Here is a 72089-nt window from a genome sequence, read left to right as displayed (position 1 = left end):
CATGTTACGTGACAACACATTTAATTAAAATTTTAGAAAGATCACTTCATTAATTATTGAATTATTAAAATGTTATTTTGACCGTTTACGGTCAGGAACTCATGGGTGTCATTACGTTTCCCATAGTGCAGTGTATCAGTAATATTTCTTTGTATATGGCCGACCACATGCAAAGATTAGACACTTTTTTATGAATGATAAAATATGAATATTTATTTTAGTCTATTATGTGAATTTAAAGTAGTAACGAACAGTAAACACAATTATTAGTTGTTTTTTCTATTTAGATTTGATTGTTCAAAGTTTTGATTGAAAGGGAAAAGATCTCCTCTTCATTTTTTTTAAAACGAACTTTTTATATTGGTCAGTGGGTGTTACTTCCTTTCAGTCCTTCCTTATCTTTATTACAAAGCAACCAATGAGAGCAACATAAAACTTCTTTTTGTTACCCATAATGCTTTGTTAATGTGAATGCTATCTGTGGGGTTCCAGAGTCAACAACATCCCAACGCGTGGGTACAGACCTAGAAACATGTTTTAAAATCTTTAGTTGTTTTTTTCAATCATATGCTAAGAAAAATTGAAAACGACGGACAACGCATTTTATGAAAAAATTCAGAAAGATCATTTCATTAATTATTGAATTCAACAAAATATTTACCGTTAGAGCAGTGTCCAGTGTTACCGTCAGCTTTATAAAGTCGGAATCGATTTAAAAAAGAAATTATATTAGGCCAATTTGTTTATCTACCGACCTCAATGACAGCTATACACCCAATCCTAACAACATTTGTAAGTTTCTGTAAATGCTCCATAGAACGAAGTCATTCTGATTATAATATTATTAAAAGAAAAATAGCTAACAAAGATATCTTATAATAGAATTATTTCCTACTTATCTGTGCTTTGATAATTTTCTTAGTTTCATAGACTTCCCTGTCAGAACAATTCTATAAGCTATCAACGTAACAGATACTTAAGTCCTTCTAAAAGAGCGGGCCTGTAGAGCATCCACATAATCCTGATGCAGTTTCAGCTGCAATGGGCAGGCCACATCTGCAGAATGGAAGACTCCCGCATCCGTTCACGACCCCTTTATGGCCACTTAAGGGAAGGTAAGCGATCACAAACTGGACAAAGAAAATGCTTCATGGACACCCTCAAAGCTTCAGCCTTGACCATGTCGCCTGTGAGACGGAAGCATATGGTAGAGCATCATGGCGTGGCGCTGTAAAAACTGGTGCACAAGTTGCAGAGGACAAGATAACAGCGTTGGCAGAAGAAAAGCGTCAGAGAAAAAAAGCAAGGCCAATGACACTAGTTCCAGCTGGAATAACCTGCCAAACATTCCGGGCTCACATAGGTCTCACCAGCGACTTGAGGAGGCACAAAGCCCCAGTGCAAAGCTCTCATGGATGATTAAATGGTCATCATTGAACAATGATGGACGAACTATACAGGAGGGGTAGAGTTTGTGGTGGTCAAAGTTTACTTGTATCTTTGCCATCAGTGCTTTAATATTCATGGGCGTAGCTAGGAATTTTCCATCGTTTGTGAGCCCCGGTGGGGGCTTGGCCTATTTGGGGGCCCCTGCATTTTGCGTAATATTTAATTTTTAATGTAAAAAACACTCATTTGGGGGCCCACCTCAAGTGGGGACCCGGGGGAATTTTCAAATTCTACCCCCTCCTCTCCCCACCCTAGCTACGCTATTGTTGATTTTTTTTTAAGATTTACAATTTTATTTGATTAAATTCTTTTTCTGAAAAAAATATATTTTGGAATTTACTAACTTAAAAGCTCAGTAAAGGATGCTACCTTTCCGTTGCGAAGTAATGTTGTTGTTTTTTTTTGTCCACAAGGAAAAAAAAACTCGGATAAATATAGTAATTTCTAGTGTTTACAACTCTTTTCTATTGACAAATCAATTTCTGCACGTCTGCTCTCGGATCGTTTGCTGCTAGCAGTGACGTCAGCATTTCAATTTGAGAACAATTATATTAGCCTTAGTCTCTTTACATCCAGTTTAAACAGAACGCGCTTGAAAGTTACAGAGTTGACAAACAAAAGCAACAAAGTCAATGCAAATTCGTAGTTTTTCAAAAGCATTTTAGGTACCATAAATAATGATTATATTCTTTCTTTTTTAAATCGTGCTTGATTTTAAATAAGAATTTATACTGCACAATAATTTGGTTACTATCATACACTATATATGTATTTAGTCTATGGTTACTGCATGTATCGAGTCTAGGTGCCAACTGAAATTGTGCAACAAATAACTTTTTACATCAACGTTTCAATTTAAATGCAATTTCTTTTTAAAAATGTATCAAACCAGAAAAAAAAAAAAAAGAAGGCTACTTCATAAACTTCATAGCCAGTTTGAGGATAAATGAAGAGGAGGTCACGTGTTAGACATAAATTTACAGGCTCTAGACAAGACACATAACTATAAAAAAAACAGACATTTACAGCTTTTAGACTTTGAACTACTCGATGCAAAAAGACCAAACAGTCCGCCATAAACATGAACATTAAAAGAAAGATGGAAGCAATTACGTACAAGTCAAAGGAAACAATGTTGTGAGGAGTCAATGTCGTGAGTCGCCAATGCTGTGAGGAAACAATGTTGTGAGGAGTCAATGTTGTGAGGAGTCAATGTTATGAGGAGTCAATGCTATGATTAGTCACTGCTGTGAGGAAACAATGTTATGAGGAGTCAATGCTATGAGGAGTCACTGCTGTGAGGAAACAATGTTGTGAGGAGTCAATGTTGTGAGGAAACAATGTTGTGAGGAGTCAATGCTGTGAGGAAACAATGTTGTGAGGAGTCAATGCTGTGAGGAAACAATGTTGTGAGGAGTCAATGTTGTGAGGAAACAATGTTGTGAGGAGTCAATGCTGTGAGGAAACAATGTTGTGAGGAGTCAATGTTATGAGGAGTCAATGCTATAAGGAGTCACTGCTGTGAGGAAACAATGTTATGAGGAGTCAATGCTATGAGGAGTCAATGCTGTGAGGAAACAATGTTGTGAGGAGTCAATGTTATGAGGAGTCAATGCTATGATTAGTCACTGCTGTGAGGAAACAATGTTATGAGGAGTCAATGCTATGAGGAGTCACTGCTGTGAGGAAACAATGTTGTGAGGAGTCAATGTTGTGAGGAAACAATGTTGTGAGGAGTCAATGCTGTGAGGAAACAATGTTGTGAGGAGTCAATGCTGTGAGGAAACAATGTTGTGAGGAGTCAATGTTGTGAGGAAACAATGTTGTGAGGAGTCAATGCTGTGAGGAAACAATGTTGTGAGGAGTCAATGTTATGAGGAGTCAATGCTATAAGGAGTCACTGCTGTGAGGAAACAATGTTATGAGGAGTCAATGTTGTGAGGAGTCAATGTTGTGAGGAAACAATGTTGTGAGGAGTCAATGCTGTGAGGAAACAATGTTGTGAGGAGTCAATGTTATGAGGAGTCACTGCTGTGAGGAAACAATGTTGTTAGGAGTCAATGCTGTGAGGAAACAATGTTGTGAGGAGTCAATGCTGTGAGGAAACGATGTTGTGAGGAGTCAAAGTTGTGAGGAGTCAATGTTGTGAGGAGTCACTGCTGTGAGGAAACAATGTTGTGAGGAGTCAATGCTGTGAGGAAACAATGTTGTGAGGAGTCAATGTTGTGAGGAGTCAATGTTATGAGGAGTCACTGATGTGAGGAGTCACTGCTGTGAGGAGTCAATGTTATGAGGAGTCACTGCTGTGAGGAGTCACTGCTGTGAGGAAACAATGTTGTGAGGAGTCAATGTTGTGAGGAAACAATGTTGTGAGGAGTCAATGCTGTGAGGAAACAATGTTGTGAGGAGTCAATGTTGTGAGGAAACAATGTTGTGAGGAGTCAATGCTGTGAGGAAACAATGTTGTGAGGAGTCAATGTTATGAGGAGTCACTGCTGTGAGGAAACAATGTTGTGAGGAGTCAATGTTGTGAGGAAACAATGTTGTGAGGAGTCAATGCTGTGAGGAAACGATGTTGTGAGGAGTCAAAGTTGTGAGGAGTCACTGATGTGAGGAGTCACTGCTGTGAGGAGTCAATGTTATGAGGAGTCACTGCTGTGAGGAGTCACTGCTGTGAGGAAACAATGTTGTGAGGAGTCAATGTTGTGAGGAAACAATGTTGTGAGGAGTCAATGCTGTGAGGAAACAATGTTGTGAGGAGTCAATGTTGTGAGGAGTCAATGCTGTGAGGAGTCAATGCTGTGAGGAAACAATGTTGTGAGGAGTCAATGTTGTGAGGAGTCATTGTTGTGAGGAGTCAATGCCGTGAGTCGACAATGCTGTGAGGAAACAATGTTGTGAGGAGTCATTGTTATGAAGAGTCAATGCTGTGAGGAGTCAATGTTCTAAGGAGCCTGTGCTGCAAGAAGCATCGCGTGGATCAATGTAGAAACAAAAAACATTAAGAAAATGATATTTTTCTCGTATAATTTTTCAACCCATTATGAGATGACATAGCTTATGGGAGGCCATTAAAAGAATACATTGAAGGATACATTGAAGGATACATTGAAGGATACATTGAAGGATACATTGAAGAATACATTGAAGGATACATTGAAGAATACATTGAAGGATACATTGAAGGATACATTGAAGGATACATTGAAGAATACATTGAAGGATACATTGAAGGATACATTGAAGGATACATTGAAGGATACATTGAAGGATACATTAAAGGATACATTGAAGAATACATTGAAGGATACATTGAAGGATACATTGAAGAATACATTGAAGGATACATTGAAGGATACATTGAAGAATACATTGAAGGATACATTGAAGAATACATTGAAGGATACATTGAAGAATACATTGAAGGATACATTGAAGGATACATTGAAGGATACATTGAAGAATACATTGAAGGATACATTGAAGGATACATTGAAGGATACATTGAAGGATACATTGAAGAATACATTGAAGGATACATTGAAGGATACATTGAAGAATACATTGAAGGATACATTGAAGGATACATTGAAGAATACATTGAAGGATACATTGAAGGATACATTGAAGGATACATTGAAGGATACATTGAAGGATACATTGAAGAATACATTGAAGGATACATTGAAGAATACATTGAAGGATACATTGAAGAATACATTGAAGGATACATTGAAGGATACATTGAAGAATACATTGAAGAATACATTAAAGGATACATTGAAGGATACATTGAAGGATACATTGAAGGATACATTGAAGGATACATTGAAGGATACATTGAAGAATACATTGAAGGATACATTGAAGGATACATTGAAGAATACATTGAAGGATACATTGAAGGATACATTGAAGGATACATTGAAGGATACATTGAAGAATACATTGAAGGATACATTGAAGGATACATTGAAGGATACATTGAAGAATACATTGAAGGATACATTGAAGGATACATTGAAGAATACATTGAAGGATACATTGAAGAATACTTTGAAGGATACATTGAAGAATACATTGAAGGATACATTGAAGGATACATTGAAGAATACATTGAAGAATACATTGAAGAATACATTGAAGGATACATTGAAGGATACATTGAAAGCTAAACTTGAAAACAAGTCACGAATTGTTTTATATTCAAACCTTTTAAGTATCCGATACTGCCGATACTTCGTGCTGTTATGAATGTAATAAAGTTATCAAACCTTGGACTAGTATTTCCCTTAAAACAAACAAACAAACAGTCTTCCTTACTGATTCCCCTATCACTACTTCTCCCAATTGCAGTAGATGAAAAAAATGCAAAAAAAAATTAATCTCTTAGGTTTAGAGCGACTAAGCCATTGTCACGAACGCAGCGGTTAAATTTAAAAAAAAAAGAAAAAAAATTGTTTGCAATTTCGAAGCAATAAGTTTTTTTTTAAACCGACATATCCAAAAATGCAAGAATACAAGATAACACTTCCTTGCGTTTTTAAGCATTATTAAACTCTTTTGTGGGTTACTTTGAATAGCGCTCATTAGCGCGAATTTGCCTGTGTAGAGATTGTTTAAAAACAATCATTTTTTATCATATAAAGCCGACATAAACTTTATAATTTTGTGTGTTGTAGATGGAAGTTAAAAAAAAAAGAGAATAGAATTCTTGGGTGCGAGAGCATTACAACGCCAGAGTGAAGACCAAAAAAAAAAAGGCCAAAAGCAACACAGAGAGTATGAAATATTTTAATATTAAATTAAGAAGCATAAGAAAAGTCAGTGATTGTATGTAGAATTTTCTTTTTGTAGTAGGAGTGACGGTGTGTGTGTGTGTCGGGTTGGGGGGGGGAATGAGAAAAGTGACACAAGTATTCAGGCCAGAAGTATGTGCTTGTGTGTAGGAGGTCGATAGCCTGTAAGCCGCTTTTCGAAATCACAGTGACATACCATAAGTCATGGGTCAAAATTATGTTAGGGAAGCGTTAGAATGGGGAGGGGGGGGAGTTTCGGTCAAAATATTATATGAGCATTGGATACGCAGAATGCATTGTTAAAAAAAGGCTCCAACCCAAAAACATCATCAAGCGTTTCAAATTTTTCAATAAAATATTTTTTTCAAGGGGGCGGGGATGGGAGAGAGGGGGTAGAGAAAAGTGATATAAATTTCACAGGCCAGAAGTGAGTCAGTTTCGGTGGGCGTTCTATAGCGTACCGTTCTAATTTAATTAACATATATAGAATACACGGTTGAAAAGGGAGATGGTTGAAATGCGTACACTTTTAGTGAAAGTGCCAAAAAAAAAAAGGAGTACGGCCAAAATATAACGGATATAATAAAAAAAAGGGCTCAAGCCAAACAAAATCAACGGGCGTAGCCGGTGGGTAATGCTAGCGGCTAGTGTTGGATAAATTATACTGTTCATGAAAAACAATGAGTATAATTTTGGGGAGCGTCCATTGTTTGCAAGCAAAAAGTTCTGTAGGTATCATAATTGATAAGTACATCAATACAATAATGTGTATGCAATACAAATTAATGCATATGCAATAATGTATTAACTAAAACAATAACTACCCAATGCAAATCATTTGATGCAGAATAAGGGCAATGTTTGACATTGTTATCTGAAGATAACAGTTTTATATCCGCCATAAAGAAAAGTACAAGGCGTAACTCGAGAAAAATAGCACGAGTTAGCCCCCCTCCTTTTTTATGGACACCCAATCCTCTGATTTCTCAGAGCACTTTTATAGAACAGACTTTCTCAAAACTCAGAAAACTTCAATAGAGCAGCGCTTCTCAAAGTTCAATTTTTTTTCTCTTTGTATTTTCAGCTCCATTTTCCCATAGTCCTTAAAAAAAAACAATTTTCAAAATCTTTGTGAAGCACGTGAAATAATGGGCCGGCCTCCTCTTAATGTTCTGCTTAACTGTTGATTGCGACGATTGGAAATGTTACGGAATCTCTACGTCGACGGACTGATGATAGTGATGAAAGACTCGGATACAGAAAAGGCTCTCCATTTGAGGTTAAGTTAATGTGTACATTGTTTTTTTTTTTTTTTTGTTGGTCATGTTTTGGATGCTCCTTCAGAGTTGAAGACAATTTTATCCTAGCCCCAACCCCCCCCCCCCACAGGAAAATAACAGAGGGCAGGGTTCGAACCCGCGACCATCGAAACCACGGAATGACAGCCCAGAGCGCGTATGAATGACCAGACAGTCATTGTGTTACTGATACATATTGGGTTTTTGCTCCGCTTACCAGACAACGTTCCATCACTAGGCCTACTCTTTCTTTCTTAAACGAATTCCTTTTTTCCCCATCAGATCGATGGCTTTCTATATTTAAACCCAATCTTTGTTTTCAAATGTAACAAGATAAACCTATCCCCACCTTCCCTCTCCAATTTCATCCATTTTTTTTTTACTGAAGCCAATCCACCCCCTTCCCCACCTCCGTTGAGTCACAAGTTTGACAACCGCTTCCCGGATAAATGATACGAAAGCTCTATGCTTACCAGGGAATCGTCTCCTCCCATTCACCGTATCGGTAAACTCGATTGCCCCCCTCCTTTCTCATTCGATGTGGACATTTATAGACACAAACCTAGTTATTAACCATGGCGTTTTGCGATCGCTAATAATAGTTTCGTCGAAAAGTGTGGTATCGATCTGAGGCATCCGACGAGCGCCAGTCCCTGGAAGAACGGTAGAAGGAAAAATCAATGAGACAAAGAATTTGACGCGGCGACACCGACAAAGAAATCAAGTGATGAAAAAGTGTGAGGGCCTGGGTCTACAGACGATATCTCGCTGATAGTTCAACCCAGCTCCATTAGACAGTTTTAAATATTGATTTACTCTCTCATATCAACATTTCCATTCAGTTTTCTGAGTGGGCGAATATATCATACTGTGTGTAATGTCTGTAATGTATGTGTGTGTGTGTGTACTAAAATAAATATTTTGTAAGTGTTTATGGTCTCGATTTTATTGAATAATAAAACTTGGAATGTGGTGGCTGCGTGGTAAAGCGCTTAGCTTCCGAACCGAGTATCGGGTTCCTATCTCGGTGAAGGCTGGGATTTTAAATCCACCCAACTCTATTGGGTACCTGACTTTAGTTGGGCAAAGTAAATTTGGTTGGTAGATGTGCTGGCCTCATGACACTCTCGCCAACCGTTGGCCATTGAAACAGATTACCTTTACATCATCTGCCCTAACGATCGTAAGCTGTGAAAGTGGAACTTGACTTACTTGCTTACTTGCTTTCTTAATTTACTTGACACTTACAATTAAACCTATTCTCACACTTTGAAGTTACTAAGAACTTACACGGTATGCCACTGTAGTGCCACTGAGATGGATGGATGTTTTATGGTTTTAGTTTTCTCAAGGGGTATCTGTGTGAATTTTACCGTAATCACTTTTTATAACATAAAATAAAAAAAATTAAAAAAAAATTATGGCTCAAGTATCCAAAAGCCGACACACTAACCACTCTGCTCGCGAGGAGCTTATGAAAATAGAAGATTATTTAGTTATCTATGTTTCTTTCAAACTTTCTTTAAAGCTGCGACCTAGAGTTACCCCACATAATATTAGAGACGAAAAAAAAGAGGGGGGGGGGAGAAGGTTAGGGTTAGAAGTAGTCTTCACCCGTCATTAAATATCAGGGCCGGACTTAATCATTGTGACCAAGAAGTCATGGAAAGAGAACAAGTAATCTACTCTGTATTCACCCGTCACTAAATAGCAGGGCAGGACTTAACCATTGTGGGGCCTAATGCGAAACGGATTTCGCTTGGCCCAGTTTGTGTATGGATACGGATAATAAGTGAAATTTAAGAGTTTGTATTAGAAAATATATTCGTCTTTGCATTTTATTAATTCTTTACTACGCACAAAACTACTAGAAGAGCCTTGCGTGTAGAGAAGTCATACAGTATATCATAAGAATTCTGTTTCCTACATAGATCACGCTCAATAGCAAGAATTACCACATGTTTCAATCTATCTACGAGAATTGTTGACCTCAAGTAATTCATTAGTTTGATGCGCGAGAAGCTTCTTTAACCAGATTCCACAATTATGTGATAATGCCGTTGTCATCGCGCGTAGGATTGTCGTTTTCCATATAGAATGACACCCCAAAAACAAAATTTTTGTGTATACATTTCAGGAGATTTGTATGAGTTTTCAAAAGAATTTAATAATTTCCTGAGATTTTCAGGACTTTTTCGTATATTTTGTAATCTCAGGAGGCCGCGAGAAATCTGTTATAAGTTATAAGTTATGAAATGGTTTAATTTAATAATTTATAGAATTATTAATTATAGAAAAACCTAGAATTAGCGCGGGTCTTATGAACGTGCGGGGCACACTGCGGACGCATAGGTTGCAGTAGCCTAAGGCCAGCCCTGCAAAATAGCTGCGTATGCTACGCCGCCGGTCGACTATTTCTTTATAACTTGGTTCAGAAAACCAAAGATCTGATTCAAACGAGTAATTTCTTTATCACCTGGTTCAGAAAACAAAAGAGGCGCGGTGGCTGAGCTGTAAAGAGCTTGACTTTTAAACCGGGGGTCCCGGGTTCGAATCATGGTGAAAACAGGGTTTTTAATTTCGGGATCTTTGGGCGCCTCTGTGTCCACCCAGCTCTAACGGGTACCTGACCTTAGTTGAGGAAAGTAAAGGCGGTTGGTCGTTGTGCTAGCCACATGACAGTCTCGTTTACCGTAGGCCACAGAAATAGATGACCTTTACATCATCTGCCCTATAAATCACAAGGTCTGAAAGGGGAATTTTCAGAAAACCAAAGATCAGATTAAAATAGGTCATTTCTTTATTACTTGGCTAGACAACCAAAGATATGATTCAAACGTGTCATTGAGCAACTATTCTCCCCCCCCCCCCCTCGTCTACTAGACACTATCATCGTGACTCCACTGTCAGAGTTTCCCACGATCCAAGTTGATGTGTGTGCCTGGTCTCTTGACTTAAGAATACATCAATGAAATCTATCATATTACCGACAACAATTTTACCCAGCGAAAATTTATTTTATTCAAAACGTGTCTTTAATTAGCAAGACTGAATTACAATTGCACAAAGAAAGAAATAGATTAGTGTTTATGAAGTATTGTCCTAGTCTTCAACCTTGTCAGATAGTCACAATCCAAGAAATGGATAACATACATGTATTAGTAATCATAGGGGGCTCAGTGGCTAAGTGTTAAGTGCTAGGTTTTCGGTTCTGGGTTCGAATCTCGGTGTGAAGACTGGGATTTTGAATTTTGGGGTTATTGGAGCCTCTGAGTCCACCCTACTGTAAGGGTACCTGACATTGGGAAAAGTAAAGGCGTTGGTCGATGTGCTGGTCGCAAGACACCCTGCTTGTTAACCTTAACATCATTTGCCTTATAGATAGCAAGGTCTGAAAGGGAGACTATTAGTAATCATATACAAAGCAATATTTCTCTATATTGATGTCTGGGACGTTGTGGCTGAACGGCTTAAACCGCCTGGTCACCAATTTAGGGGCTCGAGTTTAAAATCCCGATTATAGCTGAGTTAAATGTTTTCCATGTTTCGGATGTTCCTTCAGAGTCCAAACCTCCCGCAGGACGACGGGGGATGAGGAGTGGGAAGGGTTTGAACCCGGGACCATTGATATGTCCGAACGACAGTCCAGCGCGCTAACCGCACGACCAGGCAGCCATCGTTAGGGCGCCTCTGTGTCCACCTCCTCCTCCCTCATGTCAACAAAAGAGATTGGCCGGTAGTGCACTGAGGTTCGATCAATGCAAAAAGTTAAAAATCAGCATCTGAATAAGACTATTTTTTAATATTTGTTTTGTTAATCATGTCATTAAAGTGTAAACCTCCGCACGAGGTCAGGACTGATGTTGTATCCCTTCGTTTTTTGTCTTAGGAGCATGCTTTTCAAATGTGAAATCACTAACCCAGTTTTATTAGATGACGTTGCTTCTTTCCCTGATCTTTGCTAGTGCAATGATGATGAACACTTATTATATCATTGGTGTACCACATGAGATTGATCAACCGAAGCTATTTCACCTATTTATTGCTAAGGGTGCAACTAACTCTCGAAAAAGATCATTGTTTTCTATGAATAAAAGTGTTCATTTTTGTTTTGTTTTTATTTGCCCGAGAGGACCCGAGAGGTATAACTTTCATGGAAGGACCCGAGAGGTATAACTTTCATGGAAGGACCCGAGAGGTATAACTTTCATGGAAGGACCCGAGAGGTATAACTTTCATGGAAGGACCCGAGAGGTATAACTTTCATGGAAGGACCGGAGAGGTATAACTTTCATGGAAGGACCCGAGAGGTATAACTTTCATGGAAGGACCCGAGAGGTATAACTTTCATGGAAGGACCCGAGAGGTATAACTTTCATGGAAGGACCCGAGAGGTATAACTTTCATGGAAGGACCCGAGAGGTATAACTTTCATGGAAAGACCCGAGAGGTATAACTTCTTCATCTTACAATGTAACCCTTCCCTTTAGTGACTTCAGTTCTTAAGGATAAAATACCTTGACTTTTCCTTCACTAACGTTTCAGACCAGAAGGGACGAAACTCTCCACCTTCCCTCTCGAGCTGTGAACATAAGGCGGGATTCATTTTACGAATATGTGTAGCTAAAAAAAAAAAGGATTTTTATAGAAATCATGGGAACAATTAGCAGAAAATCACAGTTTATATCTTTTTTAGTATAATCTTGCGTTTACAAAATTTATAAATAATTGTACAAGAAAATCACATTCACTTCATTTTTTTTCTTTGTCAAGCACAATTATTTCCCTTGCAGCCTAGGCTCATCAAACGTTGAAAGTATGTATCTCGATGTATGCTATATCACTTTGTAGACAGATCAGGTTTATTAGATCATTGAAAATGTTTCTTATTTTACTTTAGCTTTTTGCATGGAAGATAAAACGTTTCAAGAAGACCAGAACTAGTCAATGATCCAAAGAAAGGAAAAACAAATAATTAACTGTTTGGAATCTTCGTTTAGAGTTAACGCCCGCCCACACACCCACACACACAAACACACACACCCACACAAACACACCACACACACACAAACACACACACACAAAGACTGGATGATAAGTGTTAAGAACAGAATAAGCATAATTTTCATGTTCCTTCTCTAGAATACATTTCTGATCTATATCGGTCTCGCGCACCCTCATAGCGTTCTGCTATTATTTTCACAGACGACTTGTTCCAGACGTCCCAATCTACGTAGTTCCTACGAGATTCCAGCCAATTAAATTGCAGAGGGCGAAATTCACTTAAAAAAAAAGGAATTTAATTAATTCAAAGTCGGTTGACAATTGGCTGTGCGAGATGCCAGATGACACGTTGTCAATGACGTTGTGACGTCACAGCTTGCAGCAATGTGCCTGGTCTCAATTGGGATGTGAAATGTCTTAGAGTTTACAGTTTAATATCAGTATCAAACAAATGCGTCAATTATAAATTAAATACATTTTGAGCTCATAAGTAACAGCAGTTTAATTTAGAACAAGTTCAACATTAAGACATAACCTTTGCACCATTAAGTTGTGAAATATATAGTTCTGTTATAATTAATATGTTACATGCTAGCAAATACATTTTTTTTTCATTCATTCATAAATGTCTTATTTTTTATATTAAATATTATAGTATTATATTATTATTACATGTAATCTTGCTATTCACGTGGAGTCAAAAATGATCTAGATTCTAGATGGTGTTATAGATGACCTTTGCTGCACAGAAAGCTTGACGTGAGGCAATAGGATTTATTACTTATATCTTGGTCTTATTCATTAAAAGAGTTTAAGTGTTTTTTTTTATGTTACTTATATACTGTACCAATTGGAATTAACACTTATATATCTATTACGTGCATAAGCTCATGTCATGATATCTAATGTCTAATGTCAAAATGATGGGGGCCCCTAAAAGATCAAGCCCACCGGGCCCCCAAATTCCTAGTTACGCCACTGATACTAACTATTGTTTGTTTGTTTTGGTGTTTGCTTGTGCGTTTGTTTTGTTATGCAACCCGCCACCAGGGTTAGGGACAAACAGGAATTTAGTCTGGGGCTCTAAGAGAAGGGGGCCCCAAAAGAATAGGGCCCCTTCACGTTTTTATGCATCTTTTATATGTATTTTGAATGTTTCTGGCGTAATGGTGAAAGGCAGAGGGTCCCACAAGTACCCAGTTGTCTGTGGCCCAAATATTTCTGTGCTCGGAATAAAGTGTCTTAATGAAATGATGTCGTTACCTGCTTGACGTGTCAGTGTTTAGACTTATGACTTTACAAACCCTTTTAATTAGAGCGTAAAAAGAATATCAAATAACACAAAAGCCTGCTCTGAACATTAGCCTGTGCATGCTTATATAAAGATCAAAAGATATGAACTGAAAATGTGATGCGAATTTGTCTTTATTCGTCTTCTAAATAGACATATATTTAAACCAAATCATCTTAGTTCTCTTTCTTTCTCTCTCTCTCTTTCACTCTCTCTGTCTTTCTTTCTTTTTTTCTCTCTTTCGGTCTTTCTTTCTTCCTGTATTAACCATCTCCAATTTTTGTTTACATTAGAAACTTTCATTGTAACCATTACATCTTAACTCTAACAACGAGGTGTTACGTCCTAACTCTAACAACGAGATGTTACGTCCTAACTCTAACAACGAGGTGGTATGTCCCAACTCTAACAACGAGGTGGAACGTCCCAACTCTAACAAAGAGGTGGTACGTTCTAACTCTAACAACGAGGTGGTACGTCCTAACTTTAACAACGTGGTGGTACGTCCCAACTCTAACAATGAGGTGATACGTCCTAACTCTAACAACGAGGTGGTATGTCCTAACTCTAACAACGAGGTGGAACGTCCTAACTCTAACAACGAGGTAGTATGTCCTAACTCTAACAACGAGGTGGAACGTCCTAACTCTAACAACGAGGTAGTATGTCCTAACTCTAACAACGAGGTTGAATGTCCAAACTTTAACAACGTGGTGGTAGGTCCTAACTCTAACAACGAGGTGTTACGTCCTAACTCTAACAACGAGGTGTTACGTCCTAACTCTAACAATGAGGTGTTACGTCCTAACTCTAACAATGAGGTGTTACGTTCTCACTCTAACAACGAGGTGTTACGTCCTAACTCTAACAACGAGGTGCTACGTCCTAACTGTAACAACGAGGTGCTACGTCCTAACTCTAACAACATTTGCTTCACATTGAAGAGAGAAAAAAAAAGAATTATTATGATTTAAAACTAAAAAAAATAATTTTTCTCTTCATGAAAAGTCTGTGGTCACTACCTAAAGCAGAATCTTAAATCAATAAAATTATAAATAAGCATCAGTTGAAGTGGTGACCTAGTCGATGTTCCAATCATTAATTTACGCTGTAAGACGTCTGAACCTTTATGACTTTCTCTCTCAGCGTAGTCACCATGGAGTCCGGCCTTTGTTCACAATGAGCAACAATCAATAATGACGTCAGACTTGCTAGAACACTTCAAAAGCATGGCCAGATTTATTCATCCTTTGAGTCAGAAAAGATTTGTCTTTTTTTCTGGTTTGAATAAACTCTCAACTCAATGTAAGCAGAGGTGGACTGGGCCTGTAGTGTAAGGCTTAATGTATTTATGAGAAATAAAAATGATGTCAGCGCTGTTCAGATTATCTTTCTGTTCATAGCACAGTCTAAATTAGCACTTGTATTTGTCATGTTATTGAAGTTTCTCCGTTTGTTTAGAAAGAAAGATAACCAAGCCCTCCTCATGACTGCAGTGGATGTCGGTGAGCAGGTTTTGAACTTGGTACCACCAGTGATGACAGTCCACGCTACTTGACGCTGTTACATTTGATAAACATGCTCTAGAAATCTGTGGCATTTTACGTCTCCAGAGGATATCACTTCCTTTTGCAACTTTTCATGTGACTAAAGAGGCCAATCCTTGATACACAGCTGCAGTCAAAGGTTGGGCATCTGTAATCACCAGACTCTGTAGCACTTTCACCCTTCTTTCTATTTCTGTTGTGTACGCCAACTGCAATCTAGGGCCCTTCCTTTATGCTTGAACTCCATCTGGAGCTATACAGTGCCTCATTTTCCAAACTGTTGGTGTAAATTTGTAAGAGCTTCTTGTCGCGTTTTCATGTATCAATATACCTTAGAAGTGGGCGACCAGCGGCTCTCCTGCCTTCTATTAGATCACCTTACAAATGTCTTGTGGAAGTCTAACTTATGACTTACTGCGAAAATGTCCTAGCCATCAACGGCGTCTACTGTTGATAACAGCGCTAATACCTGGCATCGTTCTCTTGGAAGAAATTACTCATTTAGTTATTTTATCTTGCCACCTTTTTAAAAAATCCGCTTTAAGCATACGAGGTGGAAGATATTCAGCTTTTTTTTTTCTTGCCAATAGTAGGTTTTAACCATGTTTCAGTACCGTATAGCAGACTACTCATCACACATGTACGGTAGACTAGGGCTTTGGTATTGATAGTCGGCAAGGTATTGTCCTACACTCTTTTCTGACGCCCTGACATGGTTGGGTATTCTGTTGATGATGTCTTTATCCAGTAGCACATCTTTGGAGATGTTGAAGCCATAGTAACAAAAATTTTCAGTGTTTAGCAATAAATAGTCAAGGTGAGGTTAAATACTTGTGTTTTGAACAAGTACTTTTGTTTGCCTTGACTACTAGGTAAGCCGATTTCTGCCATGTGCAGATATAAGTCTGTCAACCAGGGTCTGAAGCTGAGTACCACAGTCAGCAACAAAAGATGCATCCTCATCATTATTACTTCTTCTGTTACTTTGAATTAAAATAAAAAGAATCGATCATTGCAAAATGACCACGTCGCTATGTCATCAAGGTTACATCAACGCAAATTGACCACATCCCTATGTCATCAAGTGCACAGCAACACGAGCTGACCACATCAACGTGTAATCAAGCAACTGCAAGCTGACCACATCACCGTATCATCAAGGGCACAGCAACACAAAATTGACAACATCACCGTGTCATCAAGAGCTCAGCAACACACCAGGTATACGGAACAGCTTCCTTACTTAACCAGTGTGTTCCAAAAGAGATAAAAAAAAATTCAATATATTTACAGCATTAACAAATTCAGTCATTTTGAAAAGTTTCACGCCCGTTTTTCAACACTGGCAACTGGCCAGTTTCGTAGCAAGGTTGAGTCTGCTACCCATGTAATGATTTATGCCATTGTTGTGTAGTTTACCCATGTAATGCATTTATGCCAGTGGTGTGTCTGCTACCCATGTAATGTATTTATGTCAATGGTGTGACTGCTACCCATGAAATGTATTTATGCCAATGGTGTTTCTGCTACCCATGTAATGTATTTATGTCAATGGTGTGTCTGCTACCCATGTAATGTATTTATGTCAATGGTGTGACTGCTACCCATGAAATGTATTTATGTCAATGGTGTGACTGCTACCCATGAAATGTATTTATGTCAATGGTGTGACTGCTACCCATGTAATGTATTTATGTCAATGGTGTGTCTGCTACCCATATAATGTATTTATGCCAATGGTGTGACTGCTACCCATGAAATGTATTTATGTCAATGGTGTGACTGCTACCCATGAAATGTATTTATGTCAATCGTGTGACTGCTACCCATGAAATGTATTTATGTCAATCGTGTGACTGCTACCCATGAAATATATTTATGTCAATGGTGTGACTGCTACCCATGAAATGTATTTATGTCAATGGTGTGACTGCTACCCATGAAATGTATTTATGTCAATGGTGTGTCTGCTACCCATGTAATGTATTTATGTCAATGGTCTGTCTGCTACCCATATAATGTATTTATGCCAATGGTGTGACTGCTACCCATGAAATGTATTTATGTCAATGGTATGACTGCTACCCATGAAATGTATTTATGTCAATCGTGTGACTGCTACCCATGAAATGTATTTATGTCAATGGTGTGACTGCTACCCATGAAATGTATTTATGCCAATGGTGTGTCTGCTACCCATGAAATGTATTTATGCCATTGGTGTGTCTGCTACCCATGAAATGTATTTATGCCAATAGTGTGTCTGCTACCCATGTATTGTAGTTATGTTGCCTACTATTGTAATGTAGTTATTCACAATAACACAGAAATGGACCAGAAAAAAATAACTCAAGCCTTTTACGTTTTTTTATCTCAGATTTATTTTATTCTCAATAGGTTTATACTTCATTGTGATAACCTTTGTACATATATTATTTGAAAAACTCTAAAACAAAATGTTATTTTATTTTTACAAACAAATGGAATGCGCCGGCAATAAATGACGTCATCATAAGAGCGTACTACAACTTTCACAGTATGAACCAAGGGGGAAATGACGTCTCTCTATTGGGATCTACAAAGCGTATGAAACATATAAAAATAACGCAACCAGCCATTCCAAATTTCAATATGACAAAAGCCGTTCAACAAAATAACCCATAAAAAATCACCAAACGCCAACTTCTGATCAAGAAATTAGCCGTGCGCTTTTTATCTGAGCGGTTCTAATGTTGTACGCCTATTGGCACGTAGATTTTGTCCCTGGCTTATTATTAATGTATTCATTAAATGCGTTTGTACTTAACGATTGTAATTTAAGGTTTTGATCTGCCACCATTCAACTCGAAAGGTAAGCGTATCTCTCCTTCATATGCACACAAAATAATTCATGTAAATTTGTAAAAAATTAAAACCCTAATTTCAATTCAAAGGTTTTGACTTTTTGTATGGGGGTGAATAAGATGGGGAGGGGGGGTCATTGGGTTGAATGATAAGCCTGATGCTACAATACAAAATATCACTTGGCTGAACCGGAAGTGGAATGGCAAGTGTACTTCCCGCATGACAACAGGATGCTGACATCTCTCTGTTCACGCGAGGGGTACGCTGGGATGAAATGTGTGGAATGAAAGCTTATTTTTAGTGTGGACAATTGGTTCAATGATGAGGTTATTAGACAAAGATACAAGTAATACTAGCTGACTACATGTCTAACTACAAACTAAAAAATACAATGTATCTAGAAACTGAAATACAATGGACAGGGAAAGGACAAAAATATTCTCTACACCAGTTGTTTGGACTAAATGAAGTCATGAGTTACCAAATCCTGAGAAGAGATATTTTGATTCTACTCTGAATGTGCTACTAGGAAAAAAAATAAGTTCTAATCTACATTTTATGAAAAACAAATCATTGAAATATTTACAATTATTTACAGTTAGATTATTAAACAATCAAAAGCCACTGTAAATATTTACAAACGTTGCAAAAAAAAAATGACATCGATACAAGAAAAAAAATGTTTAAACGAATTTATGCAAATTACAACAACTAGCAATGCTGGCCCTTTCTTCAGATGAGTTGAAAATCTCAACTCACATTTTTACATGTATATATTTGTGTATAAATTAGATGCACAGAATATACACATTGCACCATTCCATTGACTTTCTCTTTTCTTAACTCGACTGCATGTCTACACAAAACTGTGTTTCCACGTGACAGAAATCGATTTAGTAGGACCATTGCCATAAACAATGTAATCAATACGATATACAGCTCCGTCAAAATGTACATATCATAACATTGACAACAAAGGCATCACAAAATAAAAATAACATATTGTTCTCAAAATCACACCTCTATTTTGGCTTATCAGAATCACTTGAACAGATAAATGTGCAGCCAAAAAGATTCTCTTTGTGTGATCATATTTTGTCCACACTTGGACAAAGAAAAAAGTTGAATAACAATTAAATATCAGTTGTCTTTGTTTCAACAACAGCAATAGGAACATGTTTTGTTAGGGGAAAATAACAACGCTAACAACCGTGCATGTTAGTCAAGCAGAATAAATTAAAGGAATCAACACAATAATAATTACAACATTCTCATTGTCACTGTGTTTGTTTTGTTGAGGTTTGACATTTGACCCCTTTGACAGGAAAACACGCACACACGCATGAAAAAAATTGCATTGTCAATGCACCAAATTATCTAGGTCCAGATCTGTGTTCAATATCTAAAAACTCAATCTTAAAATTCAAAAATTAAATTAAGGTACGTATCATACATTCCATAGAGGTCTAGTCTATACATCAATGTTGTGATCTGGCATAAATTATTGACTCCAAATAGACCTAGTCTATGTATAGTTGTCGAAATCTTTGCACAGATTATACGCTCTATGGAGGCCAATCTATATACACAGGAGTTGGTACTGCAGCTCTCTGCCCACTATTTTTCTATTTTTATAGACGTAGGATGAAACGAAAATCAAAATAGAAAACTGGCTTTGGCTTTAGCAACGAAAGAAAGTAGCCAAAGTTTGTTTGGGGGGAGAGTCACTGCATTCTTTGTACTGCTTTTAACATGACTTCCATTCTTCTTAATTGACGAACGAAACATCAAGAAGAATTGGTTCAATCAAAGTCAATCTTCATTCCATATTGGTTTGAAGATGAAGAAAGCTATCATAAAACAGCTACATCATCATCAATTACATTCACAAATAAATCAACAAATAAAAAAGAAAAAAGCAACATTTACTTTCTAAAATAACTTGATCACAAAAAAAAAAATACAATATTGAAATAAAAGGAATATAAAAACAAGCAAATACTATACTTATATTGAACAAGTTATTGCATCTTAAGGTTTCAAAAGTTGAAATTAACAAATATAAATAAACAGACTTGCTTTTCTTTCATTTTTGTTGGCGCCTAATTTGTAGTGCAAACACAATAACATGTTCAAGATGGTATAACAGGGGTTGAAACAAGCCAATAATCTCTAAACCAGCTGTGGTATTGGTGTGACATCACGTCGCCTGCTGTCTCGTCTGCATGCTGATTTTAAAAAGTTACTGATAGCGGACAGCGCCCGCTTGGGAGAACGAGGCCGCCTTTCCATGGACATGGATTTATGCTGGAAGTTCTTTTTCTGCTCCGAGTCTTGAAGTGGAGTTAGCTGCTTCTTGATGCTACACAGGATGCCCACTAGCAGTTCGTCCGTATTAACACTCAGAGCAGTAGATGTCTCTAGGAAGTTGCATTCATTGTTTACTGCAAATTTGCGAGCCTCTGAAATAAAGAGTCAGAAAAAGTTAATATAGGAATCCGATTGTCCTCGTCTATTGGTTTAATTTGAGCCTTATATTATATTATATATATATATATATATATATATTATCCGAGAATGTAAGGGATAGAGAAGTTTCTAGAGGGAATAAATAGATCGTACCTATGGCTGGGACAAGCCTTTGTCTGGCGAGGTCACATTTGTTGGCTACCAGGAAGATGGTCCTGTCAGTGCCCAGGTCTTGTCTCAGGTAATTGAGCAGTGTGGCTGCATGTGTGAAGGACTTGGGTTCAGTAACAGCATACATAAGTATATAGGCATCAGCCTTGTAGCATTCCAGATCATCAAGCTGTAAGGGGGAAAAAAAGACCTTGATTGAACCAAAGTTGACAGATCGATCTATCACATAATAAATATTGAATTCTAATCAAGAAGAAATCTGCCTTCAATAATGACGTCATTCTGGCCCATGATGTTATTCCCATTTAACGATTGGCTGTGCACCTAATCCTGTGTCGTATGCACAGAAAAAAGCTTCATAGAATTATTTATTTGTTTGCAATTGTCGTCCAAGCGTGGGTAATCAAATTGGACGTTTTGTCATTGCAACGAAACTATCGGGGAAAAAAATCAGATTTGAGTCCGGAACTATCACGTTTGGAATATTGATCTTGGGGAGATCATTGAGAATCAATACTCTCCAGGGGGCGCCTCCCGCAAAGAATCGTTAAACTGGAGAAAAGAAAAGAATCACTAGAAAAAAAAAGGCTTGATGGAAGTCTCAGGCTGAAACGTTTTTTAATAATTTTTTTTTTTTTAAATCTTTAAAGTCAACTTAATGCTAATGGATGTTTAGAGATTGACCATCATAAGATCCTGCTTATTGTAACCATAGCAACAGAGTTGCAGGTAATGCCCGTATGTGTTTGTAAGCGCGCATGAGTGTAAGTGGTATTTGTGAGTTAATGGACGCGCAATATCACGTGGTTTCAAGAGTTGTTTTGTAAACATATTCATTTAAAAAGTCTTACCATTGTAGGCTATACATTTTATTTTTTTAAGTTTTATGTTTTCGGAACAGCGCTCTAGAGGTCAACTGAAGAACTTTGTGACATTAGAACCCAAGACGGAAGCGGCCGATCAATACACGTATTATAATTTATCATACTATTTATTTAATAAGAATACAATCTGCCTGGTGACGTGGCTGCATGGTTGTATGGTATGCACTCTGGACTGTCGTCTCGATTCTCCCTGGTTCGAACCCTGCCATTATTTGGGAGGTTTGGGCTAGGATGTAATAATCTTTCATTCTGAAGGAACATCCGAAACTTGTAAAACGAGTCAAAACAAAACTACTGCAAACACGAGTGTCTTTTTATTGTGTGTGTGTACTTCTTTCATCCTTCAACTCAACTGCTGGAAAAATGAGGATCTTATGTTCAATTTCGTTCGAAAATCTTCGCACGCATGTTGACTAATTCAAAAATGTTCATAATAAAAGGCTGACTTTGAAACAAAGTCAGTTTCTCCGCTCTCCCCAGTTCCCATTTCTTGTACTCATCAACCTCTGTCTCACTTCTACTTTAACAAGGTCAAGGCCTCGGTGTGGGCCGTAGAAAAAAAAACAACAAATGTCCAGAAACTAGGTGACACATTTTTATTGTCAGAAATATCCTGATATCTGACAAATGTGGGTCTTCGTAATGACATCAACTATTTTGTTTCTCTTGCAGACGGCATGTCAGAACCGCCCAAACTTAGCCATGGCCGACTTTTCGTTTCTCTTGTTTTTTTTTTGTTTTTGTTTTGTTTTGCACCGACTCTGTGGCAACTGATCAAAGTCGCCGCATATCTTGACTTAGTTTCTAGACGATTGCATCATGGGAATAACTTCTATTTGTTTACAACCTTGGATCTATGCAAAGCTTCCAATTGTTTGAAACACAAAATAAACAGGTCAGTATGTTTGAATGTTTGGGCGGAAGTGACGCCAATGATATAATAATGACTTGTAGGATGAAAAAAAAAGTTTATCTTCATAAGTTGTTAATTTCTTTATTATAATTAATCGACCCCCTCTACCGCTGCCCCGAAACCCTTCCCTTTTACACTTAAATACAAACTAAAAGAATTGCAACTCTTGTATACTGTATATCAAATGAGTATGTTAGTCAATAGAAGGATGAAGGTGTTGCTCGTGATTAACGCTAACAGTACAGCGGGGACAGAGAGCTATAATTCTCAGTAGGGGGGCGGACTATTTCAAGTTACTAATCATGATGGAACCGGTAATCTCCAGTAATCTCTGGCTGTGCCCATCGCGATATCCAGTTGTTATTTTGGTAGTCAGGCTGTTGAATTTGGTCGTCTGATAATGATAGTGCAAGCTTAAAGTAATCAGTGATGCCAGATTTAGAAAAGTACTATTTGAAACCAAATATAGATACACCTTTTTAAAGTTCCTACACAATGTGTTAATAGTACACTGTCTAAAAGAGATTAATATATATATCTATATGTGTATGTGTGTTTGTGTTCATATATTATATAACTATTTCAGATTGATTAGAGCTTACTAAATACGCTATTTAATGTATGTGTACTGCATACAATTACCTCCAGTAATTATCATTGACCCAGTTGTTAATTAGCACAATTTCTATGTCTTACATTAATCGTAAATGATCCTAAACTAGAGATTATTTTGGTTACTGTAAAATATTTCTGCTCTGCAGAATTTTAAAGTCATTCTCACTCAAGCAAATTGGAGAAAAACTAAAAAGCAAAGTTATCAAGTCAAATGAGAAAGCTACAAACGTCTTGACAAATGTCCAAACATTGTTTGTTTTATCTCAGCGAATTTTCTTTTTTAGTGTCAGACGTTTCTGAGGACATTATGATTATTAAGTTCGAGCCTAAATCTCCTGCAAGACGGGAGGTTTGCGGTTGGCCAGGATTTCGTTTGAGGACTAAAATAGAAAGTTCGAAGCGGACACGACCAGGCTGCCAGTGTTAAACGGATAAAGCTAGTAACTTAATCTAAATAGTTGATACAAAAGAGAGTCTAATAATACCTTTTGTAATCTTCATTTAGGAATAGTACGACATTTTACTGGGCAACGAAGACCCATCTGTCACCTACATACTTGTCCACATATGACACTTAACTATAAACGGTTGATAGATAAAACGATACTTACATCCGAGCTACTGATGAATTCCATTGTGGACTCCTGACCATCTAACTGAACGGAGACAATAGCCCCAGTCTCTGTAAATCTTGGCTCCTCATCATCTGAAAACAATATTTTTAAAATTGTAAAGATACTGCAGCACGCATGTAATAGAGTTTGATTCTAAAAGAAAGACTAATCTATGAACTGTTTTATAAACTGTTAACAAATTATAGGTAAGGCCAACTATTTGCCCCATACAGGAACAATTCAAATTCATATCGGATCATTCTAGAACTTTAAAACATTATTCCTTTAAATACACACTTCTAACGATGACAAACTGGTCTAAAGGTTCAGTTAAAGTGCTGTGCTCTGTGACGTATTTTAAAGTCGATAAAAACTTCCATGTTAATACCCGATTTAAAAAAAAAATATTGTTGTACTTAAGTTCGCTCTAGAAGCTGTTAGCATGTTTCGCAAGAAATCTCCTCATGAAGTCCTTGCGCTCTTCTTAACGATAATGGAACATTCAAATTCATCCTCGTGTGAACAATGGACTTTGTTTTGGAGAGAGGTTGTTTTTTTTTAGTCGAAACTGCGGGAAAAAAAAACACGAAAAAAAAAGAAAAAAAGAAACGAAAGAAAGTTGTAAAATTGGCTGCCTCAAGAGTGGCATGACGTCATTGACATTATCAATACAGCTTCTTCCGGAAAGTTAGCAGGCGATAATGGTGGCATTTGAAAAAAAGTTGTGTTTATACCCAGCTGTGAAGTAAAACATGCACAATAAGATTCTCGCGTATGCTTATAAATGTGCACTCTTGGAAGACTGCGAGGACTCAAAGCAATTCCCATTGAAAACAAATGAATTCACAAAAGAGTTATGGGTCTTGAAAAAAAATGTCCGCTGTAAGGAAGAAACGGACGACGAGAAGAGAGATAAAAAAAAAAAAGAAAATAAAACGAAGGCAAATAAAAGGGATTAATGTGAGCTTGAAGTGATATCTAGGCAAGTGAGAGAGTGAAATGACCGGGAACTATCATCATTACATTTCATCGATGTACTCAGCCATAGCACTCAACGACTTAATGATAACATTTCATTGACTGCTGGACTTGCCGCCTCCCAAGCTTAACTATTGATTTCTTTCCACGTGACCGATTTCACTTGAAATTAAAAAAAATGTGTTTTTTTTTTTTACAGAATGAAAATTGAAAAACAAAACTGTCCTAAAACATTCTAAGTTGATGAGAAGCAGTTTCACCCAGTTTGACCGCCCCACCCCCTTTCCCCTTTAGTCGTTGTACGATGTTAGCGACGATGACTGTATTCGTGTTTATTTAACAGGAGTTTAAAGAGATGGGGAATCAGATCGTTAAAAAGCTGTGCTCAAAGTGGTGGATTCATTCTAGAGAAGGTGCCGGGAAAAAATATTTCCTACTTTTAAAAAACAATGTAGTACGGCTTGTAATCTCCAGGATGCAGGGCTTTGAAATAATTCTAGCCTCGTTGTAGATTTGACGTTAATGGTTTTAATTTTAAAGCATTTGTAGTTTTTTTTTCAACTTTGAACTTTCGATCCATAATCGATTTCACGTTTGTCTTTCTTTTTTCTTTTGTTTGCTCCATTGCGTAACTTTGTTTCAACATTTCGGCACGTTCTTTAAGTAGCATGCAACCGTCTCCCTGGAGACCTGTTGACTGGACTCACTTTGACACTTCGACCACTGCTTGGCCGCCACATACATCATTAAGCTTTGTCTTCCCCAGCATGCTCCACGTTTTCTTTTGTGAGTGGCAAAGGTTAAAGGTATTAACCCAGAAAACCGGAAGTGGAGAGATATTTTTCAGTGGCAAGGACTTGAGCTCCCTGCTCTGAATACCAAAAACATTTCGCAATACTTGATTGATTTGTTTTTTGCTGGGTCGAACAATTGATTCCCTGATCGAGCTCATGGAAGAACATCCGCTGATATTGTAGTACAAGGGACAATAGCCGGGACAACACCGTCATAATAAGAAAAATGGTTTCGTTGGTTTGTTTGCTTTTTTTTTTGTTTTCCAAACTTTTATTTGTTTAGCTTACAATATTTTGTTTTGTTTCCTCTCCATGCGAATGGAAAACAACTTTTTAAAATGTTTATTATAAGCAATGCTTCGACAATACGATGAAATCGAGGAAGTCAAGCTTAGGTTTTAAATGAAACAAATTATATATTTTTGCAATGTTAGGATAGTTTTGTAGACTTCATCTCTTCTTTGGTTCCTCAAATGACCATTTAGAATAATTGCAATGACCACTAAGACTTTTATGTCTATTGCAGTTTTCTAATTTTGGGACTGTAATATTATAGACTAGTTATATTTTGTATTTGTGTATAGGTCAGGTTAAAATATTTGAATACAAATGTATAGTTTCTGTTTTCTTGACGAGCCTGATTCCCCCCCCCCCACACACACACTGTCAAGTGATAGCTGAAAAAGAAATCAATCCTACAGCAGCAGTTGTCTCCCTTCCATAGCGTGTCAACAGAGACAACGCTACCCATTGACGCAGAGGAGGGTAATAGAGAGAATTTATCTTCCACACAGGAGATCGTAGATGTCACAATCTTCAACATGGAGTCAGTGGGGAGGATAACCTTCGATCGTTGAAGGGAGCTAATAACTCCTAAGACTGTCTTCGAGAGAGAAAATTAGGCGGGAAATAAATCTTGTCGGTATAATTGATTGAAAAAAAAAAGTGTATATCTAGACTAGAGAGAAAGGAATCACGAACTAACAGTTATAGGGTGTGCAAATTGAAGCTTTGATGTCTGGGTCAGAGGTCGGTGATTGGATACAGAGGAAGTCGGTTTACAAAGAGATTGAAAGAGGCCATTTTGATTGGTCTGGATTGAAAGCTGGGGGTTATGGGATATAATGTTTGTTTTATACTGATAAAAACTGATTATACGTCGGCTATATTAATTTGCATGAAAATAAAAAGTTGAAAGATTTTCGAATATTATAGAATCTAAATCAAGCAGCAAACGAACCATTCGACACAAAATGTATTATATTCAGACATACAATGTTATATTGCATTATTATACTCCTATGGATGGTTTGCTCACCAATTTTCATTTAATGTTCAATGCTACGTCACTTAGAGTGTTGAAAGAGTTAGTATAAAATAACGTGTCTCAACATTCACATGTACATCTATTCTGAAACGGGCACATTTCTAAGGTTTTAGTTTTTTGTTTTTTTTAAGGAGAGAAAATCTAAATATTGAGGATCTTTTTCTATGCGTTGGTAAAATGAAGACTACTTTGAAACTAATTTTGTTGATAAAGATGAAATATTTGATTTTGATTTTGATTTTTGGCACATTAGCACAATTCAGGCCATGTTCTGCCCATAATCCCTCAGGGGTTTCTTCCTCTATATAGGTCAAATGCTAAGAGTTAGACAACTGAGGTTTTAAAAAGTAAGGTCCACTCACAACTCAAATTGTCAACATTGAAGTAGTCAAATGAAAATCTGTTGTGTATTAAGAATATAACACTTATTTGTTGTTCTTTTTGGGCCAACGTCGAAATGTGCATAGAGGGCCTATAGTCTAATAGATTTCCCGCATGTTACACATTAAAGGCAAAAGATTTTAACTTTAAATCACTTCAACAACATGAAAGATATTTCAAGATATGTTTAAATAAGCAAAATTTTAAAAAAATCTTTAAAAAAAACAACTTATGGAACGGAAAGAACCACATAATTATTCTTGATAATGTTATATTTATCTTTGTTTTTCTATATAATACAAAATTAATTGATTATCACTTATTAATTATCTCATAGGTTATTTTTTTAAATTGATTCGTTAACAATTGTTTCGGCTTGATCCGAGACTGGAAAGTGGGAGAACTAACGTGTACTAAATTTGTACCAGACAGACAGACAGAGTGAGAAGATATAAACTTTGTAATAAAGACTCACCACTAGAGGGATCGCATCTTGTAAGCTGCTGGATCAAGGAAGTCTTGCCCACACCTGGAGCTCCCAACACCAAGGTTCTGAAATAAGACGGCATGCTAAAGGAACTCTGGTATTTTTCAGACTCGTCCGAAGAGTCCAGGCTGTTCTCCCTTTGCTGCTCGATGGAGAAACTTCTGCTGTAGAAATCCCCGCTGCCGTGTGATGTGTTGAGACTACCTGAAGACAAGAGGCTGTTGGAGCTGAGGGACTTGGAGAAGCTGCCAGAGTCTATGATGCCTTTGGATGTGGTCTTGAAGGACCTGACCATGCAAAGGTGGCACTTCTGTTTGGATAGGGAGTCGCTCAAGCGGCTGTTGGTATCGGAGCAATCCGGGAGGCTAACGCTGTTGGAGCGCGCCATGTTGTGCGCTCTCTTCTTGTCCCTTCTAGCGCTTCCGCCTCGTTTGTTCTTCCAAGAATTGCACCGAGAAGCCGGGGCCGAGGAGAAGAACCTGTCGGGGATGGCAGAGTCATCTTTGGAGCCATGCATCTGAGCCATGTCAACGGGGTAGGAAATATCTCGCATTTGTTCACAAAAATCCGACACTCGCTATTACAAGGAGTTTCTTTGAAACTCGAGGTTCGAACCAAGATCTAAAAATATCTTGCTTTAAACGCAATAGATTTCTAATTTCCTTCGATCTACAATGTTTTGGCTAATATAAATATTGAAAGCTACAATCACCACAATACTAAAACAAAGACGCTGCTAAACCTGGCTGTCTAAGCATCACAAGAAACACTGGGTTACAATCTCGACGGTTTGTTGTGTATTGATTCCACTTGTGGGAACCTCCTGGCTTTTATAGCTCAGCCACAAGCTCCATCGACAATGACGTAGTACCCATTCTATCCGGTTAGCCTGTCGATGATTGGCTGACCCTGATGTTTATTTTTAGAATGATGTCAATACAGTTTCTCGGTGCAGCCCGAATTTTTTTCCTTCTCTTGTGTGATCCCATGAGGCACTTTGGTGATGCAAAGAAAGGTGAGGTGTAATGGGGAGTGGAGAGAGAAGGGAGGGGGGAGGAAGCAGCCAGTTTGATGTGCGCGGGGAGGGGAGTGACATAATTAAAAAACATTGACCAATCAAACGGCGGCTTAGCTATGACGTAATAAAAGACTTTTAAAAACTGTATTTCGTTGTAAATTGGCTTGGACTTCAAAATGAACTAGGGTGGTAGTCACAAGTCACATAGACACTAGTCACTGATGACCATGCCAATGTTATGTATATGTGTGAAAAGAGAGTGAGGGAGAAAGAGAGAACAATGGAAGTGAAGGAGTGAGTAATGCATCATAATTCAACTGTAAATGACTGAGATCATGGAACAAAAAAAAAAGGTTTGGGTAGCTGGATATCTGACTTAAATTTCTGTGTTTAATCACACAGTGAGAGAGATCAGCAAAAAATGTTCGCCCTCACTCACCTGGTGATAACCTCCTTGGTACTGCACCCAACCACCGCCACCAAGACTAATCACTCATATTACTTTTGACAATGCCCTTAAGACGACGAGTGTGGGTGCCAGATCGAACTGACTTACCCTATTGGAGTAACTAAGTGGAGTTTCCGGTCGCAGCTAGAAGAGTAAGCCCCCTATCCCAGCCGCCGCCCCCCCCCCCAACTCAGCACGTGACACTAGTTTAGCCTGACATCAGGTAACCTTGGCGCCCCCAGACTTCCCGCCACCGCTCAACATTAGGGAAAAGTAAACACCGCAAAACCCCCCTGTCATTGTCTCCTTCATCTGACGTCATGATCAGGCCTCGAGTGTTTTATCAAAGCAGTAAGTTAGGGAGCAGGTATTATCTGAGATGTACTCACCAACTCAAGCACGTGATAGACCAGGTATAGCAAAGTGAGGCCGTAGAACTGATTACACAGGCCAGACACATTTGTAAGGTCTTTTGGTTTCTTAAACTGCAAGATAATGTAAGTGAGCTGCAGACAGCCTAAACATGCAATTAAAGTTTATCAAGCATTCACTCTTCTACATAGTCCCTCTCTTTTACACACAATTTCACACACACTCTTTCACACATACTTTTAGTTGCACTTCCATATGCACATTGTCAAACATACTTCCACGCACACTTTTCCTCAAATATTCCACACATACTGTCACACACATTTGTTACTTCCCACATATTTCCACACATGCTTCCATTTCCATACATACTTTCACAGGCAATACAAAATTGTTGTGTGGAAGTAAAAAAAAGAATGCATTGGCTCCAGCCATTTGTTATAGTCTATAGATCCAGGAACGGACTGGGTGCCAAAATCGGCCCTGACTGACATTATTTACTATCGGCCATATCTCGCGCGCCATATGACAGGTATCCATTCGTACCTGTCGTCATTATATGTAAAATTTGATAAAGCGTCGAAAAGTGAAAGCTTTCCTCCCCCCCCCCCAGCACAGCCATCAAACAATAAGCATTATCTTCACAGTGGATGCACTGGGCATTCATCATTAATGTTGATGTTGCTGTCCCTCCCAATGAGTGTCCGTTTTATATTCGAAGATTTGTCTGTAGCACCCATCATGCAGAGCCATACAGAAGTGGTGTGAGAACCAAAGAGATTATTTGACGCTGATCCCCCCCCCCCCACTCTAAACTGTCTTTTAAAGGCGTCCTTTAGCCAGGGGTTCACCTATTTATCTTAATAAAGATGCTTGGGGCCTCAACAGTGATTAACAGTGGTTTTTGTGGCTAAATAGATATTATCACCGGATTCAACACTATGGTATATGTCGTATATATCTATGATGTAACTAATACTAATCAATTTTATGCCCCAAACAAAGTTTTAGTTAATTCGTGAACTTAAAGACAAAAATATCTTAAACTAAAGGTCAACCGTCTACCTTAAGTTCCCTTTTTTAAGAACTTCAAAAAACATATCGAGGTGTGCTTCTCTTTGACTTAAAAAAAACACATCCAGGCCCGCGCTTTCTTTGAACAGGTAACTATTGAGTTGAATGACGTCATTGCAACACTTGCCCCTATAAAAACGGAACAAACCAGACACATGTGTCTCAACGACCTCGCTATCGAAGAAGCTAAAAGTAAAATTGATAATTTTGACGAGCTTTTGACACAATTCTACCTCTCCCCAACTTGATGAAGTTTGTTACATCTGTTGATGATAAGGACATGACTGGTACTGTCTCGTGATAGTTCCTTTCTGTTACAGGAGGATTAACAATTATCGAGAAGTACTTTTAAGTAAACATTCCAGATCTTCCAGTTCATAAAAAAAAGTACACCTTGCTCCTATGTTGCTATAATAGTCGCCAAGACAACACCTTTACTTGGTTACACGAAATGGATCGTCCGAACTTTTGACAGAACTCTAATTGACTTGGTCGCAGAAAGACAAAAATAATGGGAGAGTACACACACTCAAGTCCCACAACTCTTCACTAAAGTGCTAAACATGCCGCTGATATAATTTTCTTATACTTTTGTGTTATTTTTTTTTTATTTCAGTATAACAAAGACATTTTTTAAATTAGATAGTTTAAGACAGAGGGTCTAACATGCGGGATACAGGCATCCGATGATGCCGAGGCATTTCTAATGAAAATATTTTAAAAAGTTATATTTTTACTAACCAAGTTAATGAACAACGTGAATATATTTTAAAACTTGTGCTTCAATGTTATGGACATTTTCAAACCCACATAGGTTGACGTGAAAACAAAAATGATAATTTGAGATCTGCTGATTGATTACAAAATAATGAGACAAAAATATTTCAAATGCCAGAAAATCCAATTAGTCTTTGTTTTCCTTGTCATGACTTTTTTGCTATCTAGATGTGCATCAAATTTGAAAAAGTCATTTCGGATGCACTTTAACGTTTGAGCACTCACCAAAGTTGTACAGTAGATCCTACCAGAAAAATCTTTAAATATTTTAAAACTACAATTACCTTAGTCGCTTACAGACAGGTAAACAGGCAGGTAAATCTGTAGAATTTAGTTGAGAACACTGATGTCTATTATAATCTAATCTTCAAGGTCTTTTGTAAACTTTCCAAAGAACTAGTCAAGTAAGTGCATGTGTACCTTACAGTAACAAAGTGTCACTCAAATATTACAAACATTTCAGTCCCAACCCCTCCTTTCTCCTAACAGTAGATTCTTTTTAAAATATCTTTGGGTAGTTTTTTTTTTATTAAATAACACAGCCCAACTCACTCTGTAAATTGTGTACAGATTTCATACATGTTATTTCTCCCAATTCCCATTCTCGAATCAAGTTGAAACGTTGTACAATTATACATTGTCCTTAACAAAACAAGAATCGATAAATAAATTAACCATTAAATTCTTTAAAAAATATTGGTAATTAGTTAATTTTGTTTAATATAGAAAAAGGGGAGTAAATCTTACAGTATTAAGAAATATGGCTGTAAATGTTAATTTCTTACTATTATAATAGTTTTTTTTTCTGGATTATTTTTTCCCACGTTGTGACTTATGTGTTGAGTCAAACAATTGTTTCTTACTTGCAAATACACCATTTAGTGCAAAAAAAAAATACATTTTTCAAAATCTATGGAGAACTTGACTACAATAATCTAATGCACTCCCTCACATAGGCTACGTATTCCATATGGGACAATTACATGAAAGTAAGTATTAGCGTCTTTTAGTGTGATATGAAGGGAACTGTTTCGTGAAGAACTGGCGATCGCGAAACCGAAAAACTATATTTAATATACGTGTATATAAGAGCTGCATTATCAAATGGCTACACCTGTTCATTTGATCCCTGGCTAAATATTGTTTGGCCGGAAAAAAATCGATTTATGTTTTCGATGCTTTTAGAGTTAGACTTTTGACTATTGTTGTTTATCTCGACTGTGTTTAAAAGGAAGCGGAAATGAAAATTCAATATGACGTAGGGCTAATTAAAAAAGTTGAATAAGGAAAAAAGATGCTTTACAAAATGCGGAACTCTACAGTGACCATTGGTTAGCTTTATATGGAGACTGAGGCCTTTGGGGAAATATCGGTCGTATTCTGTGTGCTTGGGGAAATACCGAAAATTAAATACAAAGGTTTAATGGAAAGCTTGCGATTTTTTTCGCAAATATCGCGATAAGACTCAATCTGTCACAATCGTTTCGTAGTGAACAAGTAAGAGGTAAGGATGGTCGAGCGGTTCGCGCGCTGGACTGTCGTTCGAACTTATCGATGGTCCAGGGCTCAAACGTTGCCCGCTCCCATCCCCCGTCGTCCTGCAAGAGGCCTCGACTCGGAAGTAAATTATCTTCAACTCTGAAGAAACATCCGAAACATGTAAAACACTTGTGTACAAAATTTCATGTTAATCCGCTTGCCTGCAAGCGGTATTTTGTTACATGCATGAATCAGTCAATGAGTTGTAGCTGGAAAATAAAAATTAGTATAGATTTCAAGGACACCAAGAGCACACCATTTAAAAGTACGTCTTCGTAATTGACGTGACGTTATGCAATCCAATCCTTTTTGAAAAACTAGTACATGCTGACTTTAGGAATACGTCGAATAGCTCTGGAGAGAGACTACCCTCCTGGACATCATACATTGGAGAATAGCCACTACTCTTGGTTGTTACCGGAGAAATCACTGTGTCATGGCGGACTAATCGCCTGATGATGTGAAAGCTTGAAAGAATCCACAAATACTTCCCAGAGAGGATGAACATATGGAATGAAATACAGCTCCAACAATAAATTGGTCTTTGGGGAAATGTTGGGCTAGGCAAGGATTCTGAAAACTCAGTGGGATACTATTACCTGTGATACTATTACCTGTGATACTATTACCTATGATACTATTACCTATGATACTATTACCTGTGATACTATTACCTGTGATACTATTACCTGTGATACTATTACCTGTGATACTATTACCTGTGATACTATTACCTGTGATACTATTACCTGTGATACTATTACGTGTGATACTATTACTTGTGATACTATTACCTGTGATACTATTACCTGTGATACTATTACCTGTGATACTATTACCTGTGATACTATTACCTGTGATACTATTACCTGTGATACTATTACCTGTGATACTATTACGTGTGATACTATTACTTGTGATACTATTACCTGTGATACTATTACCTGTGATACTATTACTTGTGATACTATTACCTGTGATACTATTACCTGTGATACTATTACCTGTGATACTATTACCTGTGATACTATTACCTGTGATACTATTACCTGTGATACTATTACCTGTGATACTATTACGTGTGATACTATTACTTGTGATACTATTACCTGTGATACTATTACCTGTGATACTATTACCTGTGATACTATTACCTGTGATACTATTACCTGTGATACTATTACCTGTGATACTATTACCTGTGATACTATTACGTGTGATACTATTACTTGTGATACTATTACCTGTGATACTATTACCTGTGATACTATTACTTGTGATACTATTACCTGTGATACTATTACCTGTGATACTATTACCTGTGATACTATTACCTGTGATACTATTACCTGTGATACTATTACCTGTGATACTATTACCTGTGATACTATTACGTGTGATACTATTACTTGTGATACTATTACCTGTGATACTATTACCTGTGATACTATTACCTGTGATACTATTACCTGTGATACTATTACCTGTGATACTATTACCTGTGATACTATTACGTGTGATACTATTACTTGTGATACTATTGCGTACTAGACTTAAGGAAGAGCAAGAACGGGTTTCTATGGAAACAAAGCTGCTTGATATTACATGCGTGTCTATTTCAGCTTTATCGATCTGTTCATGACAATATAATGAAAGGTTAATTAGATTAGAATGGGTAAAATTACTGACTTTAAAACTTCAAATAGCATAACTAAGGATCATATTTAGAAAATGTTAATTCTGTACTTAAGTCACGTAGTAGAGATACCAAAAAGATTACACCATCCAGAGAATCAAAACTCTTTTTGCTTATGTACAACAGATGAAAATGGTCAGAATGACATGAACATGATAAATTCTTTTCAATTCCTTGACTAAAAGCAACTTTCTGCATTGAGAGTCTAATCATTGATAGTTACAACTAAATGAATTTTCTTTTCACAGTTTCTGTCTGAAAGGTATCGATTGGCCAAACAGGAATTCAAACATGGATCGACATTTCAAGTCCCTGCCTTCTCTTCCTATATTCTAATTAAATGGAACCTTTGTTTTTATACCCTTATTCCTATCTAAGTTTGTTGTTTATTTTGTCCTCAAATTGACTGCACAAAACAAAGACAGTGGATTAAAAACTCTGCTGAACAACAAACATATTTGATTTTAGACCTATTTGATTTGTAGGTGAAGTTTTAGCAACTGATCTAATATATATATATATATATAGGCATGTGATTGTAACAAAATAAAGGCGGAAATAAACAGCTAATGTCGTTATGCTTGTGAAGCTATAAATAGAATGATACACTTAAAGCTACATTAAATGTTCAACTGGATCTCAAGTTAATCATGAATGTTAGAAACATCTATAAAAGTTGTTGACGTGGCTCTTGTCTGTACCTAAGATAAAGAGTGCTGGCTTGTATTCGTTGATAAAGACATTATGTCATTTATATTTCTACATTCTTTACCACTTGACAGTGGGTTCGCGACATTAGCACGAACAAATGTCATCTTTGCTTTCTAGTTTTAACATTGTTTTAACAAAGTCAAAGTTTTCAACTCGCTCTGTCTGTCTGGCAGTGTCTGATAAAAAGTTTCTACACGTTATTTCTCACACAAGTAATCTCAAATCAAGTTGAAATTTTGCACAATTATGTCTTGTACCTGACAGAACAAGAATCAATTTAAAAATTAATTGAGGTTGTTTTTCTTTTAAAAAGTTGTTTATGTTTTTCTTTTGCTTATTATTATTTATAAATCTTTCTCCAAACAAACAAAACAATTAATTTGACATTTATATATTTAATTAAATTTATTTATTGTGTAAGGGCAATGTCAGCATTTTGTACGGCTCTATGACAACAAAAACTGATAAGATTCGTTTAGCAATAGTGAATACCAACAAATATTGCGTTTTCTTTGTCTTCTTCACTTTCTTTCTCCTGATCATGTTCCCTGTAGGATTGTTCTGAAAGGTCGTTTGATATGATAATTGTCCATACCAACTTAATTTATTCTTTGACAATGTTGAGTATGTAGTCAAAATAACCGATGATATTTTTTTATTATTTGGTACATTTATTTATTTCCTACGTAATCCTTGTAATAAATATTTATTTTTTTTTGTTAAATTTTGAGTTAAAGTTTTAGAGAGTAAATGCTACAGAGAAATGCTGGGATTCATATACCCGGAAAAGAAGACAAGCGAGTTTGTAGTGTTACTAGTCAATGGAGAAGCTCCTCAGTACTGTGAAGAAACGAAAGCTGAGCTGGTTCGGGCATATTGTAAAACGTGACTCATTGTTAAAAGTCACCCTTCAATGTCCAGTGGAGAAAGCACTATGACAGAGTTGTCCAAAGAAAAGCTGGCTTCACAATAGAAACGAAAGGACAGCCTCTCTTGTTTTACCCTGCTAAGAACAGCTGCTGAACGGGAAAAGTGAAGGGATTTGTTACTCGAACTGTCACAGCGCCCCCTACGACGAAATTCAAGGAACAGACGAGAGGAGAGATTTATTAACAATATTGAAAGTTTAACGTGAAAAAAAAACAAAAGTAAAAAGTATAAAAGTATAAAAGTATAAAAGTTAAAAGTATAAAAGTTAAAAGTATAAAAGTATAAAAGTATAAAAGTATAAAAGTTAAAAGTATAAAAGTTAAAAGTATAAAAGTATAAAAGTATAAAAGTTAAAAGTATACAAGTTAAAAGTATAAAAGTATAAAAGTTAAAAGTATAAAAGTTAAAAGTATAAAAGTATAAAAGTATAAAAGTTAAAAGTATAAAAGTATAAAAGTATAAAAGTTAAAAGTATAAAAGTATAAAAGTATAAAAGGCAAAGTGGATATTATACGAATATGCTAAACAAATTTTTACTTAGGGCCCCCAATTTCCAAAAAAAAACTGTATTAGTATGTTACCATATTAATAATAATGGTTTTTAAGTTAATGTTATTATATTTCACCATCTTTATTGTATATCAGATAAGCCCTCTGGGTATACGTAAATCATTAATCACTGTCATATAATATCTGGAATCATATAGCCCCATATCTTGAATAGCTTAGGGTCTTATCAATTTTATATCCGGTCCTAAAATAGGAAAATTACATAACCTTTGAGGGTTGGGATGTAAAATCGTTTCAGTGTCTGTAATCTGTATTTTTAAATATCACCAAACACTGGGTAAAGGTTACAGTGGCAAGCCCAAGACGAGTTCATGTATAGTTCGTGCATGTGCTGCCGAGACCCTAACCGCGTGCATGTCCCAGAGCGTAACTTTCTTCTGTTACATGTCCATGTCCATATGTTTTAGAAGAAGTCTGATTTGATTGCCATCTCCTTGGTGCAGTGTAAGTAATTGCTGTCATAAACATGGAGAAACGTACTGAGAGCGTTAGGGAATTATGCCCCTTTAATGAATCAGTATACAGCCGGGGGAAGGAATGGAATAAGAATAGGAGTGGCAGAGAGAGAAGCCATTACTTAGGGAGAAAATACGAAATAAAAATTATACGAACAACAAAAACATCAACAACTTCTGTTTCCTCATTTCATCATCATCATCATCATCATCAGCCTCTAGTTGTAGGACCGAGCTATTCAGTTCACTTCTCCCGTCAGAGTTCTAGAGTGCATGGAGACCTGAGTTCCTACCGCGCTGATGGCCTGATAGAAATCAGATATCTCTAAGTACAGGTCAACAGAGGCAGTCAGCATCGAATCGAGAAAATAAAACAAAAACATAATATTATATTCAGTGTCTAGATCTCTTATAATTAATTAACAGTATCACTCGTGTCATTACTTTGTTATACTTAATATACAATATCTGGTCGTGTGGTATGTGCTCTGCACTGTGGTCTCGATGGTCCCGGGGTTCGAACCCTGCCCATTGCCCTCCTGTGGGATGTTTGGTCTAGGATGTTATTCAATTCTAAAGGAACATCTAAAATATGGAAAACAAAACAATTCGAAGACAACAAAACAAACAATTTTTAACAGTCTTCTGTTGTTAAGGCAAGAGACTCAGAGTTACTATATACAGCTGCAAAGTGATCACACAACTACTGGCTTGTCTTTCAATTACTTTCATGTAAACATATTTTTTGGGCTTCTTCTTAATTTCCAATCAAAACACGCATTAGCATTACTCTACATTCACATCCCTGTACATTCGCACCATTCTACATTCGCACCACTAAACAATCGTACCACTCAACATTCGCACCATTCTACATTCGCATCATTGTGACGATACGAAACTTGCATGCAAAAGTTCATTTGATTTTTTCCCAGCAAATCGTGGGAAACTTTAATTTTAACTTAAAACAATCATTTTCCTGTCCACCCATAACTAAATTCTTATAGAATTTATCTCCCCTCGCACTGTTTCTCACGGGACGAATCTCGACGTAAAACATTAACTAGCCTCTCTAGGGCTAACTTTTAATTTTGACCACTGTGCAGGTGACCAGCACACAATAGTAGCTGCACCAGCGCTACACGCCGCGGCCTAATAACTTTTCACATTTTGCTATACTTATTTTATCTTATAGGAATGTGTGAATACACATTAGTACACAACCACGTTCCCCGTCATTACATTATGACTTTGTTATGTATGTACATTGTGCTATTTTATGTCGATATTATATCTTCATATAGCATTATTAATGCCGCTATGGTTGTCTACGTTTGAAGCCATAGTTATTATATTTGATTTGTTATGTTTCATCCATTCCTGTATCTTAGTGATTGATGTAAACAATACCCTTTCGTGAATCTAAGTACTGTCTAAGAACTTAGATCACAGTGCTCTAAACTTACAGAGCCCATGTGAAATTAATCATTTCACATTTCTATTATATCCCTCATACATATTATTATGTCTCACACGCTTGTGAACTTTTAGTTCCTTGGATGAGTTTAATTTTGATTAATTATATCAAACCCTTATCATTGTAACTCAATCCCTAGTATTTTATTTTTATCTTATCCTTTAGTATATAATGTGCTCATTCCCCATTGTACTATAACTGATTGCTTATCGTCGTAATCAAATTTAATGGATGAATCTTGACTAGTATCATCCTACATTGTATGATGACACATTCATTGTGGTTATCTTACTTGTATCTTTTCGTTATTAAGTTATATGCATGCTTTAAGATTTTATACTTAATAGTCTTAAATGCCTTATTGAGATTAATGCCAATGCCTGCATCTGAATGATTGCAAGGCATTTGGGAATCCCTGCTCAATGCCTTTAGGAGGTTCCTAATTGTCTTATCCCCAGCCTGGTTGCTACCCCCGATCGCTACACACGATTGCTACCCCCGATTGCTACCCCCGATTGCTACACACGATTGCTACACCCTATTGATATAACTACCAGATCTCCACCAAAGGCTGTAAGCGGAGCAGACCACACCAGATAACCCCCCCCCCAATTATATAGGCCTACCTGTTAGCAAGAAGGCATTGCCTACTGTCCTTGGCCTTAACATATTGCCCAGTGTCCACAGTGCCTTATACTGCCCAGTATCATCTGCCCAGTACCCGGTCCAAACTGTCCACTGCCCAATAGCTATTGCCTAATGCCGACTGATTAGAGCAACCTTCGCTCAGAAGATAAACTGGGGTTGAGTTAGCTCGGCTCTCTACGAGCTAGAGACCACAGCTGAGAGATCAACCGTGACCTCCGTGACCCCAGGCCGTAAGGCTAGTTTGTGACGTAGTAGGTCAGCGACCATTGTTTCTGATCGTAACCAGAGCCTGGCTGTGTGTTAGCGCTTAGGCGAAGTGTTGTAAACTGTAACACAGCCAACGTGTAGTTGTCCTAATGACTATACACAGACGTATTATTAAACTAGACTAATCACTGGATCTAGACTTTATGTATTTACTTAATATACACACTAAGTGATTGTGTTAGCATTAGCGCTTAGGCGAAGTGTTGTAAAATGTAACACAACCTACATGTAGTTGTTGTCCTCCCTCATAACTATAAACAGACGTATTATTAAACTAGACAAATTACTAGGTCTAGACTTAGATGCTCATAACTATAAACAGACGTATTATTAAACTAGACAAATTACTAGGTCTAGACTTAGATGCTCATAACTATAAACAGACGTATTATTAAACTAGACAAATTACTATGTCTAGACTTAGATTCTCATAACTATAAACAGACGTATTATTAAACTAGACAAATTACTATGTCTAGACTTAGATTCTCATAACTATAAACAGACGTATTATTAAACTAGACAAATTACTATGTCTAGACTTAGATTCTCATAACTATAAACAGACGTATTATTAAACTAGACAAATTACTAGGTCTAGACTTAGATTCTCATAACTATAAACAGACGTATTATTAAACTAGACAAATTACTATGTCTAGACTTAGATTCTCATAACTATAAACAGACGTATTATTAAAGTAGACAAATTACTAGGTCTAGAATTAGATCCTCATAACTATAAACAGACGTATTAAAGTAGATTAAGTACTAGATCAGACTTAGATCCTCATAACTATAAACAGACGTATTATTAAAGTAGACTAATTACTAGGTCTAGACTTTATGTATTTACTTAATATACACACTAAGTGATTGAAGACTGCTTTGTGTGTTGTTGTAAACTGTAGTGTGTTGTAAACTGAACTGTAGCACACCTGGCTGAATGTTTGCATTAGTGCTTAGGCTAAGTGATATAGTCTGTAACTCATTAACGTGTAGTCATGTATGTTATGACTTTTCTATAAACAGTATTACACCTACATATGTTATTAGAATATAAAATTGATCAGTTGCTTTACAACTTAATGTACACACTAATGATAACAAGCATCACAACAGAAATAACACAACATGAAAACAAATGTGTGGTGTTATATAGCAATTTTATTTGCAGACAAAGGATACCACTTTAATGAGTTAAGTTTTTATTGCAATTGCTTAATGAACATATGGAAAAAAAAAATTTCAATAATTTACAATACACATTTTAAAAATACAATGATTACATATAATGTTAATGTAATTTAAATATATGGATGGCTGCCTGTTTAAGCGGTTTGCTCATATAATGTTAATGTTATTTAAATTATATGTTATATATATATGGATGGCTGCATGGTGGAGCGGCTTGCGCTCCGGACTGTCGCTTAGATTTATTGATGGTCCCAAGTTCAAACCCTGGCCGCTCCCATTCCCAGTCATGCAGTCATTAAATTTCTTTAGAACCACATGAACACAATAACCAGCAACATATCTTATCTTATAGATTACACAAGTTACTTCAAAAAACAAGATAATTACCCATAATATAACATCTAATAGTTAGACTTACAGAGAACCTTTATGATGTTTTGATGAATCATTAAAATTAGGAAAGATAAAAGAAATATTTTCATCTTTTTGATTTATCCCACTGTATCTTAAACCTTTAAATATATGTAGTGTACATGGTCAATAACTTATATAAGCAGGAATCTGCAGGATGTGGGTAGACAAGACTTAATTTAGATAGTCCATAAAAAGTGACATGGTCTTCTTATTTAGTCCTGTTTGGTTTAAGTCAATTTAATATATTTATTTCATTGTCATTTTGTGTATTTGTGTACTTAGTGTTTTCTTTAATAGCATTTAAAAACTGTTAGTATTGTTGGTAAAATTTTTTGTAGAATATTGTTCTATGAGTTCTAACAAATTAATAATTTCATAAATGTAGGATACAGTTTTAAGAAATAGCTTATCACCTTTACCAAATACTTCTGTTTGTTTAAAAAAAAAACATCAAAGAGATGTACCAAGAACAATAGAATATATATATACTACCTTAACTGGACCAGAACCTTTACAATGTGTACATAAATCATACACTCATCTTGACAAAGAACATCCAAAACGAAGACACATTTATATTTCTTACACTATCTTGAAATTCACTGAAATCACTGATATGTTTTTTTTACTATTATATCCTTATATATTTGACATGTTTCGGATGTTCCTTGAGAGTTGACGACAGGGGATGGGAGCGGGCAGGGTTTGAACCAGAGACATCGATAAATCCAAACGACAGTCCAGCGCACAAACCACAAGACCAGGTAGCCATCCTGCGACTTCCTGAGACTTAACACTTTTTTAATGCACTCTCTACTCTTTCATGTGTAGTAGCTAGTCCACAATACTTCATCGTCTTCAAAATGTTAACGGCAGATCTGAAAGTTAAATAAAGTTTACTATTAATATTTTTTAGATGAAATGCAAACTGTAAATAAATACTGTATATAATATAATAATATCAAACATTTACTAGAATATCTATTGATAGAATCGTTATTAAATTAATAGATTTACATAGTTCTAGCCTAAAGTAGTCTTAACTTCCTAGCAATAGCCTCTTTTTATAGTCTTGTTGATCATCAAAAGCATAAAAAATTTAAATTATTTATAATACTAATATTATATGCTAGATGCTAGTAATAATTATTACTTACTTTAGAGTATTCCTTTATAGTATGTAATCCTTCAATACTGTCCATGATACTTCGTCTTGAAAATGTTAATGGCAGATCTGAAAGTTTACAATTAATTTTTTTTTAATGAAATGCAAACTGTATAAAATATAAAATAAAATGTATATATTAGGCCTATATATAACATCTAACATTGACTAGAATAATTTGGTATATACCGAGGTATAAAATATGACAGATCTAATAGTAACTGTCTAACAGTCTAATAGAATGAGTCTATGTAACTATAGAATACTAGTAATAGACAACAATAGATTATAGATCTGTACTTCTACTGGTTATATATATATAATATATATAATATATATATATATCTATATAAAATATATATATGTATCTCTATCTATTATAAATCTATAAGTTACTACCTGTCTATTTGTACTTCTATATAATATACGGACTATACTATGCTATTGGTATATAAACTAGATCTAGACTCTATAATTATTGACAAAATCGTTATTAAATGAATAGATTTACAATTAGATCTACATCGTCCTAGCCTAGATCAAGTATTCAATGCCTAGGCTAGGCCTATATTTTCTAGATCTACCCACTTTGACTTTATAATTATATAATGATTATCATGTTAATCATCAAAAGCATAAAAGTCAATTAATTATGTATAATGTTAATATGCTGGATCTAGAAATATTTACTTACTTTAGAGTACTCCTTTAATGGTACGTAGATCTAATCCTTCTACTAAGCCAAAGGTATTACCGCTGGCCATTTTTTCTTTCTAAGCCACCAGACCATTCATCATCTTTTGGTAATCGGAAAGCATATCTGCTAGTAGTGCTAGATCTAGATCCTTTACAAAACGAGGCATTTGTTCACCATTGTAGATCTAGAGTTTTAATCCATGATGAATATTTTGAAAAGTCTAAATCATATTTAGATGAAGATTCTATTTGTTTCAAAAGAAATCTTTCTATGTAAACTACACAGCAACACAGTGGACTGAGTGGTTACGTACACACGCATCAATCAGTGACGCATAACCTTGGCCTCTGACCAGTGATGACGTAGGCCGCTACCTGGTCAGAGCTAAGGCTTTCTATGTCGAAGGCGCCGGATCAACCCACTACAACTTAGTCTGCAGCACCAACCCCCTCTACTGCTAAGCAGGCAGCGGCCTCACCCTAGAGCCAGCTTGCCTACAGCATAGAGAATATTCCGAGCCGACGTCCTAAGACAGAGCCGGATGACTCATCCTTCTGAGTGCCAGTCCTTCGACCGCCAGAAGACGACCCATGGGCTAGCAGCTAAGAAAATAAGTAGCCAGACATAGGAACACTCTTCTCTTCCAATCACTCAATAATTAGCAATCCATGATGAGCAGTTGTTAGATATTAGCACCTTCATTTCATTTCTTAATTATAATTTTATTTGATCATTTATCTTTTGTAAACTTTCATTTATTAAATTATTTTTATTTATGAACTTATAATATTGGTCTGTTCTTACTGTTAGTTGCAGTGTGCCTGTCCAAAATCTTATATGTGAGCGGGATAAACTAATACAATTTCCCCTAGACTAAAATAAAAAGCCAAATACTAACTAATTAACATCTCATCACAATCATTCTACATTCTCTACATTCGCATCATTCTACATTCGCACCACTCAACATTGGCACCATTCTACATTCGCCTCATTCTACATTCGCACCACTAAACATTCGTACCACTCAACATTCGTACCACTCAACATTCGTATCACTCAACATTCGCACCATTCTACATTCGCACCATTCACACCATGCTGCACTTCGGTATTATTTATTATAGATTTCAAACCATTTCAAACCCAAAGCGATGTTCATAGAGATTTGTACGCGTTAATTCGGTCAAATGTGTGAAAATATCAAAAGATCAGCGCTGTTGCTTAACCTTTCGACTTGTCTGCTTCCGTGTGGAGTTTCTCGGAACCAGGATAATTCTCATATATCGGAAAATTAAAATTTCCTCGCCTCCAAGCCAGGAACCAGGACCTTGACATAGACAGTTAAGCGCCCTAGCCTTGGGCCACATGACTGCATGTTTACCATCATTGTGTATTATTAGTAACACTAGAACAACCAATCATCAAACGCCATTAATAACATTGCATCCCCCACTTCTCATCACGTTTTGCTATTCCGTTTCCTATTGGCTACGATCATTTTATCACCCCCCTCTCACTCGATCTTTTGATTCAAACCTAGAGGTTGTGTTTTGTTTGAACCTTTGAGAGCCCTAATTTCGAGCCTGGAGAGGAGCCAAGATCGTGAAGATAGGAGAGGAGGTTAATTTACCTTTGGGGTGTAATAGTCCTAAGGTTTAGATAGCGTGGAGGTCACGTGATACGTGGTCAAAGCGTACGAAAGGATTGTGTTTCACAAACAATGAGGTGACGCTAATTGCAATAAACTTTTTCTCACGATTTTGAAATACTTCGAGGCGTAAGGAAACGAAAGCAGTTTCCATTCTGTTAATACCTGCTGATTCTTTGTTCCAAACGTTTCTGTGAAATTGTGTCTACGCAGTGGGGCAACTGGGCATCTGAGCATCGGGGCAAGTTCTAAGAGCTTCTCTAAATAAGAGCGGATAGGCTGAATTGGTACTTTTTGTGTGAGCGATGATATTAAATATAGAATCTAAACACGGTGATTTAGAAAACCGGCCAACCAGGAGAAGGACAAGATGGAAAAATATTTATCCTTTGCTGACCTCTCTCCCACAAGCATGACGCGTAGGACGTAGTCATCTTCTTTTTTTGAAGTAACGTCTGTATTTTATAAGATAAGAAACAATACGATAATCAATATTCAAATCCGTAATAGAAGACAAACTTCGAATTTCAGATCTCCAAAACAAGAGAGTACCAAGTTAACCATCGCGTGATTCTGCAACGTCTGTCTCTCCGTCTGTTGCTAGCCACCAGGGCCAGGTGGAAGCTAGAAGACCTTAAAAATACACAAAGAATAAGGAATGTTAACAATCAAATACAAAAAAAAATGAAAATGCTTTAAAAAAAACAAAGCTTATATTAATTGTATCAATTAGTTTGGATCAGTCATGTAATTACATTTGTAATAGATCTAGACTAACAATAAATCTGTGTAATTAGAAATATTTTTTTTACCTGTTGTTTTTGTTTAGCACAATTTCATATTTTTTGTTTAATTTTTCTCAATACTCTATGATACTATCACTTGGTCTGGACCAGTTGGAAAGAGGTAGGGGGAGAAAGAACGGGGTATCTGGGGGATCACTTTTTAAATGTATTTTTGTTTAAGAAGGAAAGACCTGAGTTTGAACTTTTGGGCTAAAGACTTCTCAGGCTTCTCAAGCCAACGCGGTAAGCACTCGACTAGAGTCTATGAACATTGAGGATTGTAGAGTCATCTCTTGTTTCTAGTTCATGTTTGTGTTCACTAAGCCACAGACTACAATATATATGCCTAACCGCGGTAACCACTCTACTAGAGTCTATGAACATCGAGGATTGTCTAGTCATCTCTTGTTTCTAGTTCATGTTTGTGTTCACTAAGCCACAGACTACAATATATAAAGGGGACTAATTCAGCCTATACCACCACGCCTGTCAAGTACACTTTCTTCCCTTGTTTGAGACACCAAACAAAATAATGTATTACCAACAGTTAATTAACTAATTAGGTTATTTTTAAATATGTTTTCTTGATTCAGATAAAAGAAATAATTGTGCGAAATTTCAACTTGATCCGAGATTAGATGTCGGAGTAATAACGTGTACAAACATTTGGACAGACAGACTGACAGACTGAGTTGATATAAGGTTTGCAAAAATATTTTTACCTAGTCCTTAAAACTTAAAAAAAAAATGCTCCCCTAGCCATATGTTGCTACAGTAAGTTTGTGCAGTGCCCTCTTGAAACACGAACATTGGACGCTGTCCATGAATACTTCATAACAGTCAAATCCTTTAGAAATATCTGTCTGCTTCACGCACTGAATGTCAAAGGCAACATCTTCAAAATAGCAGTAACAACTTGGGGCAAAAGGAAGAGCTACCTCTAGTAGGCTCTAGTGCCAACGTTGTAACAATGTAAATATGTAGATCTAGTAGATTGTACTTTTATTAAATGTGGCGCTGTTAAAAGCAGCATGGTTTGTTTTAAATCTGAGCTCATTTATTCAACATTTAAATAAACTATTTAAAAAAAAACGTATTTCTAACTATAAAAAGCTGGTACTTGAGAGGAATGGGGCGAGTCCGAACATTATAGAAGGCCTCAACACTGACCCAAGAAGTCACAACCTGTGGGCAGTTTAGACCAATAGCTATCTGCCACATCGTACATACCGGTGAGGTAGGAAAAAAGTTAGAAGCTAGTGTTTTATCACTTTAACCCTAACATCTGAATACAACTACAATGCAACAGCTTTGTGGCTGTGTGCTCGTAGATTGTAGGTTCACAGGGGTTAATTCAATAACACCTTGCCACTGCTTAACCTCCTAACGAAGCAAGTACGTTTTCGATGCTGATTGTGTTTACCAAAGATACTTATCATTTTTTTCACACCAATTGCAGAATGACAAAGAAGGAAAAAAAAAAACAACAACCTGTACAATACAGACTTTCTTTCTGCCACTACCCAACTCCCCCCCCCTTTCCCCTCAGACGATAACTCTAGATCAGGGGTTCTCAACCTGTGGGTCGCGACCCCTTTGGGGGTCGAATGACGATTTGCCAGGGGTCGTCTAAGACCATCGAAAATATGGATTTTTTTTGTCTATTCTTCTATTGTTCTATGTGTGTGTGTGTGTGGGGGGGGGGTGTCGCGTCAGAGTGGGGGATTGTAAAAGGGGTCGCCGAGCATAAAAGGTTGAGAACCGCTGCTCTAGATGATAGTACGAGAATATCTCGTGCACCTAGTGAACCGAATACTTACGTTAGGTACACGCAGTACGCTGGTTTTGTTCCTCCCCTAAAGAGTTGATTGCCCTCTCTCACGCAGGTAGAACCTTGTCTTCTTTCAAGAGTGTGGGTCCTTAAAGCACTGCATCACTCTAATTAGCCCCCGCCCCCCCCCCCCCCCCTTTGCTTGTCTGACTGGCAGAGATAATACAAATATGAGACAAGGTGGTCTGACTTTTTTTTTGTTTCTATCTAGTCCACCAGCAAGCATGAAAATGATAAATGAATAAAGTAATCGCAAGGAATGTAGATGTTACAGTCGTGTGATCGTCTTTTATCAGTATACACTATGTCCGGGTAACTGATCAATTGAATTCTTACAATACCCGGGAGTACGTCCAGATGTGAACCAGTGCAGTTGTTAGATCTTGGTGCATGAAGCGGGCTAGTTTGCTGTATATTGAAATATTCTATTTAAAAAATTGCCCCCTCCCCCACAAAAAAAAAATTGTCTCCCCCCCCTGAAAAAAAAACAAACAAAAAAACTTCCTACTTCTTAATACCCAATGCAAGAGATGTTGACCAAAGTCTCTGGGACTTATCCAAAAGCTCTTTTTAAAAAGTTTTTTTTTTTAAATCTTATCTCATATGATACAGACGTTACTTCAAAAAAAGATGATTACGTCCTACGCGTAATGCATTTAGTCATGCATATTAACCAATAACCTAAATTCTGCCAAGTCACTGGTTTTCCTGGCTAGCTCAGGCAACCCATTCCGTGCTCTAATAGCGCTAGGGAAGAAGGAGCATTTGTACAAATTTGTCCTAGCATATGGGACGAGGAGTATGCCTTTATCTTTGTGTCTTTCAGAGTATTTTATTAAATTTTGTTTTTGTATTTGAAGATTATGGTTAAGTGTTTTATGTATAACTGCTACTTTATTTTTAAGTCTTCTGTCCTGAAGGCTTTCTAAATTTAGTGATTTTACTAAAGGTGTTACTCTAGTAAAATGTGAATATTCGTTTGTTATGAATCTCATTGCTCTATTTTGTGTTCCAGATTCTAAATGTTTTCTTGAGTTGAGGGGTCCCAAACAGAAGATGCATATTTAATTATTGGCTTAACCAAGGTTAAATAACATTTTAGTTTTATGTTCTTATTTGATTTATAGAAATTTCTTTTAATAAACCCTAATGCCTTGTTTGATTTTTTTTTTTATAGTTTCATCTATATGGGGATTCCATGACAGTTTTTCATTTATTATAACACTTAGGTATTTTTCATTCTTAGTCTAAGTTACTGGTTTACCATGAATAAGATAAGTGGAATTAATTAGTTTTAATTTTTTGTTATATTTAATAACTGACATTTTTCTGGGTGGAAAGACATGCTCCAATTTGATTCCCATTTCTGTAATTTATCTAATTCTCTTTGTAAAATTTCTGTATCTTGTGTTGTTTTTATTGTTCTATATATTATGCAACCGTCTGCAAATAATCTGACTTTTGTTCCTGAACTAATGCAATTTGGCAAATCATTTATATAAATTAAAAATAGTAGTGGACCCAAGACTGTTCCTTGAGGTACACCTAAGTTTACTGTTATTGGTGTTGATTTAGAGCCATTTATTATAACAGTTTGTTCTCTCCCTATCTGAAAATCTTTAATCCACTGATGTCGCCTAATGCCAAAATATTTTAATTTTTTAAGCCAACTATTATGGTGAACTTTGTCAAAAGTCTTGGAAAAATCTAGTAAGATAGCATCTATTTGCTCACTATTATCTAAACCTTTTGAAAAATCATCAATTAGTCCAATTAGTTGTGTTTCACTTGATCTATATTTCCTAAGGCCATGTTGGTATGGAGTAAGAACATTATGTTTGTCTAAGTGGTTTATGATGTTGCTACATAGTATGTGTTCTATGATTTTACATGTGAAGCTGGTAAGTTATACTGGTCTGTAGTTTTCTGGTCAGATTTTTCTCCTTTTTTAAACATTAACTTCTTTACAGTCCCTATGTACTCTGAAAAAGTATTTTGAACACTAGTGCTAGCTCATTGCTTAGTTCTTTGAGTAATCTAGCTGGAATACATCTTTGAGTAATCTAGCTGGAATACAATCAGGTCCAGATGCTTTATTCGGTTTGATGTTGGCTAATAGTTTTAGGATTCCCTTTTCTTGTATTTCTATATCTTCTATGTTGTCTACTTGGTTTAAATTAAGTAAAATGTCTTTGTCTCCTGGGGCTGAGAATACTGATGCAAAGTATTTATTTAGGATGTTAGCTTTAGTTTCATTATCATTATGTGTTAAGTTATCTTCTCCTTTTAATGGCGCTATTTATTTTTTTATTTTCATATTAGCAATAAAGAAATACTAAAACCTTATCAATTCTTTCGTTGCCCCATTTATCTTTACTTATCGATCATGCCTAACTAGCTGCTGTAAGAACATTTTATTTACATTAAATAAGAATGTCTTGTTCTCAGTTTTTCTTTTTTTTTCTTAAAATGGCAGAATCGCCTTTGATGACAACTTATACAATTTAAATTCATGAAAAGAAAATACACATTTTTTTAAATGGTTGAAACCTATTTTTGAAAAAAAGATTTCTATTGTATTGATTCTAAACTTGACAAAGTTAAAATGTCCACTTTGTGCACTGCTTTATATTTTTATATGTAATCTATGGCAAGCTAAAACGTGAGTCAGAATGTCATGTTGCACTCAGATAGAAATTCGAAGATGTTATCTCAGTGTAGACCTGATATGTCTCTCTATTGTTTTGTGCTTTGTTTCCAACGGTTTTTTGGTATCCGCCAAGGGAGGTAACATTTGTCCGTACTCCTCTTGCCCTCTAACTTCTATTTGTACACATTGTTCTGTCAATTTGTTTTCTCTCCGTTATCTATGCAACTAGATCTATACCATTTTTTTGTTTGTTTTGATTTTACGTGATATCAGTACATTTCTTCTTTGTCTAATACCCAAAGACACATATTAGATCTTGTACATATAGTAAGTATACTGTGCATTGATTGTTCCGGAATCAGTTAATGAATAGACCATTTTCAACATTGTTGAATGGTGAATAGATTCTGTTAACGTGGGATTAAAATATGAGCATCCGTATTTCTAGAGTGTACGGGGTGTATTAGCACAAACATCCGACTAAATAGAACTGGTTCAAGGCTTATAGGATACTCTACATAGAATAGATCTTTGATTTCCTTGTAACTTGACATCCTTGGGTCATCATCATCTTTCCTGTGCGTTCTTTGTAGAACATAAGGCGTGAGTAATAACACGTCACTCTCCACGGTCTCTTGCTAGTTTTTTAATGTCTTCCCAGCTCTTTCCTGTCCTCTCGGCTTTATCTAGTACACTGCCTCACCACGTTCTCATTGGTCTTCCTCTGCATCTTGTGCATGTCCTGCTCTGTTGTTGGTATCTTTTCTAAGAATGTGACCAATCCATCTCCACTTCCTCTCTAAGATCTGCACTTCTATATTTCTCTGTCCACTTATCTCCCAATGTATTTTAAAGATATTTCTCAGAAAATCTGTTGATAAAAGTCTGTATTTTTTTGTTTGTTGTTGCTTCAGTTGTTCTCCATGTTTCAGAACCATACAGTAGGACCGTCTTGACATTAGAGTTAAAGATTCTTAGTTTAGTCTTGTTTGAGATGTAAGGAGATTTCCAGGTTGGTTTTAGGTGTGTAAATGTTTGACGCTCTAGATTTATACGACGTTTAATTTCTTCATTTGTTCCACCTGATACACTGAAATCTTTGGGTCATTGTATTTTAAACTAGGGTTCTTCTTCTCACCTTTTTATATTTGTATTGCCCTCTATACCATCTTCTTCTTCCTTCCTTCTAAATTCTTCATTCTCTTCTTCTAATCGCTTTATTATCTCCATTCCTTTATATTTTCCCCTCTTCATCATGTTCTTTTCTCTATTTATTATCTTCTTTTTCTCTATTTATTATCTTCTTTTTCTCTATTTATTATCTTCTTTTTCTCTATGTATTATCGACCTCTCTATGTAAGTAAAAGTTAGTGAACTCCTCTTTCAGACCTTATGATCTATAGGGCAGATGATGTAAAGGTCATCTGTTTTGTGGCCTACGGTTAACGAGGGTGTCATGTGGCCAGCACAACCTTTATTTTTCCCCAACTAATGTCAGGTACCCATTAAAGCTTGATGGACTCAGAGGAACCCAAAGATCCCGAAATTAAAAATCACAGTCTTCACCAGGATTCAAACCCTGGACCCCCGGTTCAGAAGCCAAGCGCTTTACCGCTCAGCCACAGCGCCTCCACTTCTCTATTTGTTATGTTGTTTTTCTCTATTATCGTCTTCTTTATTAATTATCCTCTTGTTTCTTGTTTATTTATTTTTTTGAAGAACTCTCCTGTTCTTGGTGTAGCTAAGTTCTTTTAGATAGTTGTTTGTCTAATACCACCTGATCCTTTCTGTTTTTCGGTCAGATCTCATCTTGACATTATTGTACCGCTTCAACTTGTTTTTTGATCCCATCTCTAATTGCACCGACTGAAGATAGGACTGACCAGATGACCTCTGATCTTGATGTCAACAACAGTCGATACATGATAGAATTAACTCATAATTGACCGAATTCATCTTAAGGATTAAAACGAAACAAAATTTCGACGTTCTAAGATATCCTTGATCATTACTTAAGAAAAGGAACAAACAAGTCCATTTATCATTTTATCTAAATCTATTTATTTGAAATCTATTTTTAAAGGGCCACAAATCCAAGTCAGTTGATTGATAAAGAATCAGAATCGTGAAGAAAAATGTCACGTTTTTTTCCCCTCGTTAAATGTCAGGAATATCGAGTTTCCATTATCACAAAAGATTAAATCTAAAAATAAATCCAGACCAACTTTTAATTAAAGACAGCGAAATGGTAAATAATACAGAAACAACACGAATACGACTGAGCTTCAAAATAAAGAGGATGTTTACGATTCAAACTAAAGGAATTTGAACAGCGGAAAAAAAACACAAAAACAACAAAAACTATTTACAGAGTTGTTCAGAATCCATCATGATTGTCTTAGATGTTTATGATGTGCGGTCCACATAGGATGTCACCCCCCCCCCCCCCGATCCCCCCTCCCACAGAAAAATTTCGTATTATTTGTTTGTTTGTTTAACCATAATACACATATACTTTATAATTAACTACTTTATAATGGCCATGACAACCTTTGAAACCAAATTAGAGGAAGCTTTTAAAAACTTCTCTGTGACTGAGGTAGAAAAAAGCTGGACGTTTATGCGTGATACAATCTACCAAACATCATCACTGGTCTTTGGAAACAAAACCAAGAAAAGCGAAGACTGGTTTGAAGCTAGTCTACCAGAAATGGAAACTGCCACTACGAACAAGAGAGCAGCCATGCTAATCTACAAGAAGGATCCCACCTCAAGCAACTTAAAAAGGCTCAGAGCTGCACGTAACAATGCCCAAAGAGTAGCGAGACAATGTGCTAACAAATACTGGCAGGAGCTATGCGAAGATATTCAATCTTGTGCCGACTGTGGTAACATAAGAGGACTATATGAGGGCATGAGAAAAGCCTTTGGACCTCACACCAGCAAGTGTGCTCCGCTCAAGTCAAAAGATGGCTCAATCATCAGCGATCGTGCGCTGCAAATGGAACGATGGGTAGAACACTATGCAGAACTCTACCAGATTGAAAACGCCATCTCACCAAATGCTGTTTCCAACTTCCCTTCACTTCCAGTTTTGACGGAATTAGACGAAACGCCCTCAGTAAAGGAGCTGAGCATTGCCATTGACATGCTTGCACATGGGAAAACACCCGGAGGAGATGGCATTCCTGCTGAAGTAATTCAGGCTGGAAAACATGCCCTAATCAAACCACTCCATGAACTGCTAAGCTTGTGCTGGGAACAAGGAATGGTCCCCCAAGAATTGAAAGACTCCAACATTGTTACAATTTATAAAAATAAAGGCGACCGCTCTGATTGTAACAATTGCAGAGGCATCTCACTGCTTAGCATAGTCGGAAAGGCTTTTGCTAGAGTATTACTAAAGCGATTACAGATCCTGGCAGATCGTGTTTATCCAGAGTCGCAGTGTGGCTTTAGGGCAGGTAGATCTACAACAGATATGATTTTCTCTCTGCGGCAGCTACAGGAGAAGAGCAGAGAACAAAAGCAGCCCCTCTTCATAGCTTTTATTGATTTGACCAAGGCCTTTGACCTTGTTAGCAGAAGCGGTCTGTTTGCTGTACTAGAGAAAATCGGCTGCCCAAATAAGTTAGAAAACTAGTGTCAGCTTTTCACGAAAATATGCAGGGTACCGTTCAGTTTGAAAGTTCTTCCTCCAGGCCATTCTCCATTAAGAGCGGTGTAAAACAAGGATGTGTACTGGCCCCTACACTATTTGGCATCTTCTTCTCAGTCGTACTATCCAGTGCTTTTAAATCCCTGGAAGACGGAATATACATCCATAGCAGATCCGATGGAAGGCTCTTTAACCTGGCACGTCTTAAAGCCAAAACGAAAAGGCGTCGTATCTTGATAAGGGAGCTGCTGTTTGCAGATGACGCGGCACTCGTATCTCACTCACAAGGAGGTCTACAGAAGCTAGTGAACGCCTTAGCAGCTGCTTGTCAAGAGTTTAGCCTTACTATAAGTCTCTCCAAGACCGAAATCCTGGCACAAGACGTCGCAGAAATACCTATAATACAAATTGGGAACCACACCCTTTCAGTGGTGCAGGAATTTACCTACTTGGGTTCAACAATTGTCAGTAACCTAGACTTAGACATCGAGCTGACAAAAAGGATAGGAAAAGCTACCACAGCATTGGCAAAACTCTCCAAGCGCGTCTGGGAAAATGGTAAATTGACCACAGCGACCAAAATCCTAGTCTACAACGCCTGTGTTGTGAGCACTCTCCTTTATGGCAGTGAAAGCTGGTCAACATACATGTACCAAGAGCACAGATTGAATAGTTTCCACTTGCGCTGCCTGAGACGCATAATGGGCATCTCTTGGAGGGACCATGTCTCCAATCAGGAAGTTTTGAGATTGGCCAATATGAACATCTCCTGACACAAAGAAGATTACGCTGGCTCGGACATGTCACCCGAATGCCAGATGGTAGAATCCCGAAAGATATCTTATATGCTGAGCTTGTGGAAGGAGTCAGACCCAAGGGCCGCCCAAGACTAACATATAGAGATGTCTGCAAGCGAGACATGAGAGCCTCAGGCATCAGTGAAAGTATGTGGGAAAACATAGCCAAAGACCGGAGTGCATGGAGACAGACTGTGCGTGCTGGGACAACCCTTGCTGAGAACAAAAGAATTGAAGCGGCTTTAATCAAGAGGGAAAAAAAGAAAGCTGCCCTGTCTGCTAGCCCTAAATCAGAGGCATACACATGTACGAATTGTGGCAAAGTCTGCCGTTCTAGAATTGGCTTGATTAGCCACACCAGATTCTGCCCCGTCTCAAGATTAAGCCAAAACCAGTGACTCACTTGGGCGCATCCATTGCCTTTCGAGACAAAAGGAGCCATATACTTTATAATTAACTACTTTATAATTAACTACATTAATTGATTGTTAAACAACTATAAAATGCCAATTAAATTTAAAAACTCAGTTGTTACAATTTATCTATAGTTCAATTTTGCAACAATGCAACCTTAAGTAAATTACAGTATTTTTTTTCTTTTCTGGATTTCTAACTTGAAAACATACTAGGAACCATATATTGGTATCTTGAATGATTTCATTTTTAATAAATTTACCCGTTATGAAAGTGTCGTCTTCTTCTTTTTCCAAAGTGTTATGCTTTTGGCAAAGAAAAAGTTTAATTAGCCACCACTTTGTCAACAGTTTAAAGGTAGGCCTACTCTTATGTATCTTGGACCTTCTAGTACATCTTCCCCACAAAAATAAAATTGGTAAAATTAAAAGACATCTGGCAAACGATCTTAAGCTGCACCTCTAAAGGCAATAATTTTAGGACAAAAAAAATTTCCATTGCACCAAAATTTTAGACAAGAAGCATTTTCTGAAAAAGAATGACCACATATATTAAGTAAATGTCATACACATCTATTGGAGGAGCGGTGGTTGAGAGGTAAAGCGCTTGGCTTTCAAACCCTGGGTGGCAGGTTCGATTCCTGGTGAAGACTGGGGTTTTTATTTTCGGGAACTTTGGGCGCCTCTGAGTCCACCCAGCTCTAATGGGTGCCTGACGTTAGTTGGGGAAAAGTAAAGGCGGTTGGGCGTTGTGCTGGCCACATGACACCCTTGTTAACCGTAGGCCACAGAAACAGATGACCTTTATATCATCTGCACTATAGACCACAAGGTCCGAATCTGGAACTTTTATACACATGTATTAAATTGCTTTTCTGTTGGTTCTTTAAATTTTCTGTACTTCTTTATGGCTCCATACACCGAAGCTGCATTGTTTATATTCCTGAGCTCGACATTTCAGAAATTCAAGCTCACTCCTTTCTAGACATATCAGACAGATATTAAGTAGAACTCACCAACTTTGTTCTCCATTAAAATCGTCGTTAATGTAATCACAAAATGTTAAATATTCTGAGTTTATAGAAACACTCTGTGCAATATCTCCTTCCATTGTTTTTCTTCTTGACATCAAGCAACGACTTACTAGTCAATTGTAATAGTACCCGGATGCCATTGTTTTCCGATTTTCCAATCATGGTGACTATTCTTTATACGCCTTTTGATATTCTAATTTCGGACTTTATATCCACCACTTATTAAGAAGCTAATTTGTATTTGATTTCTATAGAATTAGTTGAAAATAGTTGACAACACAAAACATACAATTTCTTGCTATTATGTGACTAAATTATCCCCAACAGGAAGCACCAGAACCATTATTTTAACAACTGGTGTGCTTTTCCTTTTCCTCGGGATACTTTTCTGCTCAATTTATGGGAAATTGAAACACGACAAAAGAAACTCCTAAAATATTGAAATCTATATCATTCCACTGATTCATTGTAACATTTCCTTCTTGTAGGCTATAGTTTCTTTTACATTCAACTTCTGAAATTACATCATGGTCTTCAGAAATCTCTATTGTTGCTTAATTAATTTCCTATTCTATAAAATTTACATTTGCCTGGAGAATGTCGCCATTTGTTAAACAGTGACTATTTGGTTGGCATCCTGATATTATATATATATATATATATATATATATATATATATATATATATATATATATATATATATATATATATATATATATATATCAATTGTGAATAATATGTTCCAACAATTAGCCAATGGCACTTTTTATCAGTTATTCCAAAAGTGCATTTATTTTCCACTTGGGTGTCACCCCCCTAACGGGTGTCACCCGGTGCGGACCGCACCTTCCTCGTGACGCCACTGAATATATCGATCAATTGATTAATTAATTTTATCTCCATAAGATCTAGACGTGGAAGATTCAGAAAGGAATTGGCACGTAATGAAGAAACTAGTCGATCTCTATCAATCCATAAACGAAGCGTACTATGTACACTAGTTAGTAATGCAAGTAAGTAGTTTCCAATGATTTGAGGGTTGTTACCCGGTTGTTTAGAGTTAAAATGAGAGAGTATTATATCGCCCTACTAAGGAGGAAACGTACACGCACTAATGAGACTCATCCCCAAACCCTTTTATAATTAATTACACATTTATTAGCACTGAACACGTCACGTGTCTGAGTTCATTAACACTGACCCAATTAAGCTTTTGTTGATCTTGACTTTGAAGATGTTTTTAGATTATGTTGAGATAATTAACCCTTCGACTCCCCTCTCCCTATCTAATACCCCCCCCCCCAGTTGCTTCTTTCTTTCACTCTCCAACTTGCAAAGATACAGGTGTACAAGCACTGACATATGTGGTTAAGATATTTAAAAAGACATACGATATTTTAAACCTTAATGCCTAACTCACCAAACACACAAAATGTGAGGCTGCAATTCTCTAACGACAATGGAACTAGCTTTTTAAGCGGTTTGGGTTTTCCAATGCTGTCTCTGTCACTATTTCAAGACATCGGTCTGTTGTTCTCAATAAGTCCTCTTTATACCCTAATTGCATATGCATATATTGTATCACCCTCACAGACTTTCATCTACCACTTTCAATGTAGAGTTAGCTTTGAAAGACTACACTGACCTTTAGGATTATCTTTAAAAGGCCACTTTACACTTCGGAATTATCTTTGAAAGACCACGTTGCCCTGTAGGACTATCTTTAAAAGACTACTTTGCCATATAGAATTATTTTTTGAAAGACTACTTTACACTTAAGAATTATCTTTGAAAGACCACTTTGCCCTGTAGGACTATCTTTAAAAGACTACTTTGCCATATAGAATTATTTTTTGAAACACTACGTTGTCCTGTAGAATTATCTTTCAAAGGCCATTTTGCCCTGCAGAATTATCTTTGAAAGACTAGTACATTTTGTAACAAGTCTAATTAACTCAATTTTTTCTTTTACTTTTATAATACTGAACCAAAGCAGCATATGTTATTAACTCAGGCATTGTCATTTGTAGCATGTTCCGTACTAGAAATATTAAGAAAATTTATTTATACTTCTAATCTCTGAAAATAGTTCTTCAAGAATTAAACTTTACCTTCAGACAGGCAAGTGGTGACCAATAGCCTCATTAATTGGTCACCAAGAACTTCCCTCCGTATGGCTTTTTTTTTTCTTTTAATAGAACAAAGTTTGATAAACTTTTGTTACCCTCGTCGCAAAGACCTTCCTTTCGGGAACAGTACAAGGAAAAGGAAGATGAGGCAGACAGAGAAGGCAATAGGAAGTCAACATCAAAGAATGTGGGGCCTGTCATTGAAAGAGATTATAGTCAATGCAAAAGAGAGGAATGGAGAAAAACGGTCGACTGATCATGTGTAGTGCCACACTTCTCAATAGATTAAGGGATGGGTTATGTGGAAGTCGACCCTCATCCGCTGTACGCATTTTACTTTATTATACCCTGCGCTATTCGGATGGCTGCCTGGTCATGCGGTTTTCTCTTGACTGTCGTTCGTACTTATCGATAGTCCCGGGTTCAAACCCAGCCCGCTCCCATCCCCGTCGTTCTGCGAGTGGTTTGGACTAGGAAGTAAATTATCTTCAACTCTGAAGGAACATCCGAAACATGTCAAACATTTGACATAGGTACAAACAACTTATATTTCCTACACAATCTATTAGACGTTCAAATTTTCTTCAACATAGAAAATGTCACTGACGTAGCTGATACTAAAGTTGTTTTGTATCCTTGTACTGTTTATTTCATAGGCTATAGTTTCATTAAAAAATGTATTGGATCGGAAAAAAAGTTTTTATAAACCAAAGCGCCGAAGAAGATAAAGTTTACGTTTTGACCAGGGCCAACGTGTCTGTCAATACCGTGCAATGCCTACGTCATAATGCCAGTATCCCACAATGCTCTCGATGGCCCAAACACTTGAGATGCACATGGCACGTTCTCCTTAGAGTGACGTCAAAGGGAAGCGCGTGCACCGAGACTGCAGACGAACCAATGGCGGCAATCTTTGGGCTAATTAATCCGAGTTTCTGTCTTATCCCCTTGTGCCCCTCTAGCCCTATGTTTATCCGGACGATTCCAATGTAAATAATTATTTCAACCGAGTTTTCCTTTCGTTTTTCTAAATCACATTTGTGGTGTCCGAAAGTGAGATTAATTTGATAGGACTTTGTGTTTTTCAATGACAATGACTGAGTTTGGTTTGGAAAGCATTTTATTTATCAATCAGTAACACACAATCATACAATTCAAATATTTTGAACATGCCATAAAACTACAACAAATAAACAAACAAACAAAAACTATCAGAGTTTAAACAAGTGTTAGCAAGATCTCGTCTAGAATGCAGGTTTTTAGCTTATTTTAGTAAAATATAAAGATCGGAGAAATACAATTTAAGGACCAAATTGAGCTGAAAGGACGATGAAACATTAGAGAGAGAACCGAAACCATTGGACCATCTAGGTCAGGAGGAGGACTGCCCCGCCCCACCCCTGGCGATCATGTGTGGTGTGCGTTTTTTTGTGGAGTAATTATACGATTTGCGTAATAATGTAAATAATATATGCTAATTATTAATACGGTGTCAATCTCAATCTCTAAAGCAATAAATAATTCAGCTATCTAGGAATTATTCATTGTCAATCCCGTGAACCTAAAGAGAATGATGATTGTAGCTCTGGCCGATCGAAAGAAGAAAAAAAGGGAGAAACTAAATGTATGAATATGGGTTCCATTTTTATCATTTCAAAAGTCCTAAATCTGATGGTGTGCAAAAGTATAACAGTGGTAAAGTGGTATGGTTTGTAGGTTTAGGCCTATACTTTTGAAAAAAAAAAGTTTCCTTTGATCTAAGAGAATGGTCACATGACACTGTCGGTTATTGTTCACTGGTGACGTTTTGAACCTGATCTTACACGTCACACACTTTGTTCATTTTTCTTTGTTTTAGAACAAGCGTCTAGGGATTTCTATAACTCTCAATTACCTCCCTTTGTGGTTGTTTAATTTCTAGTGTAACAAATGGCGTCTTGTCTGTAGGTTTGATTCACTTCCTACACAAAACCTTTCGGAGATTCGCAGTGTCTATGTGTCTATTGCTATCAATTCCACGGAAATTTTTTGTTCCATTGAGATGTTTTATGAAAGGACTTGCGTTGTATTACATCAAATAACCCTGAAAAACACAATAAGAAATGGATGCAACTAAGGTGCACATAGTTTAGAGCAAATTAAAAACGCAACAGTGTTAGTACAAAACGGAGTCTGTAACTATCTCTCTAGCTCTGTAGTGTCCAGAAATGATTTCCCTAGCCATAAAATCTTTTAAAACAATGATCGTAACCAATAAGTGTCCAGAAACTATTTTCTTAGCTGTGTAATATTCATACACTATTTCCCTTGTTATAAAGTGTTCATAAACCCTTTCCCTAGTCATAAAATGTTCATAAGCAATTTCCCTTCTCATAAAATGTTCATAAATCCTTTGCCTTGTCATAAAGTGTTCATAAACCCTTTTCCTTGTAATACCATTTACAAATCTTATCACGAAGTAAGGTTATGGTGAGCTCCACCCCCCAACCCCCACTCTAAAATTTAGACATTTAATGGTGTATTCTAAGACTAAGACTAAGACTGCTTTATTGATCCTTACGGAAATTTGTTGTGATTACAAGGACTCGTTTCTCATATAAAGACAACACAACAGAAAAATACACATAAATACAACAGACAACATAAAGAGTTCATTCAGCGACTACACACAGGTATCTTGGTGCATTTCATGTTCCCTGATCAATGAGTGGCGGTGATAGAGTCTGACCGAGTGAGGTACGAACGAGTTTTTGTACCGCTCCGTTCTTGTTTTGATTTCCCCCCCCCCCCCCCAAGTTTTAGGCAAATCATGAACTTAGAGACAAAGACGAGTTATTTTGGTGGGAAATAGGAAAAACAAAGTATTTTATCCACACCTAACTCTACAATGGGCTTGTCTATGACCATTCTATTTCAAGTGCTATTTTCGACCCTAGTTGTAGCACATACGCCGCCGCCCATTTAGACCATCCCTCTTCATGAACAACAGTGTCATTCTAAAATGAATTTACTTACTCGACCTGCACACTGATACTGCATTTTAAAAAAATCACTCAATAAAATGGATGAAGAAAAAAAAAGAAGCACTAACGCCTGGGCGAAGTGTAATTAGGATGTTACCGGTTGCGCAATGGCGCTTAGGCGCATCACGATTTGACGCAATGTGTAAATTCAGCACTGAATCAATCATCGCTCCCGTTGCTGTATGCCTTAAATACTTCCTAGTAACCAGCCCACGTCCATCTGCCGGTCAGTCAGTGGAGGTTATGGCGGGGGGGGGGGGGGAGAAAAAGGAGGGTGAGTTGTAATCTCTTGTTTCGTTTCACTCTTTTATTCTCACGTTCTCTCTGACTTCCGGTTTACATTGAATGTCGGCCCAACGTTTATTGATAATTGACGTACATAGTACTATTCTAGAGCCCATTAACAAGGCGACATTGTCAGATCAACATGTCGTCATCGACACCTCAAGGTCAACAAAACATCAGATCAGCCGAAGATAAACAAAGAGATTGGTTTGTTTGTTTGTTTACTTGTGGTCAGCTTGTCTTACTTCTGCTCACAAGCTCGTGATGTCCGAGACTCATTAGAGCTTGCTGGACTCAACACCACAATTCATGGTCCCAGAAGACATTTTGGTTTCATTCAAGATGTAAGCCCTTGACATTCAAATAGGTATCCAATGCTATACCCCAGGTCACTCAGACCTACAAGCCGTGACCACCTTATGGAGAATTTTAATTTAACAAAACACTGTAATGTTTAATCACCGTATCTTTAAGAATATAACTTTAATATCAATATTGCGTTTAACAAGTAAAATACAAGAGTTCCTTTTCCTATCGTCATGGCTCCTCCCTCTTTTAAGAAGCAAATGTTTTGTAAGAGCGGTTATTCAACTCATAATAACTAATGAATGATTTAAATAAAAACCGTACATTTTTTACCCCGTCCCAATTCCCCTTACCCATGAAAAAATCCTGGTTAAGCGAATGTATACATCTACTCAGAGTATATAAACACACACAATATACCCCACACTCTCACACACACATTATGCTCCCACACTCTTACACACAAATGACGGATCTCAGGTTCGAATTTCAGTGAAGACAGAGATTTTGAATTTCGGTATTTTTAAGATATCTTAGTCCACCAAATTGCTTTATTTGGGAGGGGGGGTCGTTGTTCTGGCCACATGACATCCTCGTTAACCGTGGACCACGGAAAAAGATGATCTTCACATCATCTGCCCTTTAGATAGCATGGTCTGAAAGAAAACGTAGGACGTAATCATCTTCTTTTTTGAAGTAACGTCTGTATTATATAAGATAAGATAAGATGAAACTTTACATTACTTACACATACATCATACATCCACAAATTTTACTTCCACACTCTTCTACACACATTATACTCCAACTCTCACACACATTATACTTCATGTCTCACACACACATTATACTTAAAGTCTCACTCACACATTATACTCCAAGTCTCACACAAACATTATACTCCAACTCTCACACACATTATACTTCAAGTCTCACACACACATTATACTTAAAGTCTCTCACACACATTATACTCTGACTTTCACACACACATTATACTCCAACTCTCACACACACATTATACTTCAACTCTCACACACACATTATACTTCAACTCTCACACACACATTATACTCCAACTCACACACTTATTAAACCCCCACGCATTTTCTCACACACACATTGTACTCCCACATACTGTTCGTGTTGACTTGAGGCCTGCATTGTTTTAAAAATTACCTTTGGAGTTCCTGCAGGTTTTCAATTTACTTTTCTTGGATCTTTTCAAGCAGAATCTTAAGGTGTGAACCGTACAGGTGTGCCAAACTTTTGTTCTATTTATATTAAATTGTACAGTTTTATGAAACACAGTCTACAGAACATTTATTTAAACTGCTCCAACTTTCCCTGATTCTTTTTTTTTTCCCATGATAAGTTCAATAAGTAAGAATTTCGTTTCCCCTTTGTTTACTATGAGAACTGGTGATTCATATTTTTAATGATTTCGTGATCGGAAGTTTAAATACTGCTGAGTCACACTCTTAACATGGATGTCACTGTATATTGAAAAGACAGGCGGGTAAACAATCAAATGCAAAACAAGAGATAGAGAGAATACAGAAGACAATGCATTAGATAGATGGAGAAGCAAAGATAAAAACATGTACCTTTAACAGTACAAAAACATATTTAGGCTCTATGCATAAGGAAATTTTATTTGAAGGTCTCTTGTAGTTTTGTTGTGAAACAATCTAGAAACTAGAAATTGTATTTAAAAAGATTTTTACAAAAATTAATAAATAAGTGTCGATCAAGGAATGTGTTACCTAGAAGGAAAGCTATTCTACGTCTGCCCGACACAGCTTGTAACATAGATGTAGAAATAACAATAAACTGTTACAAAATGAAAGCAGCCAATCTATTGGGAGATGTTCACCATAAACTCCACAATGTCAAGGAAGCTAAATTGAACTTTCTTTACTTTGTACACCTGATACACCAAACAGAATGCTATTTATAGGTCTCCGCCATGTTTGAAAATAACGGCTGAGTATTTCCTTGGAAATTCTAACGAGAAACACTTAAGGAGATAGATAATACAACTACTTACTAGAGTTTGGCCAAACTATGGATAGACAATATAACAATGGTTAGTTCATTCATATGATAATTTTAATAATAAATATGCTAAAATGGTTTTTCAGCTCCCAGAAATGCATGTAATTTTAATAATGATGCAGTAGTCAGAATGATTCATACCATTCTTATATCAAATAAATGAAATTTTAATAGTGGTGCAGTAATAAATATGATTACTCCATCAGGACTATAAAGTACATGTAAGTTTAATAATGGTGCATAGAAAGCCCCCCCAAAAAGAGGCACAGAAAAGAGGCCGTAGGCCTAAGGATCTCTATGATGACAAGCCTAAAATTGAATAGCGCAAGTGCTGAGGTTTCCTTTAAAAAAAAATAATAATGGTGCAGTAGTCCATATGATCAACAATTAATCTTTTAAATATAGGAAACATTGTCGACTCCAGCAATGTTTAAGTGAGGTGAACTAGAAATAATGAAAACAACTCATTTCTTATCTCTGAATATTTCTTTCGTTAGTGTTTCATTACATTTTAATTTATATACATGTGTTCCAGTCTTGCTTCTGATTGGTTGAAACCGGGAAGGCTCTTCATAGAAACGTAAAGGATTGCATTCCAAGTGTATTAAAACATCCGGTCACTTGAGAGTTTAATGACCACTGGTCTTGATGTATTAACATCAGATCACTTTAGAGTTTAATGACCACTGGTCTTGATGTATTAACATCAGATCACTTTAGAGTTTAATGACCACTGGTCTTGATGTATTAACATCAGATCACTTTAGAGTTTAATGACCACTGGTCTTGATGTATTAACATCAGATCACTTAGAGTTTAATGACCACTGGTCTTGATGTATTAAGATCACTTTAGAGTTTAATGACCACTGGTCTTGATGTTTTCAGCTAAACTGTTAGTTAAAGAGGGGGGGTGCGATCTGGAAAAGATTTATGACTAGTTTGAATACCTGGATAGAAAAACTAAGGCGTCATTTTCGGAAGAAGTGGAGAGATACAGACATTTGAGGAGAGATACAGACATTAGTGGAGAGATGCAGACATTAGTGGAGAGATACAGACATTTGAGGAGAGATACAGACATTAGTGGAGAGATACAGACATTAGTGGAGAGATACAGACATTAGTGGAGAGATGCAGACATTTGAGGAGAGATGCAGACATTAGTGGAGAGATGCAGACATTAGTGGAGAGATGCAGACATTTGAGGAGAGATGCAGACATTAGTGGAGAGATGCAGACATTAGTGGAGAGATGCAGACATTTGAGGAGAGATGCAGACATTAGTGGAGAGATGCAGACATTAGTGGAGAGATGCAGACATTTGAGGAGAGATGCAGACATTAGTGGAGAGATACAGACATTAGTGGAGAGATACAGACATTGGTGGAGAGATACAGACATTAGTGGAGAGATACAGACATTAGTGGAGAGATACAGACATTAGTGGAGAGATACAGCCATTAGTGGAGAGATGCAGACATTTGAGGAGAGATACAGAACGATTTTAAAGAGTAGCTGTCAGTACTTGGTCCCCTCTAGAGCGGTGGGAAGGGCCCTCCTTATACGACTTTCGAAACACCTTTTCTACTAATGAGACAAACAGACCAAATGATTTATAGATATGGATACTGGATGCATAGACAGACACACAGACAGACTGACATATATATATATATATATAGAGAGAGAGAGATAGATAGATAGATAGATAGATAGATAGATAGATAGATAGATAGATAGGTAGGTAGGTAGGTAGGTAGGTAGGTAGGTAGGTAGGTAGGTAGGTAGGTAGGTAGGCAGGCAGATAGATAGATAGATAGATAGATAGATAGATAGATAGATAGATAGATAGATAGATAGATAGATAGATAGATAGATAGATAGATAGATAGATAAACATGCACACAGCTTGCCGATCCCTTCTCTCATCATGTCTACAAAAACTAACCGATACTTGTATCAATGAAACATTTCTGAACCTGTGATCAAAACAAAACGTCTGACATGACTGTTTGAGCTTTTCCCTTTTAACTCTCAGTTCATCCTGACATTTACAAAATACCCAGCCACCTTATTTTTTTCACCTACCAGAGAACTTTGTCCAACTTACGAGCGTCTATGAGAAGGGTTGTTGTTCTTTATTTCTAGTTTCCGTTGTCCGGCTCTAAATCTTCTCCGGGCCGAGATGTCCTCCCACGTGACGTCACTAAAGACGATGGCGTTGGAGAGAGAGTTAGATCGGGAGGGAGGGCAGAGAAAAGTAGCGGTCACTTTGTCTTCCAAGGAATACTATTCATCAGGAGTGAACCAGAAAGCAGGGCTGCATTTAATAACACTGACACTGAAACTATTCCCTTTTTTTTTTAAATGCCTCTATACAAGTCACAACTTCATGGAGGAACAAGGGCAAAGGGTGGAGTCTGGACACGGATATCCAAAACGGCTCTAACAATTTTAATAGAAATGTAAAAGTTGATCTATATCTGTGAGAAAAGAAGTACTAGCTCTTTAGAAACACCGAAAAACTCTACATATAATTTTTCAAAGTAAAAAATAAATTAAACTAAATAAATTAAAGAAAATCGTACAGCCCGCACAATTATATACCCCGCATGTGCAAAGAGTAACTTGCACTATAATTGGCCTGATTGGGCAGCAGCTAAGGCTCGGCCTTATTGTGTACGCAAACGCTATTCATGCTCGGGGCAATCAGCAGCACGGATATTCTTGTAGTTCGAACTTTAAGTGTATAGTTTGCAGCACGTGCAATTAAAGTATAGTAATTATAATCAGTAGTACGTAAAGTTTTTTTAAACCCAAAAATTGTCAAAGCTTAATTCATATACATTTGATTTTAAGCTGTAAATATAAATGGCCTTACTATATAGGCCTACAATTCACAGCCACACAGCTCATTATAGGAAACATAAAGACCCACCGGTATGTCCATAGTCTCCGTTATGTTATGTTTATGAGTAAAATAAATTTTGTAAACCCCGCACAACTGCACTCCGTGTGGGAAAATTTGTATAACCCGCGGGTTATATGTGTGACGAATACGGCAGGTCAAAGTTTAAAAAAAAAAAAAGAACATGCTGATATAACTCCTCTCGAGTTAAGAATCTGCTGAGTAGCTGCTGATCTAATTAATACTTGTTACCTAAATATGTGAGAATCGTTGAACTTTTCTTTTGTCTAAACAATAGAAAGAAAAACAAGTTATACTCTCGAGAAAAAAAATTGCTGTGAGTGTGTGTGTGTGTGTGTGGTGAGTTGGAAAAATGAATTTTCCCAATATCCTTGATATAGGCTTAGACTCGATTACTTGAGATCGAAAATCCATTAATTCCAATCAGGCAAAAGGTTGACTGAGTCTGTGAAATATCCTGGCTACACGTGGGGTGACTCATGACGGTCACGTGGCTCACATTGGGCTGCAGACCTGGTGACGTAAGGACAGACGGACAGCTCTGGCAGTTGATTCGGCACAGGTGAGATGAGATGAAATCAATATAAATTTGACTTTCCAGAAAAAATAAAAGCATAGCCACTATGGAATATGTTGGGTACTCTATTTCAGGTGCTTTAGTAAAGGTGAAAGTAACATCAATCCAAAAGTTCTCTCTCTCTCTCTCTCTCTCTCACACACACACACACACACACACTTGCAAGCACACGCACACAATACTAATTTATTCTCAAAATCCGTTGAATAAGCGGATCTATTTGCAAAGAGGCTAAATTGAAGTCGAGTCCGGCTATATGGCGGCTAACATAATATAGATATGGATCTCGTATTTCACACCAGGACGAATTCGTAGGCTACAAATGTATTTCCTAGTGTCATTAGAACAGTGTTTCTCAAGCTTTTTTTCATAACGGAACACTTCGCACATTCTGAGTATTTAACGGAACACTGTTTTATTTTTTTTAGAGAGGTTAATTCAAGTGGTGACCTACTAGTTAATTATGCAGTAGTTCGTGGAACACCTATACATGCTTCGTGGAATACTAGGGTTCCGCGGATCACAGTTTGGGAAACACTGTACTAGAGCATCATCATGGAACGGGTTGCCATAATTAGCCAGGAAATCCGACGACTCACCAAAGTTTAAGTCTTTAATTAACAAGTATAACTAGATTAACACATGCATACATATGGATACGTGTAGGAAGTAATTAATGGTATCTTCTCTTTTGAAGACACGTCTGTAATTGAAAAGATATGACAATTAAGAGTTTAATAACTTTTAAATGAACATCAGAGTCTAACAACAATAAATTAGGTACAAATAAAATTGGACTACACATGGACTATTTATAATGTATAAAGACTTATATTAAAGTAGAAAAAAATGCTAATGGAATTGACATTTCCAATAAGGATCAGTACAGCAGCGCCTGGCTTCCGAACCGAGGGGACTCCGTGTCAGGCAAGGATTTTGAAGTTCACATATTTAAGGCACGCCCGAGTCAAACAAAACCGTAACAGGTACTTGAAATATGTTGTCAAGATAAGGTGTGCAGGTCGCTGACCTTAGAGAATTTTTAAAAAAGGCTTTTGACCATTTTGTATGTTGCCACGTAATGATCTATAGGTCTGTCTGGCACAAATTTTGGACATGTTATTTCTCCCACACCCATATGTTGAAACTTTACACAATGGGCCTCATTCTACAATCGTGAAAAAAAATTAAGTCACGTGATAATATTGGTAAAACAGCAAAAAAAAAATTGTCACGTGATAGCCATTGTGTATTATAAATTAGATCGTAATTTGTATAGAAGAGATAGAGAATCACGTGGCTAAATGTTGTTTGTTTACGATTGGTGAATGAGGTCCATTATTTTGTAACTCACAAAACATGGATCGATACAAAAATTCATGTAATTAGTCAATTAATTACTGTTATTTTATTATTTTGTTTGATACCAAAAATGGGAAATTAAATCCACAGTATTAAGAAATATGGCTCAATATGCGGGGTTTTGGCCCCTTAGTTGAACCTTTTCACAATTACTCACTGTGCCTAACAAAACATGAATCATTTTAAAATTAACCAATTAGTCATTTAATTATTGGTACTTAGTAATTTTGTTTCATATCGAAAAGGGAAAAATCTACATTATTGAGAGATATGGTTGTAAATGTGGAGTTATTTCCCTCGGGTACTGTTTTATTTTTATAAAATACTTTTATATTTTGCTTACTTACTTTGAGTCTTAGAACGGCTTGAAAACCTCCTGAAAATTTTCATAAGCTATTGCACATTTTGTGCTGTCATTTATTTCACCGTTGGATTATATTATTTTTCTTTGTTTTAAGCATTAAATTTAATTAAGCATCAATATCGAGTCGGTTCAGTACATTACTAGAAAAACATTCTAAATGAATTGAGACTGCACCAATCAAATAACAGAAATATTTGAACTTTCAAAACAAACTGATATTAGATGTCTTCGATTCCGAGGATTAAGGATGAATGCAGTGTTTCACATGACTATGCAATCCCGTTGAGACCTGCATATTTTTCAACAACTAATGCAGACAAAGCCAATGTCAGGTTGGGGGTCTACTTAAGTTTTCTTTTTAATTCTGCGCTTGTCTTTGGCAAGAGTTTTTCTTTAAGTCTCAAAGTGTTCTGCGGCCTTTGTGCGAGCTCTCCAATTGTCTCTTTCAGAGGCTGAAGAAAAGGGCATTAAGAAAAATTTTCATGCTGTTTATTTTTCTGGCTCATTTTTCCTTATTTTTATTTTTGTTGCTCAAACAAAGAAACGGAACAAGATGTAATATGAAATATGTTCAATATACCAAATACACTTTGCACCGTGCATACAAGTATACATCCTGTAAGGTAGATCCTGAGTATTCTGTTTCATTTCTAGTAAAGATAAAAATCAAGTCAATCTTTATGTAAGCTATGCTACAAATGTAGGCATATAAACATATTGTGCCGTTTGTTGAGAGGGTGCAGGTACCAGGTAAGAATTTAGCAATGGTGCATCTAGGAAAACAAATGTAGGCCTATACGTTTATTAAACTGAAACCTTTTGTGCCATTCCTGAAGTTAGTTTTTTACTTCACCTAGAAGGAAAAACTGCTAGTCTATCTGGCATTAGAAGTACTTACGACAATCTTGATGGCTCATAAACATATGTGGCTGTGCTTCTATGCAGACATCAAATGGCATATCAACACCATAGTTATTGTTATGGCACGATTAGGAATTAATTATTTGTTTCGGAAATAAGGAAGTTTTGACTTAGAGTCAATGACGTGATTAGTAAAAACAGGACTAGGTTTTGGAAATGGAACGAAAAATCAGCCGACGTAAACAGACTACTTCCAGGACAACGTAGAGTTAGGTAGTATTTCATGAACGTCTAGAGTTAGTTGACATTCGACGGTTCCCTTCATTGCTATTAAACTTGTTCGACATTCAGTATCAGCGTCGTCTAACTTCTATTGATTGTTCGGCCTTTCGCTGGTGTTATTGGATGACGTATTACTTAGAGTGTTACCTCCATTTGGTTTATTTGCATTAGACACCGCGGAAGCGCATAACATTATAAATGTTCTGATCTATACGACATGTCTAACCAAAAACTATACTCTAGAATCTGTAAAGTGGAAACGTTAATTTATAACAGCTGTGCCCAGTGGAACAACTATGTGATGTGTAGAATTTCGCATAGCAATACAAAAAACAATTTGAGTTGAGCATAGACTTACTTTTGTAAAACGAAGTCAAGACTCAGCGGTAAGCTAGCAATCTTACAAGGAAATGATGATCAGGATGGGATCTCCCGGTTTTTAAGAAACTAAAGATCTGGCTAAGATTGTCCTGTTTATGAATGAAGAAACAGCCAGCTGTGACTGTCATGGTTGTGTTAAAGCCTTAGCTCGTTTGCCTGGGCTCCTGACATTCAACAGGCACCTTCGTGCTTACAATAAATAATTGATTCGCTGTTAAAAATGTAATAGTTTAATGATATGAATGTAAGTTATTATGACAAACTGAGTCATTGAGTTTAAAACATTATAATATTGTGCATGGGCGTAGCCAGGATTTTTTTTCGGGGGGGGGGATTTTTTTTACCCCCGCCCCCGGACACTTCCCCCCCCCTCCCGCGAAAAAAAATTATATTTATTTATGTGTGTGTGTACATCATCTTTATTACATTCTGACCCTTAATTCTTTCGGAAGACGTTTATTGTGCCCTAGAATAGGTTCTTCCTGGAGTTAGTGGAAAAATTGAAGATTCGCCGCCATTGCCAGCAAGGGGGTCTGGGGGAGCGCTAGCAGCTACCCCATCGCGGGGCGGAGCCACGCCGCCAAGCACTATTTCTGGTATTGAAAGCCAACAAAATGGATATTTTGAGGTATCTACAGTGCATTTTCCTTCTATTAAAAAAGTTTTATTTCAAAAACCTAATGTGCTATTCTTACTGACTTAGACCCTCCCGCGCCGTTCGGCGCATTTGCCGTCAAGCTGTTTCCATAAAAATCTGTCATTGGTAATGTCTGAAGCCTCTTCCCACCTGCTCTGAGGACCTCCATGAATGTGTGGCGCCAAGTTGTACTAGGATGTCATCGCAACTCTTCTTATACGTAATTCATTTTGTCGGAGAACATGTCCCGCAAACCTCCTGCGACGCTCTATCACAATCTTACTAAGGGGTCGACTCCCACTTCAGCATAGGATTTCCTTGATTTAGACTTGATCTCTATAACAGACTTTTAAAATATGTCTTAGCCATCTTTGTTGAGCCACATTTAGTGTTTATCAATTTCGGCAGATGACTATTCACTGCACTTTATTAATGGAGCCCCGCTAGCGGCGGGAAGGATTCGAACCCGGAACCATAGAGGCGACAGTCAAGAGCGCATACCATAATACTGAGTAGCAATTACAGTGTTATTGACACACTTTGGCATTGTATATTATGCACAACAGACATAATGTTAGCATTATCATCGGAGGGTAGTACAGTACAAATAGTACCTTGACCCTGCTTTTAGAGCAAGAGTATACATTTTTATCATGGTTGGTATGCAATGAATTATTGATGTGTTTTTTTCTTTCTAGAAGAAAGTACAATCAATGAAAAAAAAGTTATAAATAAGCATTAAGCAGACGATAGT

At 36.9% G+C, this 72089-nt stretch overlaps 3 protein-coding genes and 1 long non-coding RNA gene across 4 annotated transcripts; 2 read left to right on the top strand and 2 right to left on the bottom strand.

Moving 5' to 3' along the window:
* Nucleotides 1-1143: 1143 nt before the first annotated feature.
* LOC129926337 (uncharacterized) lies at nt 1144-5624 on the top strand. Its single transcript, XM_056029662.1, has 2 exons — nt 1144-1288; nt 4498-5624. The coding sequence occupies exons 1-2, from the start codon at nt 1144-1146 to the stop codon at nt 5622-5624; spliced, it is 1272 nt and encodes a 423-aa protein (XP_055885637.1).
* Nucleotides 5625-17755: 12131 nt separating this feature from the next.
* On the bottom strand, nt 17756-28684 carry LOC106064001 (GTP-binding protein REM 1-like). The gene is made up of 4 exons (XM_013222493.2): nt 27854-28684; nt 23896-23990; nt 20855-21041; nt 17756-20694 (listed from the first exon to the last, which is right to left on the bottom strand). The coding sequence occupies exons 1-4, from the start codon at nt 28416-28418 to the stop codon at nt 20405-20407; spliced, it is 1137 nt and encodes a 378-aa protein (XP_013077947.1). The 5' UTR covers nt 28419-28684; the 3' UTR covers nt 17756-20404.
* A 3853-nt stretch (nt 28685-32537) lies between these two features.
* On the top strand, nt 32538-34644 carry LOC129926336 (keratin-associated protein 4-6-like). Its single transcript, XM_056029661.1, has 2 exons — nt 32538-32543; nt 33658-34644. The coding sequence occupies exons 1-2, from the start codon at nt 32538-32540 to the stop codon at nt 34642-34644; spliced, it is 993 nt and encodes a 330-aa protein (XP_055885636.1).
* Nucleotides 34645-40994: 6350 nt separating this feature from the next.
* LOC129926537 (uncharacterized) lies at nt 40995-43683 on the bottom strand. Its single transcript, XR_008778248.1, has 3 exons — nt 43318-43683; nt 42616-42692; nt 40995-42336 (listed from the first exon to the last, which is right to left on the bottom strand). It is a non-coding gene; the product is annotated as an uncharacterized LOC129926537 (long non-coding RNA).
* Nucleotides 43684-72089: the final 28406 nt, after the last annotated feature.

The sequence above is a fragment of the Biomphalaria glabrata genome, chromosome 5 (assembly GCF_947242115.1).
Source record: "Biomphalaria glabrata chromosome 5, xgBioGlab47.1, whole genome shotgun sequence".
Classification (NCBI taxonomy): domain Eukaryota; kingdom Metazoa; phylum Mollusca; class Gastropoda; family Planorbidae; genus Biomphalaria; species Biomphalaria glabrata.
This window is presented reverse-complemented; position numbering and strand designations above follow the sequence as displayed.

What these genes read in the sequence shown, in the direction of transcription:
- LOC129926337 (XM_056029662.1), top strand. Translation starts at nt 1,144, where the DNA reads ATGCTTCATGGACACCCTCAAAGCTTCAGCCTTGACCATGTCGCCTGT. An exon ending in AGCGTTGGCAGAAGAAAAGC is followed by an intron (nt 1,289 to 4,497) that starts GTCAGAGAAAAA and finishes ACCCATTATGAG; the next exon opens with ATGACATAGCTTATGGGAGG.
- LOC106064001 (XM_013222493.2), bottom strand. Translation starts at nt 28,418, where the DNA reads ATGCGAGATATTTCCTACCCCGTTGACATGGCTCAGATGCATGGCTCC. An exon ending in AATTCATCAGTAGCTCGGAT is followed by an intron (nt 21,042 to 23,895) that starts GTAAGTATCGTT and finishes TCCCCCTTACAG; the next exon opens with CTTGATGATCTGGAATGCTA. An exon ending in AAGGCTTGTCCCAGCCATAG is followed by an intron (nt 20,695 to 20,854) that starts GTACGATCTATT and finishes TCTTTATTTCAG; the next exon opens with AGGCTCGCAAATTTGCAGTA.